The 72,089-nt window shown below is 43.3% G+C and overlaps 2 protein-coding genes across 29 annotated transcripts in view; both read right to left on the bottom strand.

Annotated features, from left to right (window-relative positions):
* The window catches only part of LOC105605940 (KRAB domain-containing protein 4-like), a 60,341-nt gene extending 37,347 nt beyond the window's left edge, over positions 1 to 22,994 (bottom strand). For 3 of the 26 annotated variants that reach the window (XR_009596417.1, XR_009596418.1, XR_006055981.2), the window contains exons 1-4: positions 22,625 to 22,994; positions 18,846 to 18,919; positions 14,730 to 14,856; positions 14,339 to 14,452 (exon numbers count right to left, since the gene is read on the bottom strand). Coding sequence is in view for 4 of the 26 variants with exons in the window: in XM_060398969.1 (XP_060254952.1) it covers positions 14,730 to 14,856; positions 18,846 to 18,881 (163 nt within the window). In the remaining 22 variants the exon portion in view is untranslated. Of the gene's footprint in view, positions 5,286 to 10,784; positions 11,228 to 11,779; positions 14,453 to 14,729; positions 14,857 to 14,949; positions 15,050 to 18,845; positions 18,920 to 20,337; positions 20,426 to 22,072 lie in introns of those variants that run through there. The other 23 variants (XR_009596415.1, XR_009596421.1, XR_003591494.3 and 20 more) reach the window with 16 other exon arrangements.
* Positions 22,995 to 28,773: 5,779 nt separating this feature from the next.
* Positions 28,774 to 64,561, bottom strand: LOC132657138 (zinc finger protein 665-like). 3 transcript variants are annotated; one of them, XM_027978025.3, is made up of 4 exons: positions 64,508 to 64,561; positions 50,151 to 50,226; positions 46,488 to 46,614; positions 28,774 to 36,531 (listed from the first exon to the last, which is right to left on the bottom strand). In XM_027978025.3, the coding sequence occupies exons 2-4, from the start codon at positions 50,163 to 50,165 to the stop codon at positions 34,190 to 34,192; spliced, it is 2,484 nt and encodes an 827-aa protein (XP_027833826.2). In that variant the 5' UTR covers positions 50,166 to 50,226; positions 64,508 to 64,561; the 3' UTR covers positions 28,774 to 34,189. The 3 variants fall into 3 exon arrangements, with proteins under 3 accessions (XP_027833826.2, XP_027833827.2, XP_027833825.2); XM_027978026.2 differs by lacking the exon at positions 64,508 to 64,561 and adding an exon at positions 55,907 to 55,953; XM_027978024.2 differs by lacking the exon at positions 64,508 to 64,561 and having other exon boundaries at positions 50,151 to 55,953.
* Between the last annotated feature and the right edge of the window lie 7,528 nt (positions 64,562 to 72,089).

The following is a 72,089-nucleotide window of genomic DNA, read 5'->3' as shown; positions in this document are numbered from 1 at the left end:
GGCAACCCACTCTAGTATTCTTGCCTGGGAAATTCCACAGAGGAAACTGGTGCTCTACAGTCTATGGGTCACAGGGTTAGACACGACTTCATGACTAAACAACTATATGCTTATTTTCTCTTCATGTCAAGCAATACAGAAAGAACATGAAGACACCTATTCATACAGGGCACACTCACTGATGCATGGCAAGGTTCAGGCTGTGCTAAAAAGAAGAGACAGGCCCAAGGTGGAGCCACTGCCTCCAGGAGGGCAAACCAACACTGCACTGCAGTGTCTGCCTGATTAAAAACATGACCAGGAGTCACTGACTGGAATTTCCAGGACACTAGTGGAGTAATCTGCAGGGCAAGACTCTGGCTACACCCTCCTCCTGCCTACTCCCCTGGATAGGAGACCAGACCTGAAGCCATGTGTTTGCGAATAATTTTCTTGTCCTCTCTAGTTTCTACCTACGGAAGCCTTCCATGTTGTACAGTTCCTTTGAGCACCTCTGAACGAACTAGATAGGGTGCTGCCTGATTCGTGAATCACTCAACTTCAATTAGATCTTTAAAATTTCTAAGTTCAAATTTTTGTACTTTTTTGGGGGGCGGAGGGCTGCCTGGCATTTTACAGAATCTTACTTCCCTGACCATGAATCAAACCTGTGCCTTCTGCAGTGAAGTGTGGAATATGAACCACTGGACTGCTGGGGAGCTCCACAATTTTTTCTATTTAAATATATTTTGAGTCTGAAAATGCACTGCTATGGTATTTTAATTACAGCTGTCTGAATGTTCTGAAGCAAGTAACTCAAGTGCAAATTATGAGTATTTAATTCCCAAATTGCGTGATCTTTGGTTCTATTGTGGAAAGCAATTCTCATAGATTGTTTTAGCCCCAAGAGCCTAACAATGCATTGTTACCATCTGCTACAAAATACTGAGGTCCGATAAAACCCTGTTGGTGGGAAGAACATGATTCATCCAGGGTTGTGGAGAAAGTGATTACATTTTATGAATCAAAAGAGGACATCCATGATACATTCTGAATAAAACAGTAGCAAATGGTAATGGCAGCAGTTAAATGTCAATCATACACATATATATACTATTTGATTTCTTTTGATTAAATTTCCACTTCAGATAACTGCTCTCTCGATGGTCAGACAGTATAGCACCCAGTCCTACAACATGCTGTGGTCTGTGTATGGAAGGGTGCCCTGAACGTAACAAGCATGGTAAGTTATGGCACAGTTTTACATTATTCTCTGCCCTTACCTGATGCCAATTCACACACCAGTGAATTGAATAATTCAGTGTCCATGTTTTCTCAGGAAAGATGGATATGAATGAACCACACTTAATCAGGTTAGCCTCTACATCTTACTAATTCCTCTGTAGAGACCATCATGAAAGGCCCTGTAAGAAAGCTACAGGTTTTCAAACTACTGCAGAAAAGCCATAGTGAAAGGTTGTTGCTGAACCACGAAAAGATACCGGATTCTTGGCCTCCGGAGGAGAAGAATTCAATCCGGGACCAGAAACAAGGCTTGATCGCTCAAAGCTTTTGTGTAATAAAGTTTTATTAAAGTATCAAGGAGCTAGAGAAAGCTTCTGACATAGGCATCAGAAGGTGGCAGATAGAGTGCCCCCCTGCTACTCTTCAGCTGGATGTTATATAGTCACTGTTAATGAAAGAAAGGAATGTCTCAAAACTCAGAATGGCACCAGGCCCCTCATCCATAAGATGTATTTTGGGATAATCTTGGCACCAGATGATTCATCCAGGGCCATAAAAGGATCAACTTGAATCTTGTAGAAGGGCAGATTACCATACAGATAGTTTTGTTTACATAGATTAGGGGAATAATATCTGAGTAAAACTTACTGGTTTGTCAAGTAAGTTCTGAGCCATTAGGCAGAACTGACTTGAAGACAAAGTCTAGGGTAAATGCACAGTACATTAACATAGCTTAAGACAAACATTTCCATAAGAAAAATGAATTGGTTAACTCAAGGTTTGAGAATAGTTAACTTCAGGTGAAACCAGGTGTCATTATAGCAACACAGTATTTTAAGAGAAAGCTTTTAATTTGTACAGAAAAGGAAAAAAATATTGCTTGTTTCCTCCTGCTGCTTAAAAGAGATAAACGTGTCTGACACTTGCAGCCTATTTCCTCCGTTTGGAGACCCCTGGCCTTCCTGCCTGTTACCCTCTCAATAGTAACATGGCCTTCTCAAGAAAACGCCACTAATTAAATACTTTACACACTGAAGATACTGGGCTATCTTCCTACATGTCCTTCAGTTTCAACATATTTAATATACACCACATGCCATAAGTTTCAATATATTTAATATAATTATTCTGCAATAGTATTGGAGGTTAATGTTGGAGAACTAAGAACTGGTCTAAAAACTTAGCAAATTCATTACATCTATAAGGATTCTTCCCAATATGAATTTCTTGGTGAATCTTGAAAACATACTGGTTTTCTTAGAACTGTTTTCACATTCAGTATATCTGTTCAGTTTCTGATCTGCATAAATTACCTCATTATGCCCAAAGTGTGAATATCTGATGAAAAAAACTACAAGCTTGCTCTCCAATATAAATTCTTTCATGTTTCACAGATTTGAACTTCAGGTTGAAGTTTTAGCACGCACATTATATCTGTGTACTTTCTCTGAAAGACGTGTAATTTGAGGTCTAGTGCACTCGGAGCCTGGAGAAAGCCCTTGCCCACACATTTCCATGACTCCTCTTCAATATGGACTCTTCTTGTCAAATGCATCCAACTCAAGGTGAAACTTTTTCCACCCCCAATGCATCTGTAAAGTACTGTTCCAGTATGTTCCCCATCTTCCGTTTGTAAGGTGTCTCTGCATTATGAATTCTCTGATGATGTGAATGATGAGACCTGAACTGAAGACCCGGCCACACATTACATTTATATGATTCCCTCCATAAGAATTACCTTATGGTCACTTAAGATTGACTGCACTCTAAATGTATGGCTTCTCTCCAGCATGAATTTTCTCTTGCTTTGTAAGAGATGAATGCCTTCCAAAACAAACACCTGCCACATTCATGATGTGGGTAAGATCTCAATTCAGAATCAATTACCTGATGGTTACTTAAGTCTGAACATAGAATCAAAGCTTTGCCACATATATTTGTGTGGTTTTCCTCCAGTGCGATTTTTCTTAGGGTCAAACAGATGATATGCTTTACTGCATGCATTACATTTGTAAGTTTTCACTGTAGTATGGATTCTCAGAAGACCTGAAAAGTGATTCCTGTGACTGAAGGCTTTGCACATAAATTACATGTCTAGTTTCTCTCCTGTATGAACTGCCTAATGGTCAGTTAAGGCTGAACATGCACTAAAGGCTTTGCCACTCATTACATTTGTGAGATTTTTCTCCAGTATGAATTCTCCAATTAATTCCAAGGTGTGCAATTTGAGTAAGGCACACATATCATATTTACATGGTTTCTCTTTTGTATGAACTCTGATTGACTGTAAGGACTAGACTCTTACTAAAGACTTTGCCACACTCAGGACATTTGTAAGGTTACTCTCCATTATGAATTATTTGATGAACTGAAAAGTCGGTCCTGTATCTGAAGGCTGTGCCACACAAGTTACCTTTATATGGTTTCTCTCCCGTATGTATTGCTTGATGGTAAATAAAGGTTGAACGTGCGCTATAAGCTTTGCCACGCTCATCACATTTGTATGGTTTCTCTCCAGTATGAGTTCTGTGATGAACTGCAAAGGAAGCCCTGTACCTGAAGGCTTTGCCCCATGAATTACATGTATATGGATTCTCTCCTGTGTGAACTGCTTGATGTTTAGTTAAGTCTGGATGTGCACTAGAAGTTTTGCCACACTCATCACATTTATATGGTTTCTCTAAAGTATGAATTCTCTGATGAGCTTTAAGGCCTGAACTCTGACTGAATGCTTTGCCACACTCATTACATTTGTAAGGTTTCTCTCCAGTATGAATTCTCCGATGATGCCTAAGCTATGAATTTCGACTAAAGCACTGGCTACATACATCACACTGATATGGTTTCTCTCCAGTGTGAATTCTCTAATGGAGTGTAAAATAAGACCTGAGACTGAAGGCTTTGCCACATAAATAACATTTATATGGTTTCTCTCCTGTATGAAGTGCTTGATGTTTACTTAAGTCTGAATGCACTAAAAGCTTTTCCACACTCATCACATTGATATGGTTTCTCTCCAGTATGAATTTTCCAATGAATCCCAATGTGTGCATTTCGAGTAAAGCACCAGCTACATATATCACATTTATATGGTTTCTCTCCAGTATGAATTCTCCTATGAACTGTAAGTGTTGCATTTTGACTAAAGACTTTTCCACATAGGTCACATTTATATGGTTTCTCTCCTGTATGAACTGCTTGATGTCTAGTTAAGTCTGAATCTGCACTAAAAGCTTTGCCACACTCATTACATAAAATTCTCCAGTGAACTGTAAAATAAGACATGTGACCGAAGGCTTTGCCACATAAATTACATTTATATGGCTTCTCTCCTATATGAACTGCTTGATGGTCAGTAAAGATTGAATGTGCACTGAGAGCTTTGCTATATTCACCCTATTTATAGGATTTCTCTTCAGTATGAATTCTCCGATGAACCATAGGTCTTGCATTTTGACTAAAGGCCTTTCCACATATATCACATTTATATGGTTTCTCTCTATGGATCCTTTGATGTCCAGTGAGTTCCGAGTCCTGAACAAAGGTCATGGCACACTCAGTACATCTGTAAGGTTTTCCTCTGTGTGCTTCCTGGTCTTGCGCCAGTACTGAAGGGTGCATAACAGCACTCTCACATATATCCGAAATGCTGGCGCAGAAACTAGGAGTTCTCTCAAGTGGCAAATCTGAGGTGCTACTGTTGATACTCCTCACAACTTGAATACATTCAAATGTTTTCCCTTCAGGTTGAAGTATCTGCAGTTCATCTTGAAAGCTTGATCCATGCCTGTTTTCAACATGCTTATTTCCCGCTGCAATTCTACTGTGTCGATCACTTTCATTAGTGAGATTTTTGTTCTGGGTAATAGACATTCCTTTGTAATTTCTTTCATCATCTCTCCCCTGACACTCAAATTCATGCAAATTTTCCTGGATCTCTCTAAGGGAAAAATCTGTGATTTCATGGCTTTCAGGTCTTCCCAACATCACTGTGTGAAATACTTCTTTATCACTGTTTACTTTTGTCGCTAATTTCTGGCTTATATGTGTATCAGACATATCTACAAGATATAAAGAACCATAAGTATCCTATTAATTATAATTCATAAATAAATTCTTTCATGTTGAACACATGATCTTACACCTAAAGTAATACCCATCCTGAACAGAATTATGAATCTTCCCAGTGATAATTTTCAAAATAAAAGAAACACTAAAGGAATAGTGTTTAATAAAGAAAGAGTAATTGGGCTTCCCTGGTAGCTCAGAGGGAAAGAATCCACCTGCCAATGCAGGAAACATGGATTCAGTCCCTGACCTGGGAAGATCCCATATGCTGTGGAGCAACTAAGCCCATGAGCTACAATTATTAAGCCTATGCTTGGGAGCCTGGGAGCCACAACTATTGAGCCCATATGCTACAACTACACAAGCCATCACAACCTAGAGCCTGTGTTACAAAATAAGAGAAGACAAGGCAATGAGAGCCTCACACACCACAACTATAGAGTAGCACCTGCTCTACACAAATAGAGAAAACCTCGTGCAGCAACAAAGACCCAGCACAGCCAAATAAATAAATAAAATTTTAAAAAATTTTTAAAAAGTGATCACCTGTAATTCAAATTAGTTTTACAGTAGGCTAGTTTCAAACACACAATGACAAAAACATTCATGTAGTTGAAACCTATGTCAGCTCTCAAAGAAAAGGGTATTATCACACCATGACCCCAAAGCACACTCTACTTGGCTCTTTTTTTTTTTTTTGAAGTCACTCAGTCCTGTCCGACTCTTTGTGACCCCGTGGACTGTAGCCCACCAGGATTCTCCAGGCAAGAATACTGGAGTGGGTTGCCATTTCCTTCTCCAGGGGATCTTCCCAACCCAGGGATTGAACCTGGGTCTCCCACATTGCAGGCAGACGCTTTAACCTCTGAGCTACCAGGGAAGCCCCTACTTGGCTTTAATTGGTAGTAAACATACTATTGTCTCATAATTGAGGAGGAAAAAAAAATACATTATACACAATATACCCATACTTATACATAATTACATGCTAAAGAACAGACAGGGCTTGGCAGGTTTCTCCGTGGTAAATAATCCACCTGCCACTACAGGAGATGCAAAAGACTAGAGTTCAATCCCTGGATCTGGATGAACCTCTGGAGACAGAAATGGCAACCCACTCCGGTATTCTTGCCTGCAAGAAATTCCATGGACAGAGAAGCCTGGCAGGCTACAGTCCATGGGGGCCACAAAGAGTCCGATACCTCTGAAAGACTGAGTATGCATGCAAAGACTAGACAATATATTGTAATGGTAAATATTCCAAAAGAAACTAAATAATGAATAATGTAAAAACTAAAGAGCAGTTTCTGAAAGAGATGGGAATACCCAACTTACCTGTCTCCTGAGAAACCTGTATGCAGGACAAGAAGCAAAAGTTAGAACCAGATATGGAGGAACAACTAACTGGTTCAAAACTGAGAAAGAAGTATATCAAAGCTGTATATTGTCAGCCTGTTTATTTAACTTATATGCAGAGTACATCATGCAAAATGCTGGGTTGGATTAAACACAAGCTGGAATCAAGATTGCCAGGAGAAGTATCAACAATCTCACATATGCACATGATTCCACTTTAATGGCAGAGAGCAAAGAGGAATTAAACAGCCTCTTGATGGGGTGAAAGAAAACAAACAAACAAAAAGCTGGCTTCAAACACACCATTCAAAACACTAAGACCATGGCATCTTGTCCTATCACTTGACGAAAATAGACGGGGGGCAAAAAAGGAAACAGTGCCAGATTTTATGTTCTTGGGCTTGAAAACATGGATGGTGACTGCAGCTATGAAATTTAAAAGATGCTTACTCCTTGGGAAAAAACCTATGGCATACCTAGAGAGCATATTAAAAGTCAGAGACATCACTTTTGCCAAAAAATGTTCATAGAGTCAAAGCTATGGTTTTTCCAGTCATCATGTACGGATGTGAGACTCGAACCATAAAGAAGGCTGTTCTGTTCAGTTCAGTTGCTCAGTCGTGTCCAACTCTTTCAGTTCAGTTCAGTTCGAGTCGTGTCCGACTCTTTGCAACCGCATAAATCACAGCACACCAGGCCTCCCTATCCATCACCAACTCCCGGAGTTCACTCAGACTCACGTCCATCCAGTCAGTGATGCCAACGAGTCATCTCATCCTCTGTCGTCCTCTTCTCCTCCTGCCCCCAATCCCTCCCAGCATCAGACTCTTTTCCACTGAGTCAACTCTTCGCATGAGGTGGCCAAAGTACTGGAGCTTCAGCTTTAGCATCATTCCTTCCAAAGAAATCCCAGGGTTGATCTCCTTCAGAATGGACTGGTTGGATCTCCTTGCAGTCCAAGGGACTCTCAAGAGTCTTCTCCAACACCACAGTTCAAAAGCATCAATTCTTCGGCGCTCAGCCTTCTTCACAGTCCAAATCTCACATCCATACATGACCACAGGGAAAACCATAGCCTTGACTAGACGGACCTTAGTCGGCAATGTCTCTGCTTTTGAATATGCTATCTAGGTTGCTCATAACTTTTCTTTCAAGGAGTAAGCGTCTTTTAATTTCATGGCTGCAGTCACCATCTGCAGTGATTTTGGAGCCCCCCAAAATAAAGTCTGACGCTGTTTCCACTGTTTCCCATCTATTTCCCATGAAGTGATGGAACCGGATGCCATGATCTTTGTTTTCTGAATGTTGAGCTTTAAGCCAACTTTTCACTCTCCACTTTCACTTTCATCAAGAGGCTTTTAGTTCCTCTTCACTTTTTGCCATAAGGGTGGTATCAACTGCATATCTGAGGTTATTGATATTTCTCCCAGCAGTCTTGATTCCAGCTTGTGTTTCTTCCAGTCCAGCGTTTCTCATGATGTACTCTACATATAAGATAAATAAGCAGGTGACAATATACAGCCTTGATGTACTCCTTTTCCTATTTGGAACCAGTTTGTTGTTCCATGCCCAGTTCTAACTGTTGCTTCCTGACCTGTATACAGATTTCTCAAGAGGCAGGTCAGGTGATCTGGTATTCCAATGACTTTCAGAATTTTCCACAGTTTATTGTGATCCACACAGTCAAAGGCTTTGGCATAGTCAATAAAGCAGAAATAGATGTTTTTCTGGAACTCTCTTGCTTTTTCATGACCCAGTGGATGTTGGCAATTTGATTTCTGGTTCCTCTGCCTTTTCTAAAACCAGCTTGAACATCAGGGAGTTCACAGTTCACGTACCGCTGAAGCCTGGCTTGGAGAATTTTGAGCATTAATTTACTAGCATGTGAGATGAGTGCAATTGTGCAGTAGTTTGAGCATTCTTTGGCACTGCCTTTCCTTGGGATTGGAATGAAAACTGACCTTTTCGAGTCCTGCGGCCACTGCTGAGTTTTCCAAATTTGCTGGCATATTGAGTGCAGCACTTTCACAGCATCATCTTTCAGGATTTGAAATAGCTCAACTGGAATTCCATCACCTCCACTAGCTTTGTTCGTAGTGATGCATTCTAACGCCCACTTGATTTCACTTTCCAGGATGTCTGGCTTTAGATGAGTGATCACACCATCGTGATTATCTGGGTTGTGAAGATCTTTTTGTATAGTTCTTCTGTGTATTCTTGCCACCTCTTCTTAATATCTTCTGCTTCTGTTAGGTCCAGACCATTTCTGTCCTTTATCAAGCCCATCTTTGCACGAAATGTTCCCTTGGTATCTCTAATTTTCTTGAAGAGATCTCTTAGTCTTTCCCATTCTGTTCTTGTCCTCTATTTCTTTGCATTGATCACTGAAGAAGGCTTTCTTATCTCTTCTTACTATTCTCTGGAACTCTGCATTCAGATGCTTATATCTTTCCTTTTCTCCTTTGTTTTTCACCTCTCTCCTTTTCACACCTATTTGTAAGGCCTCCCCAGACAGCCATTTTGGTTTTTTGCATTTCTTTTCCATGGGGATGGTCTTGATCCCTGTCTCCTGTACAATGTCACGAACCTCATTCCATAGTTCATCAGGCACTCTATCTATCAGATCTAGGCCCTTAAATCTATTTCTCACTTCCACTGTATAATCATAAGGGATTTGATTTAGGTCATACCTGAATTTTCTAGTGGTTTTCCTACTTTCTTCAATTTAAGTCTGAATTTGGTAATAAGGAGTTCATGATCTGAGCCACAGTCAGCTCCCGGTCTTGTTTTTGTTGACTGTATAGAGCTTCTCCATCTTAGGCTGCAAAGAATATAATCAATCTGATTTCTGTGTTGACCATTTGGTGATGTCCATGTCTAGAGTCTTCTTTTGTGTTGTTGGAAGAGGGTGCTTGCTATGACCAGTGCATTGTCTTGGCAAAACTCTATTAGTCTTTGCCCTGCTTCATTCCACACTCCTAGGCCAAATTTGCCTGTTACTCCAGGTGTTTCTTGACTTCCTACTTTTGCACTCCAGTCCCCTATAATGAAAAGGACATCTTTTGGGGATGTTAGTTCTAAAAGGTCTGATAGGTCTTCATAGTACCATTCAACTTCAGCTTCTTCAGCATTACTGGTTGGGGCACAGACTTGGATTACCATGATATTGAATGGTTTGCCTTGGAAACGAACAGAAATCATCCTGTCGTTTTTGAGATTGCATCCAAGTACTGCATTTCGGACTCTTCTGTTGACCATGATGGCTACTCCATTTCTTCTGAGGGATTCCTGCCCACAGTAGTAGATATAATTGTCATCTGAGTTAAATTCACCCATTCCAGTCCATTTTAGTTCGCTGATTCCTAGCATGTCGACGTTTACTCTTGCCATCTCTTGTTTGACCACTTCCAATTTGCCTTGATTCATGGACCTGACATTACAGGCTCCTATGCAATACTGCTCTTTACAGCATCGGACCTTGCATCTATCACCAGTCACATCCAGAGCTGGGTATTGTTTTTGCTTTGGCTCCATCCCTTCATTCTTTCTGGAGTTATTTCTCCACTGATCTCCAGTTGTGTGTTGGGCACCCACTGACCTGGGGAGTTCCTCTTTCAGTATCCTATCATTTTGCCTTTTCATACTGTTCATGAGGTTCTCAAGGCAAGAATACTGAAGTGGTTTGCCATTCCCTTCTCCAGTGGACCACATTCTGTCAGACCTCTCCACCATGACCTGCCCATCTTAGGTTGCCCCACCAGCATGGCTTAGTTTCATTGAGTTAGACAAGGCTGTGGTCCTAGTGTGATTAGATTGACTAGTTTTCTGTGAGTATGGTTTCAGTGTGTCTGCCCTCTGATGCCCTCTTGCAACACCTACCATCTTACTTGGGTTTCTCTTACCTTGGGCATGGGTTATCTCTTCACAGCTGCTCCAGCAAAGCGCAGCCACTGCTCCTTACTTTGGATGAGGGGTATCTCCTCACTGCTGCCCTTCCTGACCTTCAACGTGGGATAGCTCCTCTAGGCCCTCCTGGCACCCGCGTAGCCACTACTCCTTGCACTTGGGGTTGCTCCTCCCGGCCGCCTCCCCTGGCCTCGGGTTTGGGGTGGCTCCTCCCAGCCGCCGCCCCTGACCTTGGACGTGGGGTGGCTCTTCCTGGCCGCCCTTGATCTCGGAGGCCGGGTAGCTCCTTTCGGCCACTGCCCCTGGCCTGGGACGCAGGGTAGCTCCTCCCAGCTGCCGCCCCTGACGTCGGACGCAAGGTAGCTCCTCTCGGCTGCTGCCCCTGGCCTTGAACGCACGGTGGCTCCTCTCGGCTGTTCCTGCGCTGTTGCAGCCTAGCACTCTCGGCCGCTGCCCCTGACCTCGGATGTGGGGTAACTCCTCTTGGCTGCCACCCTTCAGGCATGGGGTCCTCCCGGCTTCTGCCCCTGACCTCGGACGTCGGGTAGCTCCTCTCGCCCACGCTTAGTGCGCCAGTCGCAGCCACCCGCGCTTAGTGCGCCAGTGGCCGCCTGCCAAAGAATTGATGATTTCAAACTGTTGTGCTGGAGAAGGCTCTTCAGAGTCCCTTGGACTGCAAGGAGATAAAACCAGTCAGCCCTGAAGGAAGTCAACCCTGAATATTCATTGGAAGGGCTGATGCTGAAGCTTAAGTTCTAATACTTAGACTCCTTGATGCAAAGAGCTGACTCACTGGAAAAGACACTGATGCTGGGGAAGGTCAAGGGCAGAAGGAAAAGGTGGCAACAGAGGATGAGATGGTTGGATAGCATCACTGACTCAATGGACATGAGTTTGAGCAAACTCAGGGAAATAGCGAAGCACAGGGAAGCCTGGGGTGCTGTAGTTCATGGGGTTGCAAAGTTTCAAACATGACTTACCGACAGAACAAAAAAAGAACAAAAGGGCAGTTTACAATTGCACAACAAACACAGCATTAGGAAATAAAGGATTCATTTAAAACAATTTTTTTTTTGTCATACCACATCCCTTGTGGGATTTTAATTCCACGATCAGGGAGTGAACCTATGCCCAAGCAGTTAAAAGTGCTGAATTCTAGCCACTGGACCACCAAGGAGTTCCTTCATATGATTTAAAACCAAAACAAAATACACTTTTATAAATATCTGTTATAAATCTATCAGTATATTGATGTATAGGCTATTTGATGACATTAACAAGTAGTTCATACCAGTTACATTGGATAATACATTCAGAAAGATCACCATCTGTAAATTTAAAAAATCAGTAAATGAAATAGTCTCTACTTACACAATAGTCATTCAATACAGCAATTCCCTATCTATACAGTAACCTCAACTTATCCAGTTCACTGGCCCCAACAAACATGTAAAGGAACATGCTTTGGGGTTCCCTGGTGGCTCAGGGGTAAAGAATGCACCTGCCAATGCAGGGCATATAGGTTCAAGTGCTGGTCTGGGGAGACCACACATGCCTTGGAGTAGCTAAGCCTATGCTCTAGAGCCTGGCACCTGTAACTACTGCAGCCTGGGCACCTAGAGCCCACACACTACAACAAGAGAAGGCACTGCAGTGAGAAACTTGCACACTGTAACCAGAGAGTAGACCCTGCTTGCCAGAAGTAGAGAGAAGCCCAAATCACAACAAAGACCCAGCACAACCAAAAATGAACAAAAAACAATTTTTAAAAAAATGTATTCTTATCACAAGAAAGGAATATACTTTGAAAACTTATTACCCAGAGTCAGAGACAACACTGTCAGGAATAAAATGCAAATTAACAACATACATGATGTAATGTAGACAAAGGGACATGTCACAATAAGCATGACAAAAAGTTAATATATTTTTTACCCGAAAGTAATCTTTGAGGGAAATTCACTGGTGCTATAACGGCTAGGACTCTGCGCTTCCACTGTAGGGGGCACAGATTCCATCCATGAATGGGGAACTAAGATCCCAACTGCCTGTCGCATGCTGCAGCCAAAAAAAAAAAAAACACACCAAAATATTCCTGATCTTTCCCGTAAAAGAGGCAATATTCTATGCAACCCTAACAGCACTAATATTCCAATTTTACAAATAAAGGCAGTAGACTCATAGGAGTTATGTTTTCTCCAGAGTCTAAAGAAGAGCATGGTCATCCTGTATCAAAAAAGCTATTTTCCTTTCTGCAGTCATAGTTTCATGGCTAAAATACAGACCGAATAGTGCTCAAATTGACTGTGATAACAGGGACAGATGGGCTGATAAGAATCTTGGATTGTCGCTCTGGGGAGATGGGGGTATTGGTTTGATCAGAAGAATCTGAAGGGGTAAAGAAACTTCCTAGAGTGGGGGTAGGAGTGGGGGAAGCTGGGCTCATGCTCCCCACTGAGAGACAGGGGAAGTTAGAAGGGGACCAGCTGATGAGAGGGAGACAGAAGGGTTGGGAGGTGTGAAAGGCCACAACAGGATATAGAATGGAAACAGAAAGGGCAATAGGGGACACTATTGGAGCTGTGGGCTAGCTCAATAGAGAGCCAACTTAAAAACTGAGGATTTGATTAGCTAAAATATAATTTGACATTGTAATGTAGACAATCATCCTCACTAATTGCATAATTCTGTTTCCACTTGTAACTTCTCTTCAGACAATTTTAAGTTAGCTTTATCTACTTCACAGTAGGAGAGAGGAGGATCCAGCCTCTCATCCAGCAGGGCAGATTCTTATCCTTTCTCAAGGGGTGAGAGTCACGAACATTCAGTAACTTCTAAGGGTTCAGCCCACTGAATTTAAGGTCCCAATTCTCACATAATCCAGTGAATACATCCCATTTATTAGCTAATGAGTAAAGATGAACCTTCCCATCTCAGAATAAAAACTTCATCAATCTTAATCTCTTCTTTTCTTACAGAGTGGCATTTTGTCTCACAAATCCTACTCACAGCACCAATTAATGTTTTGCCAAAAGTTTTCACTTTCATCTCAGGGTCAAAGGATTTGTTAACAAAATAAGCCATGTGTTCTATACAAATGAAAAAAGTGAAAGTGAAGGTGTTCACTCATGTCTGACTCTTAGTGACCCCATGGACTGTAGCCCACCAGCCACGAGGTTTTCAAGGCAAGAATACTGGAGTGGGTTGCCATTTCCTTCTACAGGGGATCTTCCCAACCCACGGATCGAATATGGGTCTCCCGCATTGCACACAGACTCTCTGCCATCTGAGAAACCAGGGAATCCCTATACAAATAAGTAATATACAATACAGATAGAATTATCTAGCTGACTCTCAATATACTACCATTTAAAGCAAAGAGAAATAGAAACACCAGAGGATATATCATCAAATTGGCTTCTGACCAACATCCAGACTCAAACAGTACTGGGAAGTCCCAGGACACAGCACATCTGGAGTCTCAATTGGGAAAACGTCCCAGGCAGTGTGTCCACTCTGTGGGTGAGACTTCAAAGACTGCAGTTTGAGGTTACTGCTTACAATCCCAGGACATGAACTGATATCATCATCAATCTGTGAGCAAACAGCAGCTCTGGTTTCATCTTAATGCTGTTTGTTTCATCTTATAAAACTTGGATGCTGCTAAGCCTGGGGCTTGGTTGGTCAGAGCCCCTCCAAGGGCTGAACAAACTCAAGATTTGTCCCCTAACTTATTTATGGTACCAAAAGCCTTGCACTCACAGCAAGCAGTCAGGGTACTCACAGTCAGGGTGTGTCCAGACAGGTTAGAAGGAAGGGCAGAGGAATGCACTGCTTTGTCTTGAAGCCTCAACATGACAATTTATTTAATTTCCTTAACATCCTGGTGGTTCTATGCCTGCAAATACAGGAGGCATGGGTTCAATCCTTCACAAGTTTGAAATCAGCTTTATAAACACTCAAGCATGGGGAAAACTCCTTGTGTATCACACAGTGGGCAGGTCACCTGAAGAAAGGACAAGTCTGAACTCCTGATGCCAATCATGAAGGCTTACATGAGAGAGTCAACAAGGCTTTGATCTCAGTAAGAAAAACAGGGGCTCCCAAGAGACACAGAGGGAACATGCAGAGGTACCCCAAAGCATACCACCACTTCAGAAGGAAGTGATCCTCACCCACAGACAGCAGGATCCTGAGGGTCTCCACCATCACGTCCTTGTACAAGGTCCTCTGGGCAGGGTTCAGACATTCCCATTCCTCAGGAGTGAAATCTATGAACACATCCTTGAAGGTCAACTGTGTCTGAAATGAAAACACATTTCACCAACGGGCCCTGAGAAGGGTTCTTATTTTCACAGAAAAGGAGGAGAAGTGAGATAGGTAAGGTCAATTCACCTGAAGTAATATTCTGATAGATCCGTGCAAATCTATTTGGAGCAAATTGGTGGTCTCTAATTTCCCGTTTTTTCATAAGATGATGATATCCTCTGATCAACTTGAATTTGTCATATGTGTGGACATGAAAAACAAATTACAATCAACAGTGGGTTGTCTATGCAGAAGTGTTACATTCGACACACTGAGTGACATTCACTATCTAGATGAGTTACAGCAAGACTGGTGTCTTCAGAGACAACAAAGTCCACAGCGGCTTTAAAAGAGCACACACTGTGATGAGGATGACATCATCACACTGACCAAAGGTGTCTCAACACTTTATACACACTAAGCATTACTCTAAACACTTTACACACATGAACTTCTCATCAACATAACAGCACGTTAGAGAAAGATCTGTGTCCACCTTACTGAGGAGAAAACTCTGTTACTCTAAGAAATTACTCAAGTTAAATAGTTCAGAAATGAGGCAACAGCACTTGAGTTCAGGTGGTTGGGAGAGATAATTGAACGGAAGGAATTAAACAGTTAAGTAACAGTGTAAAAGACCATACACAGAGAGTTCCCAGAGAATACAGGAAACAAGTTCAAGGAAGCTGAAGTGCAATGGAACAGCAAAATAGTCACTATACAGAATTACCCCTCTCCCTGCTAATCCACACAATGTCAGTAATCTTACTACTATTTACATCATTCATGTGATGAGGTAGAAAAAACTTAAGGTCATGGAATATACTTAAGATACAAGTGCAACTGCTACAAAGCATAAAGAATATTTATGAGATGATGTTAAAACCATGGAGTTATATATCTATGCATTCATGCATGCACATGTAAACAAATAGCTGATTGAAGCAAGAACAGTTGTCTTTTTTCTTTCATTCAGTCAAAATTCAGTGAGAATCAACCGTGTGTCCCAAACTGGGAATAGAGCAGTGAACATGACGGAGCTTACAATCCAGCAGCCAACCGGCCAATTACATCCAGAATTTTAACATCACTATAGTTATATGTGCTCTGAAACAGGCCTGGTGCTAAGAGAAGATTCAACAGAAAGTCTTGACCTACATCAAGAAAACAGACGAGGTCTCCATGAGGAAGAAACACTTAGGATTGGCAAGGTGGAAAATGGAAGAATTTTGTAAGCAGAGAGAAGAGCCTGAGTGCTGGCTCTGAGGCAGGAAGATATTTAGTGAACAGAAAGCCAGCCAGTGTGACTGGGACACAGGAAACAAAGAGGGGTGATGCCAGACAGAGGCTGATTTCTACAAGGTCTAGGATTTAGGACTTTATTCCAAAAGCTACTGGAAGTCACTGAAGAATCTGTAGGAAGAAAGTCACAGGTTTAGATTTGTTTTTTTGAGCTCACTCTGTTGTGTGTGAAGGTCCTTGTTCAGTTGCTCAGTAGTGTCAGACTATTTGCGACCCCATGGTAGCCTGCCAGGGTGGCCATTTTGGACTCCAAAGAGTTGCCTTTTAACACTTTCTGGGATGATACTCCCATTTTCTTTTACTTGTATATTTCAGCATCTTTGGGACATTAAAAATCAATCAGTTGTACGTCAATAAGTTTGTCAGAATTCTATGTCTTTTTTAAAGCTTATTTGTTTTGGTTATGCTGGTCCTTCGTTGCTATGAGTGGGCTCTCTCTAGTTGCAGCTGCAGTGCCCGGCTTCTCCTTGCAGTGGCTTCTCTTGTTTTGGAGCACAGGCTCTAGACAGTGTGGGCTTCAGGAGTTATGGCTCCCAGGCTCTAGAGCACAGGCTCAGTAGTTGTGGCACATGGGCTTAGCTGCCCTGAGGAATCTTCCCGGATCTTGGATAGAATCTGTGCACCCTACATTGGCAGCCACATTCGTATTCACTGTACTACCAGGGAAGTCCTCAACATTATCTTATTGTAGTTCAAAAAAATAAAAGGACACCAGTTCAAAAAAATAAAAAGTAATAGAGGCAGAAAATAATATACAGAAGATTTATTCTAATGTGTATAAAATACCTGTGTTTAAAAATATATCAAAGCTTGCCTGGTGGCTCAATAGTAAAGAACCCACTGGCCAATGCAAGAGACACAGGTTGTTGCCTGGTCTGGTAATATCCCACATGCTGAGGGGCAACTAGGTCCCTGAGTCTCAATTCCTGAGTCAGAGCTCTAGAGCCCAGCAGGTGAAATTACTGAAGCCAGTGCACTCTAGAGCCTGTGCTGCAAAATGAGAGAAGCCAATGCAAGGAGAAGCCCCCACTGCAATGAGAGTGGCCAACACTTGCCAGAACGAGGGAAAAACCATTGAAGCAATGAAGACCCCGTACAACAAATAAATATATTTTTTTAAGTGACTTTATCCTTAATTTGAGGTATGTAGTTATGTATGTGTATGAGTACACAATCAAAAATTTATTTTTATAGTCCATTAATGAAATATTTAATTGAGATTAGGAAAGTTGGGGAATTCCCTGATGGTCCAGTGGTTAAGAACCCACACTTCCACTGCATGGTTTTGGGTTCAATCCCTACTCAGAGAACTAAGACCACCCAAGCTCACCATGCAGCCAAAAAAAGAAAAAAAATTAGTAAACTTGATTTCACAGTTTAAATGAGGAAAGGTAATGAAACACTCTCTAGACCTGAAGTTTCTTTCTCAACTTTCCATTTCACTGCCAAACACTAAAAGATTTTTAAGAGATGTGCATTTAGTTTTATTTATTATTATTTTTTAAAATTTATTTAATTGGAGGCTAATTACAATATTGTAGTGTTTTATCATACATTGACATGAATCAGCCATGGGTGTACATTTGTTCCCCATCCTGAACCCCCCTCCCACTTCCCTCCCCATCCCATCCCTCTGGGTCATCCCAGTTCACCAGCCCTGAGTACCCTGTTTCATGCTTGAAACCTGGACTGGCGATCTGTTTCACATATGATAATATACATGTTTCAATGCTATTTTCTCAAATCATCCCACCCTCGCCTTCTTCCACAGAGTCCAAAAGACTGTTCTATACATCTGTGTCTCTTTTGCTGTCTCGCATATAGAGTTATCGTTACCATCTTTCTAAATTTCGTATATATGTGTTAGTATACTGTATTGGTGTTTTTCTTCCTGGGTTACTTCACTCTGTATAATAGGCTCCAGTTTCATCCACCTCATTAGAACTGATTTAAATGTATTATTTTTAATGGCTGAGTAATATTCCATTGTGTATATGTACCACAGCTTTCTTATCCATTCATCTGCTGATGGACACCTAGGTTGCTTCCATATCCTGGCTATTATAAACAGTGCTGCGATGAACACTGGGGTATACATGTCTCTTTCAATGCTGGTTTCCTCGGTGTGTATGCCCAGAAGTGGGATTTCTGGGTCATACAGCAGTTCTACTTCCAGTTTTTAAGGAATCTCCACTCTGTTCTCCATAGTGGCTGTACTAGTTTGCATTCCCACCAACAGTGTAAGAAGGTTCCTTTTCTCCACACCCTCTCCAGCATTTATGGACTATAAAAAGTCAGATCTGATTGCCCCTCTTTTCCAGATTTTAACAAGTATTGTGCACACTAATACCTGACTTCCACATGCAGCTTCTTTACCCTCGCTGACAGAGAGCAGACAGCATATCCAGATGGGCCCTAAGCAATCCCTGCTGCCCAACAGCACTGAGACCCCGTCTCCAATCCATGGGTGTGAAGCCCTGCCCAGGACACTGCCCAGGGGAACCTCCTCACAAGGGCCAGGTCACCGGGTCATGGGGAGACTGGATCTAAGTGGAGATGATAGGCCCTGAGGGAAGGCCGCAGGTCAGTGTGCACGTACAGGAGTCAGACACAATTAGCGAGTCCAGAGAAGGGCATTTCAGGAAGGACAGACTGAGAACCCACTGAGAATATGACCTTACCGGAGAAAGAGCCATTCCTGACACGTTTTCTTTCATCTTCACTTCTTCCTCAGGCAACACAAGTTTTCAGAGGTCTATCATGAAAGTGGAAAGCATGCTGTTTAATGCTTAGAGTCAACACAGCCCCTTCCTGAGCCCCAACTCCACACACAGGGAAGCCCTCACCATGTGGAACAGACAGTCTTCTGTGGCCACTGTCTCAGGAGGGACTCAGGATGGTCAACTCCTGCACAGAGTGCAACACGGGACTTTCCCACACTTTCCCTCGGATCACACTCCCCTCCTGGTGAGGCCTCATGCACACAGCAGCAGAGGGCACCTCCGCTGACCCCACGATACCCTTCAGGTCACACAGCAGGCCCTGGTCGAGCCCCACTCAGAGCAGAGCGTCCTCCCCTCTCCCAGGGCCTGATCTCAGTCTCAGAAGTGGAGGCTAAGAGCCCTGGTGCTCAATGCAGGATCCAAATCGGAATCATCTGCGGCTCTGTGCACATTCCTGGGGCAAGGCCCCACATGAGAACCCAAGGAGCGTGTCTGATGGGGGAGAACCGACTAACCAAACGGGTATGTGTACATATACCATACACCATGTGACACATGTGTACACCATGCAGTATTTATCACAATCCACGAATCAACACATCCATCACCTCCAAAATTCCATGTTCTATGTGTGAAAACACTGACAATGTACTCTCCTGACAAATTCCCCGTATGCAGTAACAGAATAGGATTAACTACGGTCAGCATGCTACACATATCTCCCCAGGACTTCCTCATTTCACAACTCATAGTCTGTACTTTTTGATCAACATCTCCCACAACAACGCTTGTCTCACACACACCCATTCACTGGGTTCATCAAAAGGTCCACTCTTGCTCTCACAATCCTCCTGGAGACCTCGATGAAGCTTCCCTTCACCTTCTCCCATTTTTCTACCTCTTCTCCATGCATGGCTGAAGAAGAGCAGAGACCACTAGGCATGCGTATTGCAACAGAAATCCGCCCAAGCTGCAAATCCAAGGACACTGGGACTGACTATGGAGAAGAAGAACCTGGTCCTCTTGGGAAAACCTATCAGCAACTGTAGACATTATGTAGTTGAGAGATACACAGACTGAGTTCAATAAATAAGTCACAAGACGAGAGAGGCCCCCATCTCACTGGCTCCTGTTCTCCCTGCTCACAGCTAAATGCAAGATAACCACAGTAAACTCAGCATCCACTGCAATGGGCAGATGAGCTGCTGGAAGGCAAAGCTGCTGTTGAAGATGGCAACTGGCCCCTGAATGGACAGAGCTTAGAAGACCTGGGGGCTGCAGTAAGCAGTGACACTGCAGACTAAAATATGGGGACACCTCAAGACACTAGATCTGTCAGGTTTCTTAGGATTATCACATCTCTTTGCTTTGAGTAATAAGTCTCCACATGGGGTAAGGATCAATTAGAGTTGAAATGTCCGGAACAGATATGGGAACCATCATCACCTACCCTGTAACCTCCATCTCCCCTGAGAATTCTTCAGCCAAACACACATTCATAGTCTGTGAGATGTTGTAAGAGAGATGTTGCACACACCCTGGAAGGAAGAGGAAAATGGGGCATCCTTCAATGAAGGGAAAAGAGGAAACATTCCAAATAATCAAAGGAGAAGGGCATCTTTGATGAAGGTGATTAATATAGAGGCAGTAAATCTGGTTAACATGACAGCAAATATAAGGAGATGGGGAGACCTCTCTGGCCTAGACCTGAAGGAAGAGAAAAAGCAAGGGCAACAGTGATATAATGACCAAAGGTGGACATAGCAACTAAGATCTGAGACAGAGAAGGTTTTGGTGTCTATGAACAAGGACTAAGTGAATGTGACCAGGACAGACTGACCATGAGAACGGGGTCACCTCCAGGATGGGGCTGGAGACACTGGCGGAGACCTGAGGATGACAAAGGGCTGTGGAGCCACCTAAGGAGTCAGGATGCTGCCCTGAGGACACGGGGAAGCCAGCAGAGGTGGGAGTCCTCCCTTTACACCGACCTTTATTCACAGAAGACGGTTCATGATTCTCTCTGACTCTGAGCCTATGCTCCTACCTCCATCCTACTATTGTCCTTTTTCATGTTGCAAGACTGGGATCCATTTCAAATTCTAATACTAACTGGGCAGTCCCTCCAAGAACTGCCACACACCCAATTTAGCCAATCATTTCAGGGGTCACTGTTGCTCAGCTTCTGGACCTGAGGGAAACATCATCAGATCAACTCAGCTCACTAGCTGTGAGATCACATAAAAGAGAGGAAATCGGAGTATCAGCCTAACTGCTTAAATTATGTCATGACTCTTAACCTCTACTCCACACCAGGAAAAGGGAAGGAGCTGACTCATCTCTGAGAGAATCAAGACACTGCCGCAGCCTAAACTTCTATAGCCTCTGCACATGGATGTTATCTTTTAATACAGATAATTACAAAATGCACAAACCTTACAGACAGAAGTTTTGCAATTCTCATTTTCATCTGTATAATTTAAAAAATAATGTCTTAAGCTTAGTAGATTTTAAAGCCAAAATTCAATGTATCAGGAATTAATAAGTCTTATGCAATCGATTCAGCACTCATCTGGATCTAGTCCCCTGCCACACCTGCACAATAGTTGTTTCCATTTCATCTGGTTTATCTGTTTCCCTACTTCTTTCTCCATCTCCCTTTCTCTTCCCCTCTGCTCTCCTGCTGTGCCTGTCCTTCTCTCTACTTCTTCCCTGACTCCCATCCGGCCTCTCTCTGCCATCTGTTCCCGTCGAGATGCTTTCTCTCCAACCTCCCTGGTGATCCTCAATCTCCCTGTATTTCAGCCTTTCTTCCTCCATCTCTGGCCTCCCTTCCTCCCAACTCTCTGGCACCCCAAGTGGCGGTGCTTCCTTTCAGCTTCCTTTCTCAGCTCCTCCAACCACTAGGAGCCCCTTTCTCTCCCAGCAGGATATTGTTTGTAGGTCAAGGTTTGTAGGTCTTGTATCCCCTTTGTGGGCTCTCTGTGTAAACTGCCTCTCCACTGTCGCCCTCTTTGGGACCCCTGATTCACAACCCCTCTCCCTTGAAGGCTTTAGAAGGGGGAGGCAGAGGACGAGATGGTTAGAGAGCATCCCTGACTCAACGGACACGAATCTGAGCAAGCTCTGGGAGAAACAGGTTTCGCAAAGACTGGGACCGAACACCACCTCCCTATCTTGCTCACCTTTAACTCTCAGGAAATCCTGATTTTCTCTTTTTCCCTAACCTCTACGTTCAAGGCCAATTCTTTTTCATGCTGTTGTCTCTTCACAAGTTCCTCACAATCCTCTTCATTGCCATAGCTTCTCCCTCATGTTTTTCATTTTCTATTTCTCTAGGAGTCGCTGTCTCTGCTTCTCCTGACAACCCCTCGCCCACTATTTACAGGGATGGCGACTGATTAAGAAGCCCGGTTCCCGCAAAAGCCAAGCAGCAACGGGTGGAAATTGCCACGGAAGAACTTCGGGTGCCACGTGGCTGGCGCAGGTCATCTCCCTCGACACCAGTTAAGGCAACGTCACTATGAAGAGAAAGCCTACGGGGCAGAAACACCGGCCTGAGGAGACGCGAGGACAGAGGGGCTGGGAGGCAAGGGGTCTCAGCAGCGGGGCGGGCTCTCCAGAATCCCAGGACGCGGGAGACAACGCGGACTCTTCGGGAACGGAGAGGTCGGGGCGGTCGGCGCGGCCAGGGGCCGAGAGGATGAGGCTAGGGGCAGCGGAGCTAATAAACCCACCTCGCCGAAGAGAACTGTACGCGGTGTAGGAAGGGCAGAGGTGTCAGTGACGTCAGGAAATGGTTTGAAGCAGGAAAGAGGTGCGAAACGCAGCATCTCTGTGGACCAAAAGCTGGAAGCGGCTTCAGAGCGACTTTAAAGCAAAATGGAGGCGCCCCTTCGGCGCTCACCAAGACGTCTGAACTTGCTGGGACCGGTGGAACGGGCGCAGGGATTTAGAGTCACTAGCCAACCTGAGACTCGGGGTAACGAGGAAAGGAGACTGAAGGCGCAGGTTTGATTAGAAAGAGAGAAACTCACGCTGAGCGGACAGACTGCCACTCGCCGCGCTCCGCTTCCGCGTTTGCAGGACTCTGCGCGCATGCTCAGTGAAAGGGCGCAGCGGCCTGGGGGCGGGGACTCAGCGGAGCCTGGTCGTCGCGGGGGCGGGGCGTTGAGGGAAGCCGAACACGCGTGGGGACAGCGGGAGTGTGAGGAGGGGCTTCGAGGCGTGCGGGTCCCGGCCTCCGCAGGCAGTGGAGGGGCGGGGCGGGGCGGCGCGAAACACTTCCTTACTGTAATCACCTCTGAAGCTGACTACAGCCAGAATATTAAAACAGGCCTGCTCCTTGCAAGGAAAGTTATGATAAAACCAGAAAGTTCAAAAGAAAAGGCATTACTTTGCCAATAAAGGTCCCTATACTCAGAGCTATGGTTCTAGCAGTAGTCAGGTAGGGATGCGAGAGTTGGTCCATAAAGAAGGCTCAGCATAGAAGAACGGATGCTTTTGGATTGTGGTGCTGGAGGAGTCTTGAGGGTCCCTTGAACTGCACAGAGATCAAACCAGTCAATTCTAAAGGAAATTAGTCCTGAATGTTCATTGGAAGGAGTGAAGCTGATGCTGAAGCTCCAGTACTTTGGCCACCTGATGGGAAAACCTGACTCAGAAAAGTCCCTGAGGCTGGAAAAGACTGAAGGCAGGGGGAGAAGGGGGGACAACAGAGGACGAGATGGTTGGATGGCATCACCGTCTTGATGGACAAGTTTCAGCATGCTCCAGGAGATGCAGGAAGGGAAGCCTGGCTGCTTTAGTCCATGGGGTCGCCAAGAGCCAAACATCACTGAGGTATTGAACAATAACTGCTCCTCGCCCCACCCATCCCATATAATCTTCTCAGGCTTGAGTCTAGCACTGGCAATCAACCTTAATGCACAACATGTAAAATTATCCCTCAACTGTCTTCACATTCTGCAATCTCTTAGGATCTTTTCCCACTATTACACAGCACTTCCCACCGCACATGTCAGCAATCCAAAATTCAGCCCTATCCCCACTGGGTTTCATTGGACTGGAAAACGTCCAATAAAAACCCACTTCTTTAATTCAAAGAAAATTTTCTACACTAGTATCAGACCATAGGGCTCCCTAGGTGGCTCAGTTGGGAATTTGCCTGCCAGTGAAGGAGCTACAAGAGATGGGGCTTCAATCCCTGAGTCAAGGACCCCCAGGATTAGGAAATGCAACCCACCCCAGTATTCTTGCTTGGAAAATCCCATGGACAGCGGAGCCTGGAGGGCTACGCTCCATGGGGTTTCAAAGAGTCTGAGGCTACAGAGCACAGCAACCATTCTATATCTCTCTTTGACTCTAGTGCTGATACAATGACTCTAGCTGATACAAGTACCTAGCATCACTGAAAATAATCTCCTAAAATGAAGAGACTTTGTAGTCAATGTAGTACTCTGGTCATATAAACCAGAAAAGGACAGTAATAAGCCTCCCTAACACTGGAGGAAAAAACTCCAGCTCCATCACCGGTTCTGAAAGTCGAAAGTCTAAACTAGTTCCTGAACACTTATTTCAGGATATTTATAAAATTATTAAGTGCCATATCTTAATTAAAATGATTTTCCCCAAAATTTACTATTTATTTCATGCACTATGTGTGTCAGGATTTTACACGGAAAGGAATCAAACCTCTCATGTCCACAATTGAATTTACTTGGGGTGGAGGAACGGGTGGATGAGTACAAAAGTCTGGTGACCCGAGACCACAGATAGGGAGCAGAGGCACAGTTTAACAAGAAAAAGAGGAAAACAGTACCACACGTTTCCAACGGTGACTACACTTAGCATTTGCTGTGAACTCTGCTTCTGGGCGTGAGGGGCGGGCCCAAGTGGGCCAGAGCAGATAATGGCATGTTACATCCTTTGGTTGCTGAGGCATTTTGTCAGGCTTTAGAAGTACTTGGTGCTTCACTGGTGGCTCAGATAAAGGAATCCACCCAGAATGCAGGAGTCAGGGTTCGCTCCCTGGGATGGAAACATCCCCTTGAGGAGGGCATGGCAACCCACTCTAGTCTTCTTGCCTGGAGAACCCGATCGACAGAGGAACCTGGTGGGCTACAGTTCATGTAGACCCAAAGAGTTAACATGACTGATCGACTAATCACACACACAGTGTTTCATGTCTCGAGTTGCACCACTGATTCATCACTAGTTTAAGTAACTATAACAGTTTCAAAATAAAAGCTGGAAATTCTGTGGGATAATAACCGTCAAAAGTAAGGTTTCCTGCTGATGAGGCCGAAGTGATTCAGAGGCCTGGGAACTGGCCCAGGTGTGGCCACTGGGCTGGTGGTAGGTGGGAGTCAGGTAGGGATTAATGTAGGGTGGTGGCTGGACCCAGGAATATTCCACAAATTAGAATTACTTAGCAGTTTAAGTAAATAAGAACTAGCTTTGTATGGGAATGACAGGCTAGAATGTAAAACACACAACTCGTAGAATGGGCTACTTCATACTAACAGTCCTAAGGTGAAAAAGTCTTAACATTCCACTTCTTCAAGGATCAAGCTTATTAGTCACTGCTGTGGCCCAGCGACAGTACACCCTGAGGGGAATGCAGGATGGAGAAAAGCAGGCACCATTCTGTGCTTTGGACATTCTGCTGCTGCTACTGCTGCTGCTAAGTCACTTCAGTCGTGTCCGACTCTGTGCAACCCCATAATACGGCAACCTACCAGGCTCCCCCGTCCCTGGGATTCTCCAGGCAGGAACACTGGAGTGGGTTGCCATTTCCTTCTCCAATGCATGAAAGTGAAAGTGAAGTCACTCAGTCGTGTCCGACTCTTCGAGACCCCATAGACCGCACTCTTCCAGGCTCCTCCGCCCATGGGATTTTCCAGGCAAGAGTACTGGAGTAGGGTGCCATTGCCTTCTCCAGTCTGGCCTTGGTATTTCAGGAAGGGCCGCTTGGGCCCATCCTCCTCCTTAGGAAGTCCAGATAAGTGTGGGCGATTCTCTCCTGGTTTCAGATCACCCACTTACTGGTTGAGGACACCAAACTTTATATGGCAATGTATTAACATACATAGGCCCCCAGTTAAAAGATACACGAGGATCCTGGTTGAAAGATACTGGGATTTCCTCAGTTGAAAGACACTTAGTGGGAAAGACTACACCTGCCAATGCACTGGACACGGGTTTGATCCCTCGTCTGGGAGGATACCACGTGTCTAGGAGCAACAAGCCTGTGCAACACAAGTACTGAGCCTGTGCTCTAAAGCTTGTGCTCTGCAACAAGAGTAGCTACAGCAATGAGAAGCCTGCACACAGCAATTAGAGAGTAGCTCCTGCTGGCTGCAACTAGAGAAACTCCATGTGCAGCAAAACCAAATCAGCACAGCCAGAAACAGAGAAGACACTGAGTGCTGTGCACTGACCGAAACAAGGAGAGTCAGGACTCCGGTCTCCAAGCAAGTCCCAGCCAGGTTTATGTATTTTATGTACAGAATTCATAGCCCCTGCTCGCTGCAAGGAGATAAAAGCCAGTGCAGCAACGATGACCCACCACAACCAGAAATAAATTTAAAAATTATTAAGGAGGATAGAAAAAGAAAAAAGCCCTTTAATGAGAACTGCATTCTTCTTTATAAAAAGCGTTTCTGTTCCATGCTTTTCATGACATAGCTTCAAATATTTTTGAGAAAAACTTGTAAACTTCATAATATATACTTATATCAATACTTCCTCAATGGAAGGGAAATTCAGCCAAATGACAGTAATTAGGTAGTTTACATCTTGTTTAAACATTATATTTTCTCTTTTCTTTGTTGTTCCAGAAAGCTGATATGGACAACAAAGAAGACTGTAAAATATAGTCTTGAGAAGAGTTTATTTTCACCATAATTATCAACTTTGCACTATTTATAAATACTTCTACATGTATTAAATGACTAAACTTAAGTCCTAAAGAAACTTTATTCATGTTTATAAGGCATGTACTATGTCCCCTTTCATTGCCTTATGGGCATTTTAATCTTACAAGTCGCAAAATAACCTATAGACTAATGTATTTGTTAGTGTAAGGCATGGAAGAAATAGAAATTAAACGTTAAACCAGAGCTGGGTTCAATCCCTGAGTTGGGAAGATCTCCTGGAGAAGGAAATGGCAACCCACTCCAGTACTCTTGCCTGAAAATCCCATGGAGGGAGGAGCTGGTGGGCTATACTCCACGGGGTAGCAAAGAATTGGACCACAGGGTAGCAAAGAGTTGGACACGACTGAGTGACTTCACTTTCACAACATGTGGACAGACAAGAATGCTAAGGAAAAACCATTGAGGAAACAAAAGAAATAAGGTGGCATGATTTGAGAGACTAGCATTCAAACGTGTATTACCATATGTAGAACAGACACACAATGTAGACTAGACACAGAGTTTGATGCAGGACACAGGGCACCAGAGCCGCTGCTCTGTGAAAGCCTGGAGAGATCGGCTGGGGAGGGAGGTGGGTTTAGGAAGGAAGGAAGCTATATATGCCTACGGCCGATTCATGCTGATGTGTGGCAAACACCATCACAATATTGTAAAAAAAAAAAAAAAGAAATTTTACTACAGCTGACAATGAACCATGGAGCATATTACTTATTTCTGTAATGTGACATCAACACTAATATCCTCTGGAAAACTGGACTTCTGTTTAGTAGTTGTTACCTAATAAATATTTCCAAACATTAATGTTCATTAGGCTACTGTAAAAATTCCTTAGGCAAGAGATAGTAAATAGTAATTTATCTGTTTAGTAAGATAGATAAATAGTAAGCTACTACCATCTTCAAAAACCATATAGAACAATGGAACAAATGGGTATTGCAGGAAAAGGAATGTTATAAATTCATAGCATGAGTAAACATTCAGTGTTTTCTTACACAGTCTCACTGTGGTTTTTCCATGTTTGACTACTGACTCCTTTAGACTTTAAAAACAACCGCTTCCTGTGCTGCCTCTCTGGGCAAGCTGAGACAAAAGACGAAGGCCTCCTTTCTTTGATACCAACTGGTAACTCACCAGAGCGGATACCTTCTCCTTCTTGCCATCAGTAATCATCTTAACACTCCAAGAATGTCACCATTCCTTGTTAGTCAAGCTTTATCCCCCAACAGCTGCGAAGTCTACCCTGCTCCCACTAGAAAGCTTCAGCAGTTAACATTCTCATAACATTTTAGCATATGGCTACATCTGTCTGAATAGTGAAAGCAAACTTTGAGTTTGGTTCCATCCTGTTCCAGTGGGTGACTGCAAAGTAACAAGAACCAATATGTTGTCAACTGAATATAAGAAATTTCTACTCTATCAAACAAAAAAAATTCCCATCATATACTGTGGGTTCTAAATTACTTCCACAGCTCCCCTGGTGGCTCAGTGGTAAGGAATCCACCTGCCAATGCAGAAGACATGGGACACATCCCTGGCTGGGGAAATTCCCACATGATGTGGAGTTACTGACCCCGTGAGCCGTAACTACTGGGCCAATAATAATAATAAAAATACTTGATTTCCAAAGTTTATTTCCTAATTTTTGCCCATTTATTATTCCTATTTTCACTTCATGTAAATTAGGCACATGCTATTAGTCTCATTCGGGTACAAAAAAAGGCATCAGGAAATATAATTGCTCCACTATGGACAGTGTGGAGAGAATAACTCAAGTGCAAATTATTAGTATATAATCCCAAAATTGCCTATTCTTGGATTTCATCATTAAAAGAAATTCTTCTACCTTCTTTCAACCTGGAGAGCCTTTGGCACATTGCTAGTTTCTGTTATGAAGAACTGAGGTGGCATAAAGCTGTGTAGCTGGAAGAAACATGATCCATTCAGAGTTATGGAACAAATGATACAAACTTTATTACAGCACAAGACTTATGATACATTCTGAATAAAACAGAGGCACAACATAAATGACAGCAATTAATTTGAAGCAGATACACACACATACTTTTCTGGTTCTTTTGACTAAATTTTCTTCAACAAAACTGCTCTCTTCAATATCAAAGAATAAGTTTCCATTAATCATTTATATACAACAGCAATTCCCAGTTAAGGGAGAAAATGCCCAGCATTTCCCTGGTATAACTTCTCCCAAATAGTCAGTCCCCAGTAACCTGTCAACTCTCCTCCCAAGAAAAGCCCAAGTCCCGTAATATCTAGCCTGCCCTTTTCATGGTCAGATGGTACAACATTCAGTCCTAAAACCCACGGTGGCCTATCTATGGAAAATGAAGTTGCTCAGTCGTACCTCTTTGCGACCCCATGGATAGTAGCCTGCACCAAGCTCCTCCATCCATGGGATTTTCAAGGCAAGAGTACTGGAATGGGTTGCCATTTCCTGCCAATAAGAATGATGTCTTAACTTTTTATATGATTCTGTCCCTCACTGATTGTAATTCACACACCATTGAATTTGATATTTTAGTGGCCCTGTTTACCCACAAAAGATGGATATGAATGAACCACAGCTAAGGAAGTCTGCCCCTTCATCTTACTCATTTCTTTGCAGAGACCATCATGAAAGTCTCAAAGAAAGCTGTAAGTTTTCAAACCTTGCGGAAATGTCATGAAAAATAATGTCACCTTCTCAAGAAAACTCAAGCAATTAAATACACACTGAAGATAATGGGTCATTTCCACACGTTATTAAGTTTCTACACACTTGACATAACTATACTGCCTTAATAGGTTAATTGTTGGAAAACTTAAGACTTATTCTTAAAATGAATTCTATGACCTGTTGTAAGAAAGTCCAAAATTTTACCAAATTCATTACTGCTATACGGATTCTCCCCGATATGAATTTTGGGGGGAATCTTGAGGAAATATGGTTTTCTTCAATGTGTTTCCAAATTCAGTATATCTGTAGTTTCTGACCTGCATAAATCACTTCATTATGTCCAAGGTGAATATTTGATGTAAAAAACTACACAATATTCGTTACCTGCGCAAGCTTGCTCTCCATATAAATCCTCACGTTTCAGTTTTGATCAATGGGTTAAAGCTTCAGTGTGCAAAATTTGTGTGGTTTCTCTGAAAGACATATATCCTGAAGTCTAGTGCACTCAGAACCCTAGAGAAAGCCCTTGCCCATCCACTTCCAAGACTCTTCACTATGGAGTCTTACCTAATACCTCAATCCAAGGTGAAACTTTTTCCACTCCCGTTGCATTTGTAAAGCACTGCTCCAGTTATGTTCCCCAACTTAGACATTTGAGTAAAATCCTTTTCACAAATACTGTATTTGTGTGATTTAATTCCAGAATATATATTCTCAGATACCTAAAGAGAGGCAATTTTCAAAACTAGACATGGAAGCCTGGCATGCTTCAGTCCATGAGGTCGCAAAGAGTCGGACACGACTGAGCAGCTGAACTGAACCGAACAGCTTGGAAGGCTACCATGCTTCAACTAGAAAGCTTCAGCAGTTAACATTCTCATAAGAGTTCAACATATGGCGTGATTCGTCTCAAAATCCAAACCAAATTTAGGGTTTGGTTCCACCTTGTTCTTTTGGTGACTGCAACGTAACAAGATCCAACATGTTGGGAACTGAATATATGAAATTTCTAGTTTATCAAACAAACAAACAAAAATTCCCATCATACAGTGTGGATTCTCAAGTATTTCTGGGTTTTCCCTGGTGCTCAGTGGTAAGGAATCCACCTGCCAAATAAGAAACATGGGACAGATCCCTGGTCTGGGAAATTCCTACATGCTTTGGAGATATCCTGTAAGCTACAGCTATACGACCAAAAACAAATGAATACAAAATATAATTTACTTCCGAATGCTCCCAGCTCAAAAGGAGCTATCACTTTTAACCTTATTTCTGAAGCTTTTTATTTCCTAATTTTTGCACATTTACTATTCTTATTTTCACTTCATGTAAATTAGGCATATGCTATTAGCTTCATTTTGGCACAAGCGGACATTGGAAATATAACTGTCCCGTTATGGACAGAATGTGGTGTAATAACTGAAGTGCAAATCATTAATATATAATTCCAAAACTGTCTATTGTTTGATGTCATCATGAAAAGAAATTCTTCTACATTCTTTCTACCTGGAGAGCCTTTGGTACATTCCTAGTTTCTGTTATGAAGTTGAGGTGGCGACAGACTGTGTTGTTGGAAGAAACATGATCCATTCAGGATTATGGGAAAGATGATATAAATTTTATTAGATCACAAGACTTAGGATATATTCTGAGGAAAACAGAAGTACAACATAAATGGCAGCAACCAGTGATGAAACAGATACACACGCCTACTTTTCTGGTTCTTTTGATCCCATTTTCTTCAATTTCCAAGAAGTTTCCATTAATCATTTATATGCAACGGCAACCGCTAGTTAAGGGAGATGACCAGCATTTCCCTGCTATAATTTCTCCCACGTGATCAGTCTTCAGTAACCTGTCAATTCCCCTCCCATGAAAAGCCCAAGTCCCTTAATGTCCAGGTTGCTCTTTGCCTAGGCAGATGGTACATCATTCAGTCCTATAACCACGGTGGCCTGTGTACAGAAGGGCATCCTGAACATAATGAGCATGCTGAGTTATATCATGGTTTGACATGGTTCCCTGTCCCTCGTTGATCCTAATTCACACACCATTGAATTCGATATTTTAGTGTCCCTGTTTACCCCGAAAGATGGATATTAATGAAGCACACCTAATGAAGTCTGCCCCTTCATCTTACTGATTTCTTTGCAAAGGCCATCATGAAACTCCCTAAGAAAGCTATAAAAGTTTTCAAACCTTGTGGAAATGTCACAAAAAATAACATCACCTTCTCAAGAAAACTCAAGTAATTAAATATACACTGAAGATTAGCAATCATTTCCACAGGTCATGAAGTTTCAACATACTTAACATAATTATACTGCCATAACACAGGAGGTTAATTGTTGGAAAACTTGAGATTTTGAACTGAAAATGAATCATCTTGTGTGATCTGTTGTAAGAACTGTCCCAAAATTTTACGAAAGTCATTACAATTCTAAGGATTCTCCCTGATATGAATCTTGGGGGAAATCTTGAGGAAAAACGTATTTCCAAATTCTGTGTATCTGTAGTTCCTGGCCTGCATAAGTCACACCCATGGTGTGAATATCTCATGAAAAAACTCATTATTTCTGTAAGCTTGCCCTCTCAGCTTCCATCATTTTGATCTTTGCATTAACACTTTAATGTGCACATTACTTCTGTGTGGTTTCTCTGAAACATATATTCTGAAGTCTAGTGCACTCTGAAACCTGCAGAAAGGCCTTCTCCATCTAATTCCAAGACTCCTCTCTACTATGGAGTCTTGTCTAATACTTCAACTCAAGCTGAAACTTTCTCCACCTCCATTGCATTTGTAAAGCATTGCTCCAGAATGTTTCCCAGTATTGATGTTTGGGTAAAATTCTTTCCACAGATATTGTATTTGTGTGGTTTATCTACAGGATATATGTTCTTAGATACCTAAAGAGGGAGCAGTAACTGTGACAACTGCCATAAAAGTTGCATTTCTAAGTATAAAGTATTTGCTGAACACAGAGATACAGGGAGCACCTAAAAGCCTTGCCACATATTCTGCTCTAGTAAGCTTCTCTGTAGTATGGATGATCTGATGGTTGGTGAGATGTGACCCCGAGTAAAGGTTTTACATACTCATGTCACATGTAAGCTTTCTCTGCAAAATGACTGCTTTACTGAAGCCTGAATTTGGATTGTTGCCTAAAAACCCAACACACTTATTACATTGATACAGTTTTTATCTAGTGTGAATATTCTCAAGAAGCCTAAGGTATAAACAAAAAGCCTGGCCACGTTGATTATCTTTGGAAGTCCTCTCTAGTATGGGTTACCTGATGTCTTTTTAGGCCTGTATGCCACCTGAAGGATTTGTCACACTCATATTTATAAGATTTCTTTGCATTATGAATTCTCTGATGATGGGAATCATCAGCCTGTTATTGAAATCCTGGCTGCACATATTTACATGATTTCCTCCACTGGAGGGACTGACTGTACTCTGAATGTATGGAATCTTGCCGGTAGACATTTTCTCGTGTTTTGTAAAAAACTGAATGCCGTCCAAAAGACTTACCACATGCACTACATGGGTAAGATTTCAATTCAGAATTAATTACCTGAGGATTAGTTAGATCTGAATACAGAATCAAGCCTTTGCCACATTGACCACATTTGTGCAGTTTCCTCCAGTTTGACTTTTCGGAAGGTCAAAAACCTCCCATACTTTACTTCAGTCACTACATTTGTATGTTTTTACTGTAGTACTGATTCTCAGATGATCCTTGTGACTGCAGGCTTTGTCATATAATTTCCATTTATGTGGCTTTTCTACTGTATGAACTGCCAAATGGTCAGTTAAGGCTGAACATGAACTAGAAGCTTTGCTACATTCATTTCATTTGTACGCTTTCTATACAGTATGAATTCTCTGGTGAATTATAAGGCCTGAACTCAGATTAAAGGCTTTATCACACTCATTACAGTTGCACTAAAATGCTTCTCACAATTGTTCCATTTTTAATAGTTTTTTCCACTATGAATTATCTGATGCTTCCTACGACGGTCATTTCAAGTAAAACACTGGCCCCATACATCCCATTTCTATGCTTTCTCTCCGTTAAGGCTGACTGAGCACTAAAGTTTGTAACCATTGTTTCAACTGTAAGGTTTCTCTCTAATATGAATTCTCTGATGAACTGCAAGGTTTGTGTTTAGATTACAAGCCTCAACATTGAGATCACATTTATGTTTTCTCTCCGTATTAATTCTCTGATGAACTCCATGTTGTGCACTTCAAGTAAAGGATCAGCTACATGCAACACATTTATATGGTTTCTCACCAGTATGAATTCTGGATAAACTGCAAGCTTACCAATATGACTAAAGGTCCTGCCACAGACAACACATTCATATGCTTTCTCTCCAGAATGAATTCTCCGATGAACTGCAAGGTTTGCAGTTTGACTAAAGGCCTTGCCACAAACACCTCTCGAATATGAGTTCTCCAATGAACTGCAAAGTAACAGCTGGAATTGAAGACTTTGCTCCATAGATACATTTCTGTGCTTTCTCTTCTGTATGAACTGCCTGATGGAGAGTTAAGGTTGATCTGAAACTAAAGACCTTGCCCCATACATCACATTGATATGCTTTCAATCCAGTATGAATTTTCTGATGAGATGTAAGGCTTCCTTTTACCCTAAAGCCTTGCCACATACATCACATTTTTATGGTTTCTCTTCAGTATGAATTTTCTGATGAGTTCTAAGGCTTCCATTTACACTAAAGGCCTTGCCACATACATCACATTCATATGGTTTCTCTCCAGCATGAAGTCTGCAATGCACTGCAAGTTGTCTGCTTCGAGTATAGCCACGGCCACATACATCACATTTATATGGTTTCTCTCCAGTATGAAGGATCTGATGAACTGTGTGGCTTTCTTTGCGAGTAAAGGCCTGTCCACAGAGATCACACTTATATGGCTTCTCTCCAGTATGAACTCTCTGATGAATTCCAAGGTGTGATTTTTGAGTATAGCCACGACCACAAACATCACATTTATATGGTTTCTCTCCAGTATGAAGGATCTGATGAATTCCAAGGTGTGATTTTTGAGTATAGCCACGACCACACACATCACATTTATATGGTTTCTCTCCAGTATGAAGGATCTGATGAACTGTGTAGCTGTCTTTGCGAGTAAAGGCTTGTCCACAGAGATCACATTTATATGGCTTCTCTCCAGTATGAACTCTCTGATGAATTCCAAGTTGTGACTTTCGAGTATAGCCACGGCCACATATATCACATTTATATGGTTTCTCTCCAGTATGACTTCTCTGATGAATTGAGAGGTAACACCTGGAAGTGAACATTTTGCCACACAAATTACATTTGGATGCTTTCTCATCTGTTTGCACTGCCTGATGTTTATTTAAGGATGACAGTGCAAAAAAAAGTTTGCCACAGCTGTTACATTTGTAAGATTTCACTTCAGTATGAATCCTCCTATGAATTCTAAGTTGTGTCTTTCCAGTAAAGCCACAGCCACATATATCACATTTATAAGGACTGTCTCCAGTATGAATTCTCTGATGAATTACAAGTTGTGACTTTCGAGAATAGCCATGGCCGCACACATCACATTTATATGGCTTCTCTCCAGTATGAAGTCTCCAATGCATTGCAAGTTGTCTGCTTCGAGTATAGCCACGGCCACATACATCACATTTATATGGTTTCTCTCCAGTATGAAGGATCTGATGAACTGTGTGGCTTTCTTTTCGAGTAAAGGCCTGTCCACAGAGATCACACTTATATGGCTTCTCTCCAGTATGAACTCTCTGATGAATTCCAAGGTGTGATTTTTGAGTATAGCCACGACCACAAACATCACATTTATATGGTTTCTCTCCAGTATGAAGGATCTGATGAACTGTGTAGCTGTCTTTGCGAGTAAAGGCCTGTCCACAGAGATCACACTTATATGGCTTTTCTCCAGTATGAACTCTCTGATGAATTCCAAGGTATGACTTTCGAGTATAGCCACGGCCACATATATCACATTTATATGGCTTCTCTCCAGTATGAACTCTCTGATGAATTCCAAGTTGTGACTTTCGAGTATAGCCATGGCCACATATATCACATTTATATGGTTTCTCTCCAGTATGAAGGATCGGATGAAGTACCTGGCCTTCTTGGCAAGTAAAGGCCTTTGCACACACATCACACTTATATGGTTTCTCTCCAGTATGAGTTCTCCCATGATTTTGAAGTTGTGCATTGTGCTTAAAGCAGTGGCCAAATACATCACATTTATATGGTCTCTCTCCATTATGACCTCTCAGATGTATTTGAAGGGCTGTGTTCTGTTTAAAGTTGTGGCTACATACATCACATTTATACGCTTTCTCTCCAGTACGATTTCTCTGATGAACTGCAAGGCTCACATTATCGTTAAATGTCTTACCACATACGTCAGCTTTATATGGTAATCTTCCTGTATGGATTCTTTGATGTCTAGTGAGTTCTGAGTCCTGAAGAATGGTTATGCCACACTCATTACTTTTGTAAGATTTTTTCTTGTGTCCTCCTGGGTCTGGGGCCTGTTCTGAGGGATGCATAACAGCACACTCATTTTTATGAGAATTGCCTTTGCGGACACGATGAGTTCTCTGAATTAGCAAAACTGAGGCACTACTGTTGATATTCGTCACAACTTGACTACATTCAAAAATTGTCCCTTCAGACGGAAGCATCTGCAATTCATCATGAAAGCTTGATCCGAGCCTTTCAACAGGCTTATCTCCTGCATCATTTCTACTCGGATGATCTCTTCCATCAGTGAGATTTTTGTTATGAGATATAGATATTCCATTGTCTCTTCTTTCATTATCTGTCCACAGACTCTCCCAACCATCTACATTTTCCTGTATCTGCCTGAGGAAAAAATCTTTAATTTCAGAAGTTTCGGCTCTCCCAAATATCACTCTTTGAAAAATTTCTCCTTTTCCACTGTTTCCTTTTGCTTGTAATTTCATGGTCATATCTATACGAGACACATCTACAAGATATAAAGAACCATAGGTATCCTATTAATTACAATTCATAAAAAATTTTTTCCTGTTGAACACATGATATTATACCAAAAGTCATACCCATCCTGAACAGTATTATGAATCTCCCCAATGATGAACTTAAAAACATAAGGAACACTATTGGAAAACAACTCTTTAAAAAAGAAAAGAGCAATCACACAGAATTCAAATTAATTTTAGGGTACCCAAGTTTGAAAGACACAATCAGGAAAACATTCATTGTATGCAAACCCATGTCAATTCTCAACGAAGAAGATATTTTCCCACCATGATCTCAAAGCTCATTCTACTTGGTAATAAACACACTTCTGTCTCATAATTGAGGATAAAAAAATAGCAAAAATTCCATGGATGGGGAGATTGGCAGTCCATGACACCACAAAGTGTCAAACATGACTGAGTGACTAAGCAAAAAAGGATCAAAATAATCCAAAGGGAGCATTCTAACGAATACTCTAAAACATAAACAGCAGTTGACAACTGTTCAACAAATACTGCATAGTGAAAATAAAGAATTTGTTAAAACAGCCCCCCTCCCCATCAGTGCTTATGAGATCTTACTTCTCTAACCATGGATTAAACCCAGGATCACTGCAGTGAAGAGCTGAATCCTATCCACTGGACTGTCAGAGAATTCCCTAAAATAATTTTTACAAAAAAGATAGAACACTTTTCTAAATACCTCTTATAAATCTACAAGTAAACAGACATACAGGCATTTTATAACAAGTGGTTCATGTGAGTTATATTTTGTAAAACATAAAGACTGTCATCTTTAAATGACAAAGAATTAATAAATGAAATCTTTACTTAAATAGCAGCCACTCAGTATAGCAATTGCTTATCTATACAGTATCCTTCACTTACTGAGTTCATCGGCTCTAAGACACATGTAAAGGAACAAGCTTTGGGGCGTTCCTTACAGCTGAGAGGTAAAGAATCCGCTATAGAAGAGGAATTTTATTTGAAAACCTACTAACTAGAGTCAGAGACAAACTCTTCAGAACAAACTATAAACTAACAATATACAGGATGTAATGCAGACAGAGACATGTCACAATAACCATGACATGAAGTAAATATGCATTTTAAGCAAAAGTAGCAAAGACTAATAGCGTTTTGCCAAGAAAATGCACTGGTCATAGCAAACACCCTCTTCCAACAACACAAGAGAAGACTCTACACATGGACATCACCAGATGGTCAACACCAAAATCAGACTGATTATATTCTTTGCAGCCAAAGATGGAGAAGCTCTATACAGTCAACAAAAACAAGACCAGGAGCTGACTGTGGCTCAGATCATGAACTCCTTATTACCAAATTCAAACTCAAATTGAAGAAAGCAGGGAAAACTGCTAGACCATTCAGGTATGACCTAAATCAAATCCCTTATGATTATACAGTGGAAGTGAGAAATAGATTAAAGGGTCTAGATCTGATAGATAGAGTGCCTGATGAACTATGGAATGAGGTTCATGACACTGTACAGGAGACAGGGATCAAGACCATCCTCATGGAAAAGAAATGCAAAAAACCAAAATGGCTGTCTGGGGAAGCCTTACAAATAGCTGTGAAAAGAAGCATCTGAATGCAGGGTTCCAAAGAATAGCAAGAAGAGATAAGAAAGCCTTCTTCAGTGATCAATGCAAAGAAATAGAGGAAAACAACAGAATGGGAAAGACTAGAGATCTCTTCAAGAACATTAGAGACACCAAGGGAACATTTCCTGCAAAGATGGGCTCGATAAAGGACAGAAATGGTCTGGACCTAACAGAAGCAGAAGATATTAAGAAGAGCTGGCAAGAATACACAGAAGAACTGTATAAAAAAGATCTTCACGACCCGGATAATCACGATAGTGTGACCACTCATCTAGAGCCAGACACTGGAATGTGAAGTCAAGTGGGCCTTAGAAAGCATCACTACGAACAAAGCTAGTGGAGGTGATGGAATTCCAGTAGAACTATTTCAAATCCTGAAAGATGATGCTGTGAAAGTGGTACACTCAATATGCCAACAAATTTGGAAAACTCAGCAGTGGCCACAGGACTCGAAAAGGTCAGTTTTCATTCCAATCCCAAAGAAAGGCAATGCCAAAGAATGCTCAAACTACCTTACAATTGCACTCATCTCACATGCTAGTAAAGTAATGCTCAAAATTCTCCAAGCCAGGCTTCAGCAATACATGAACCATGAACTTCCGGACGTTCAAGCTGGTTTTAGAAAAGACAGAGGAACCAGAGATCAAATTGCCAACATCTACTGGATCATGGAAAAAGCAAGAGAGTTCCAGAAAAACATCTATTTCTGCTTTATTGATTATGCCAACGCCTTTGACTGTGTGGATCACAATAAACTGTGGAAAATTCTGAAAGAGATGGGAATACCAGACCACCTGACCTGCCTCTTGAGAAACCTGTATGCAGGTCAGGAAGCAACAGTTAGAACTGGACATGGAACAACCAACAGACTGGTTCCAAATAGGAAAAGGAGTACGTTAAGGCTGTATATTGTCAGCCTGCTTATTTAACTTCTATGCAGAGTACATCATGAGAAACGCTAGACTGGAAGAAACACAAGCTGGAATCAAGATTGCTGGGAAAAATATCAATAACCTCAGATATGCAGATGACACCACCCTTATGGCAGAAAGTGAAGAGGAACTAAAAAGCCTCTTGATGAAAGTAAAAGAGAAGAATGAAAAAGTTGGCTTAAAGCTCAACATTCAGAAAATGAAGATCATGGCATCCGGTCCCATCACTTCATGGGAAATAGATGGGGAAACAGTGTCAGACTTTATATTTTGGGGCTCCAAAATCACTGCAGATGGTGACTGCAGCCATGACATTAAAAGACACTTACTCCTTGGAAGAAAAGTTATGACCAACTTAGATAGCATATTCAAAAGCAGAGACATTACTTGGCCGACTAAGGTCCGTCTAGTCAAGGCTATGGTTTTTCCTGTGGTCATGTATGGATGTGAGAGTTGGACTGTGAAGAAGGCTGAGTGCTGAAGAATTGATGCTTTTGAACTGTGGTGTTGGAGAAGACTCTTGAGAGTCCCCTGGACTGCAAGGAGATCCAACCAGTCCATTCTGAAGGAGGTCAGCCCTGGGATTTCTTTGGAAGGAAGGATGCTAAAGCTGAAACTCAAGTACTTTGGCCACCTCATGCAAAGAGTTGACTCACTGGAAAAGACTTTCATACTGAGAGGAACTGGGGGCAGGAAAAAAGGGGACGACCGAGGATGAGATGGCTGGATGGCATCACTGACTCGATGGACGCAAGTCTGGGTGAACTCCGGGAGTTGGTGATGGACAGGGAGGCCTGGCGTGCTGTGATTCATGGGGTCACAAAGAGTGGGACCCGACTGAGCGACTGAACTGAACTGAACCTTTGAGGCAAATTTCCTGATGGTCTAGTGGATACCATTACACGATTACATTGTAGGGGGTACAGATTCCATCCCTGAGTGGAGAACTAAGATCCCGCCTCCCACATTACCGGGGACCAGCCCTGGTTGGATCCAGGGTATCCTAAGCATGGACGGCATTGGTGATGAGAGATTTATTTATTTAGAGATATAGAAGGAAATAAGGATTTTTTAGAGATATAGAGAGAGATAAGAAAGAATGTTGCAGTTAAGAAAATAGAGGAGAGAAAGGCTGATGTTCCTTGGTTTACACAGAAAGCCAATAAAGTCCCAAGACAAGGGACTTACACCATTCACGTAGGCCACATGCGCCCGCCTGAATAGTGGAGGGTGCCCCGCCTTGGGCTCCCTCTCGCGTGGGTCTTAGAAGCCCAGGCAGAGAAGTGAACACAGCACACCCCTGCACTCCAAGGGATCAGCCTGAAAAAGAGAGTAAGAGAGAGAAAGAAAGAAAACGAGAATTGACACGGGAGAGCCAAGCAATGATGAGGTGAGACCCAAAATTTTATTTTTCCAGGGGGCTTATATACCTTAAGCTGTACATAGAGAATAATGGAAAATACAAAGTCATGCAGGGTCAGCAGCCCTGACCCTTATTGAGATCAGGCTTTCTCTCTGCATACCTATCTGTATACACAGGTCTTAGGTGATTTACCTCATCTTCTGGCCAGGAGGCCTATTAGCATTTTATGGCCCTTTTCTGATAAGGGTCGGTCAACCAGAAAACTTATTTGCCCTAAAAGTGTTGTTCTTTCCCAAGTCTGGTGCCACTCTCAGAAAGCACTAAAGTTACATTCTTATATAGCAAGGATACAATGATTTATAACAAAGAAAGAGGAGTACAATGATTTATAACACAGAGAAAATTCATTAACTCAAAAGTCTACTGCTAACATCAAAACTACTATATTCCTTTTTCTACATCCCAATTACATTGATTAATATCTTTCCAGGTGCCTAAAAGATAAAGGATATGGAGGCCTGGCAGCAATCATTAACTCAACAATGAAGCCCTTCACCAATATAATTTTTTGCTCTTTAAAAAGCTCTATATCTTTAAGATGTTTTAAGCTTCCCATGCCTCTTGCGGTTGGGAGGCTGTAAACAATCATAAGTTGTAAAAGTCCAGGTAAACCTGTCAGGCAAGTTAGAGAGCCATCAGATGGGTTTGAGCTGAGACATTCCTTTTATATGCAGGAGACTATTAACTGGAGCTCTAAGTTAACTTTTTCTAGAAAAGGTGGGCATTGATAGCCCCCTGTTAATGTCAGAGGAGTTGGTGAAAGTCATGAAGTAATAAGACAGACAGATTCTAGTTTTGGGGTTGTCCCTCAAGACCTGACTTGCCTTGCCCACCAGGTCTCTCCACATGACTGGGATCTCCTGTGCTGGCTCCCGGCACCACATGGTTTAGGAAAACAAAAAAAAGTTAACTTCTGACCTTTTCAATAAAACAGTCAAAATTCTATGACACCTAAAAGCATGAATTACCTCAATTTTTCAAATAAAGGTAGTAGATTCCCAGGGTTCATGAGCATAACTCCATGGCACATGAAAGTAAAGAGCAAAGCAGGAGTGAAACCCAGACCTACAGATTCATACATGTTCCTAACCACCAGGGCCCACTTGGGCAGAACAGATTACAAAAGGTTACAACAAATTTCAGGACTTTAAAAAGATAAGGTCAAGTGAGACGCAAGAAATGCTCTGGGTAACTAACGGCCTTACTCAGCCATCTCACCTATAAATGGTTTCCCAAGTACCACCCCTCTACATATCAATAGAAGTCGTGTCTGAAAATGTGGTTCAGTGGATGAGCATGGGTCATTTTGTACAGTATGAGCATGGACGGAAGGAACCTGGAGCCTGATTCATATATGCAAGACGGGATCGAAGAGAAGATCTCAGAGTCCACTGTCCTTACAGGCTTCCTGAGTTACAATCACAGAAGATCCAAACCACATTCTTGTTACACACATTCCTGAAGGTTGTGGTAAAACCAGTAACAACAGGAATAGCTGAGGGTTCTGAACAGGAAGACAGGTTGAAGACAGCTCTGTGTAGGATCTGAGACACCAAATGCAATCAAAGATTGGCCATTCTCTTTCCTTCTTCCAGTGAGGTCTCCCAAGTGCAGCAAATAGGAAGAGAACCAGGCTGGCTCCAGGGATTGCAGCTCTGGAAGTGTTACCATTGCTCTACATGGACCAAAGAGTGGACATCCCATGGAATCCAGCACAGAAGGGGGACAAAGAGGAATCAGATCCCTTTGAAACACCTCATCACATGCTCCCCAAAATCAAGCAACAACACTGACAGAAGTCAAATGACACACTGCTACAGATCATAGAAAGACCTACCCTTTGGGACCTCTTTTCTTGGGGCCCACTTTCCATAAACCTCTCTCCTTATATTAAAAATCACTTTTTTCATTTGTAAACAGCCACCTGTAAGTCAGACTGAATTTCTTTTTCCCTAATAAAATGTAATTTTTACATAGGAGACAGATGGGCTCCAGATTGGAAATCTACAATCAGTCACTCTTCTCTCTGCATTCCCTGAGATAAGAGATAGATGGGCTCCAGTTGAAGAATCTATAGCCAAAAAGTACAAGGTAAATAGCCAGTCTTTGTCTCCTACCTCAAGGGAATAATCACGGCAAGGACAAAGGAAAAAACCCTGTCTATTAACGGAGACACTACACATGTGCAGAAAGGTTGCTTGAGGTCAGTCAGAGCATAATTCAGGCCATAAAGAGTCTTGCTTCTCCCAGAAGACTTCACTTCGAGATACAGCTTGGTTAGGGTGTGCGTTCACACACCAGGGGAGGGGCCTAAGACAAATTAACCAGAGGGGACAAAGGAAGGTGACTGGCCAGAGGGGACACGAACACCTGGAAAACTGTACCTTTAAAAAGAATTGACACTTCCCAAAGGTGGGGCGCTCTCTCTGAGCTAGCCCCATACGCCTTTCTGCATGTACTTTTCCATTCAATAAACATTTTCCTTTACTCTTTACCTTGTGCCTCTTCATCTGAATTCTTTCTTGACTAGGCAGGCAAGACTAGGGACCTTAGTCCTAATTACTGGCTGCTGTGGTCCAATGGTCAGGACTCCTGGTCTGGGAAACAAAGACCTTGCTTCCAGCTTCCACTTACTTTCACTCATTGCTATGAGCATCCAACTCAATTTCATTTCTCACACCTCTTTCACTGAAAACACACACTTTACTTTCCTTAAGCAACCATGAACTGTGCTTATATTGCATTTTCTGTATTAGTGAACATAAATACTACTGATAACTTCTAAAAATATTTGCTTTCTTATAGAGAGCATCTCAGGGTAGCACCAAACATATTCATCAATAGTCCTAAATCTCTCAATGTAATACAATAGAAGTATTACACAATGTGGATGACTCAAGAGAAGTCTTAACTAGATGAGCAAACATTAATACTAGGTATTTAATATTGAATATTTCCCAGTTCACATGAACCTGAAATTCATTTAGATTAATTTCCCTTCTAATTGATTTGTATGCACTTACTGTTTTTTTAAAAAAATTCATTTATTATTTTTGGCTTCACTGGGTCATCATGACTGCTCTGGCTTTCTCTCGTTGTGTCAAGCGGGAACTACTCTCTAGTTGTGGTGAATGAGCTTCTCATTGTAGCTACTTCTCTTGTGGACCACGAGCTCTAGAGCATGTGAGCTTCAGTAGTGGTGGTGTATGGACTTAGCTGCTCTGTGGTATGTGGAGTCTCCCTGGACCAGGGATCAAACCTGCCTTTTGTACTGGCAGGTGGATTCTTTATCATTGAGACACCAGCAAAGCCCAAGTGCTTCCTTTCTTTTAAAGCCAATTGAGTAAGAGCTCATTTACAAATAAATCTCAGCAATATTATCCAAAATCAAAGTCACATTCTGAGACATGCATAAATCCAGACAGATTTAAAATGTCTCTCTGACTCTACTGGAGTTGGTATCCTCCTCCAGGGGATCTTCAGAAGCCAGCAATTGAACCCACATCTCCTATGTCTCCCACACTGGCAGGCAGCTTCTTTACCACTAGAGTCATCTGGGATCCCTGGTAAAGGTTAACTTCAAGCCTTTCTGTAGGCAGGGCTTTTAAGAAGCTAGCTGTTTTTATTCCATATGCAAAAAGAAATGGTTTTGTACTTTCAAAAAAATAAAGGAAAAATCATTTTAACCAGTTTTCTCCAGAGTCTAAAGAATATCACAGCAATCCTTGTGTCAAAAAACTTACCTTCCCTTTCAATAGTCACAGTTTTATATCTAAAATACAGAGCAAACAGTGCTTGACTGTGATTAACCAGGGCAGATGGATGATGAAAATTATACATTGTCCATCTGGGGAAATGGGGGTCTTCACTTGATCAGAAGAATCTGAAGGGGAAATGAAATTTGCTAGAGTGGGGGCAGGAGTGGGGGAAGTTGGGCTCCCCTTCCCCACTGAGAGACAGGGGAAGTTAGAAGGGGACTAGCTGATGGAGAGGGAGACAGAGGGATGGGAGGGGTGAAAGGCCACAACAGGACAAAGATAATGAAGACAGAAAGACAGTGGGGGACACTGTTAAGAGACATGGGCCAGTGCAGGAGAGAGCCCACTTAAAAAGTGAGAATTTGATCAGCTAATATATAATTTGACATTGTAATATGGACAACCATTGTCACTAATTGCATAAATCTGTTTCCAGTTGTAACTTCCCTTCAGATAATTTTAAGATCGCTTTATGTACCTCCTGTACTTCCCTGGTGGCTCAGCTGGTAAAGAATCCTCTAGCAATGAAGGGGAGACCTGGGTTCGATCCCTGGGTTGGGAAGATCCCCTGAAGAAGGGAAAGGCTACTCACTGCAGAATTCTGGCTTGGAGAATTCCATGGACTCTATAGTCCATGGGGTTGCAAAGACTCCGACATGACTAAGTCAGAGCGAGTTTCCCTTTGATTTTATGTACCCTACGGTCGGAGATAGAAGGATCCAGCCTCTCACCCAGCAGGGTGAGAGTCTTTCTCAACAGGTGAGAGTCACAAATATTCAGTAACTTCTAAGGGTACAGCCCTCTTTAATTTAAGCTTCCAATTCTCACACCATCCAGGGAAGACATCCCATGTATCAGCTAACTAGTAGTAATGCAAATCTTCCTATTAGGGAATAAAAACTTCATCAGCCTTAACCTCATTCTTCTTACAGAGTGGTATTTTTCTCACAAATACTGCTCACAGGGCCAATTAAAGTTTTGCCAAACGTTGTCACTTTTATCTCAAGTTCAAAGATTTGTTAACAAAATAAGCCACTTGTTCTGTAGAAGTAAATAATACAAATACTTATTATAGAATTATTGAGCTGACTTTCAATATGCTAACAATAAAAGAAAAGTAGAAACAGCAGAAGATACATCACCAAATTGGGTTCTGACCAACATCCAGACTCAAACAGCACTGGGAAGTCCTGGGCCACAGCCCATCGGGAGACCCAGTGGGGAAAAAGTCCCAGGCAGCATGTTATGGTCATGGGTGAGACTTCAAAGATTGCAGTTTGGGGTTCCCCCTTATAATCCCAGAACGCTAATTGATATCATCAGCAATCTGTGAGCAAACAGCAGCTCTGGTTGCATGTTAATACTATTCTTTGTCTTACAAAACTTATAATGTTGCTAAGCCTGCAGCTGAGTAGGCCAGGGTCCCTCCAAGGGCTCAAAAACCTCAAGATTTGTCCCCTATCTTATTTCTGGTACTGCAAGCCTCACACTCACAATAGGCAGTCAGGGCACTCACAGTCAGGGCAGTGTCCAGTCAGACTAGAAGCAAGCTCAGAGGCCTCCTTTAGAAAGGACCTAGACCGCCTCCTGCATTGCCAGGTGTAGAATCCCACCTGTTTTGTCAGCCAAGAAGTGATGGACATTACAGACGGACAGAAAAATATTCACAAATTAATTTACTATCTGCGTCCTTCTGAAAGCACAGGAAACAGTATAATATGCAGATACCTGGGTTTCCCCGGGGCTCAAAGGTAAAGTATCCACCTGCCACAAAGGAGACACGGCTTTGACCCCTGTGGGTGAAGAGCCCCCTGGATGAGGGCATGGGAACCTACTCCAGTACTCTTGCCAGGAGAATCCCATGGACAGAGGAGCCTGGTGGGCAACAGTCCACTGGGTTGCAGAGTCATGCACAACTGTACCAACTGAGCACACAGGCATCCATGTATCTAGTTCCTTTCCAAGAATTACTGAACCAAGAACACAGGAGTAGAAAACGGAATTGGATATTTTAAAGTTTGAAATCAGCTTTATAAATACTGAAGCTGTGTAGAAACTTGTGTATCACATGGTGGGCAGATTACCTGAAGAAAGGACGAAGCTATGAACTCAGTCAAGCAAAACAAGGGCTCCCAAGAGACACAGAGGGAAAATGCAGAGATACCCCCAGACCAGAATCCAACTTCACAGGGAAGTGATCCTCACCCACAGACAGCAGGTTCTTGTAGGTCTCCACCATCACGTCCCGGTACAAGGCCCTCTGAGCAGGGTCAAGGCATTCCCACTCCTCTGGAGTGAACTTGATGTCCACATCCTCAATGGTCAACTGTGTCTGAAATGAAAGCACAGTTCACTAACAGGCGCTCGGGAGGATTCTTATTTTCATACAAACTGAGAAGAGGTTAGAGGGGTAATGATCAATTCAGGTAATTTTCCTGTTGTTTCATAAGACTATGACATCTTCCAATCAACATGAATTTGTCACTTGTATGGACAATACATGTAGAATATACAAATAAATTCAATCAGTGAGTTCTCTATGCAGAAGTGTTACACTATACACACTGAGGGACATTCATTATCTAGATGAGTTACAAGACTGGTGTCTTCAGAGACGACAAAGTCCCAGTGGCTTTAAAGAACACACATTGTTTTGATTATAACATCATCTCACTGATGACAGGTGTCTCAACACTTCCTACACACTAAGCATTACTCTAAAGACTTTACACAGATGAACTTATCATCAACATAACAGCACATCAGAGAAAGATCTGTGTCCATCTGACTGGAGAGAAAACTCTGTCATTCTATGAATTCATGCACATCAAACAATTAAGAAATGAGGCAACAGCACCTGAGGTCAGGTGGTTGGGACTGACAACTTAAGTACCAGAGCAGCAAAGTGCATGAAAGAGATCCCAGAGAATACCTGAAACAAATACAAGAAAGCTAAAGTGCAATGGAGATGTAGAATCCCAGATCTTTTGTCAGCCACGGAAAGACAGACATGATAGATGGACAGAAAAATATTCACAAATTAATTTACTATCTTCCTCCTTCTGAACGCACAGGGAACACTATAATATGCAGTATCATATGTAGGTATCTGGGTTGCCCTGAGGCTCAGCGGTAAAGAATCCGCCTGCAATGCAGGGGACATGGTGTTGCTATCTCCGGGAGGAAGATCCCCCTGGAGGAAGGCATGGTAACCCACTCCCACATTCTTGCCTGGAGAGTTCCAGGGACAGAAGAGCCTGAAGGGTTATGGCCCATTGGGTCACAAAGAGTCGGACACGACTATACGATAAATGGTCACTGTACAGGGTCACTCGCTCTTCCCATCAACCACACAATGTCAATACTCTTACTACTGTTTCCATCATTCACGTGATGAGGTAGAAAAAAACTTAACGGCATGGAAAACACTTAAGACACAATTTCAACTGTTACAAAGCACAAAACATGCTTATGAGATGATGTTCTGTAATAAAACCATGGAATTACAGATCCATGCACTCACACATGCAAATGTAAACACACAACTGGTTAAAACAAGGAAGACCTCTCTATTTTTTCTTTCCATCCAAATGTGCTGAGTGTCAACATGGGCCCCAAACTAGAAGACAGCAGTGAACATAATGGAGCTTACAGTCTAGCAGCCAGCCACCCAATTACATCCGTCATTTTAAAGTTACTATTGCAACCTGTGCTCTGAAACAGGCCTAGTGCTAAGAGATTTATCGGAAAGTCTTGACGTACATCAAGAAATCACACAAGGTCTCCATGAGGAAGAAACACTTAGGATTGGCAAGGTGGGAAATGGAAGAGTGTTGCAAGCAGAGAGAACAGCCTGAGTGCTGGCTCTGAGGCAGGAAGGTATTTAGTGAACAGAAAGTCAGCCAATCTAACTGGGACACAGGGAATGAAGAGGGGTAATGCCAGGTAGAGGCTGTTTTCTACAAGGTCTTTGGATTTAGGGCTTTATTCCAAAAGTAACTGGAAGTCACCGAAGAGTCTGCAGGAGGTAAATCAGAGGTTTAGATTTGTTTTTCAGAGCTCACTCTGCTGTGTGTGGAGGTTGCTGCTCCTTAGTTGCTTAGTTGTGTCAGATCTTTGCGACCTCATGGTAGCCTGCCATGCTCCTCTGTTCATGGGATTTTCAGGCAAGAATACTACAGTGGGTGGCCATTTTCCTGCTCTAAGGTGATGCCTTTTGACACCTTTTGGGATGATACTCGCATTTTCTTTTATGCACCGGTATTTCTGCATCTTTGGGACATTAAAAATGCATCAATTTGTATTACCGTAGTTTGTCTTCATTCTATGTCTTTTTTAAGTTATTTACTTTGGTTTTGCTGAGTCTTTGCTGAGCTGCTGTGGGCAGGCTTTCTGAATTTGCAGCTGCAGTGTACAGGCTTCTCATTACAGTGGTTTCTCTTGTTTTGGAGCACAGACTCTAGAGTGTGTGGATTTCAGCAGTTACGGCTCCCGGGCTCCAGAACTCACGCTCAGTAGCTGTGGTGCCTGGGCATCGTTGCTCTGAGGCATCTTCCTGGACCTGGGATGGGACCCGTGCACCATACATTGGCAGGCACATTCTTATCCACACTGTACTACCAGCGAGTCCTCAACATTATCTTCAGTTCAGTTCAGTTCAGCCGCTCAGTATACTAGTTTAAAAAAATGAAAATACAAGCAGAAAGTAATATGCAGAAGATTTATTCTAATCTGTATATAATAGCTGTATTTAAAAGTATGAGGGCTTTTCTGGAGGCTCAGTGGTAAAGAATCCACTGGGCAGTGCAAGAGACACAGGTTTGATCCCTGGTTGGTAAGATTTCCCATGCCAAGGGGCATCTAAGCCTGTGAGCCTCAATTTCTGAGCCAGAGCTCTAGAGGCCAGCAGGTGAAACTACTGAAGCCAGCATGTTCTAGAGCCTGGGCTGCAAGAAAAGAGAAGCCACCGTAATGAGGAGCCCACGTACTACAACTAGAGAGTGGTCATCACTCACCAGAACTAGATAAAGCCAGTGAAGCAATGAAGAGCCAGTACAGCAGAGAAGTATATTTAAATATAGTAATATTGTCTTATTCTTAATGTTAGATATGTAGTTATTAACAAAATCCAAGGTTTATCTTTTCATTCCATGACCAAATATTGCATCAAGGTTAGGAAAGTTGGGGGAATTCCCTATCGGTCCAGGGTTTAAGACTGTAGTTACACCACAGGGTTTCAGGTTCTAGTCCTCCTCAAGGAACTAAGACCCTGCAAGCTGCATCGTATGGCCAAAAAGGAAGAATAAATAATTAGCAAACTATATTTCACAGTTTAAATTAGATGCTGTAATGAGACACTCTCTAGCCCTGAGTCTCTTTCTGAACGTTTCATTTCACTCCGAAACATTTAAGATTTTCAAGGAGGTCCTCACTTAGTTTTAAATGTGCTATAAAAAGGACTGATTTTCCCTCATTGGACTCTTTTTCAGATTTTGGCACATATTATGCATTTTAATACCTCGCATCTACATGCAACTTCTTTACCCTGGTTGATAGAGAGCAGTCAGTGCATCCAGATGGGCCCTAAGCAATCCCTGCTGCCCAACAGCACTGAGATCCCGTCTCCAACCCGTGGGTGAGAAGTCCTGCCCAACTGGTGCCCAGGGGAGCTTCCTCTCAAGGGCCAGGTCACCGGGTCATGGGGAGACGGGATCTAAGTGAGGGCCACAGACCCTGAGGGAAGGTCCCAGGTGAGTGTGCATGTACAGGAGTCAGACAAGGCACTGCAGAGTCAGACAAGATTAGCGAGTCGAAAAATGGGTATTTCAAGCAGGACAGATTGAGAATTTGTTGAGAATATGACCTTACCTGAGAAAGAGCCATTCCTGACACGTTTTCTTTCACCTTCCTCCTTTTCTGGGCTTATTCCTCAGGTAACACGAGTCTTCAAAGGAGCGTCATGAAGGTGGAAAATATGGTATTTAATGCTTAGGGTCAACACATCACCCTCCTGAGCCCCAACCACACATACAGGGAAGCCCTCACCATGTGGAACGGACAGTCCTCTGTGCCCACTGTCTCAAGAGGGACTCAGGACAGTCAACTCCAGCATAGAGTCCAACACGGGACTTTTCCACACTTTCCCTCGGATCACACTCCCCTCCTGGTGAGGCCTCATGTACACAGCAGCAGGGGACACCTCCGCTCACCCCACGATGCCCTTCAGGTCACACAGCAGGCCCTGGTCCAGCCCCACTCAGAGCAGAGCGCCCTTCCCTCCCCCAGGGCTTGATCTCAGTCTCAAAAGTGGAGACTAAGATCCCTGATGCTCAATGCAGGATCCAGATCGGAAGCATCTGCAGCCTGTGCACATTCCTGGGGCGAGGCCCCACACGAGAACCTGAGGAGCATGTCTGTTGTGGGAGGGGTACAATACATGCCCAGGCAAAATGGCTCATGATCTCATGTGAACCCTGGGTTGAATACCAATCAAGGGGTCAAGTCCAACCTACCTCCCACTTTCTTCTTTCCCAGCCTGACTGACATAGAACGGACTAACAAGATGGGATGTGTATACATACCATGCACGATGTGACCATGTGACACATGTCTACACTATGAAATATTTATCACAATCCATGAACCAACACATTAATCATCTCCAAATTTCCATGTTCTGTGTGTGGTGACAACGCTGATGACGTACTCTCCTGACAAATTCCCAGCATGCAGTAACAGAATAGGATTAACTACAGTCAGCGTGCTGCACACACTTCCCCAGGACGCACTCATTTTACAACTCAAAAGTCTCTACCTTTTGACCAACATCTCCCCATCTTCCCCACCTCCCAGCCCACTGTCTGCTACTAGTGGTTTCACACTTTTACATTCCACATATAAGCGAGCACATACAATCAGTCTTTTCCTATCTGCCTTAATTCACTTAGCGTAATATTCTCTACATTCATCAAGTGGCCCCAAGTGACAAAAACTGCCACTTTTATGGGTGCATGTCATTATACACGTGTTTGTGTTTCTCTGAGTGTACGCTACCAACCAGGACCTCTCTGGTAGCTCAAACGGTAAAGAATTTGCTGCCAATGTTGGAGACCCAAGTTCGATCCCTCCGTCAGGAAGATGCCCTAGAGAAGAGAATGGCAGCTCACTCCAGTATTCCTGCCTGGAGAATTCCATGGAGAGGAGCCTTGCAGGCTACAGGCCATGGGGTTGCAAGAGTCAGACATGCATGACCCCAGGCAGTCCCTAAACTGTTATCTCCAAACTCTAATAATAAAAGATGGATGTGTAGGCTGATGCACATATCTCAATGCGACTTCAATATCTTCCACAGAAACACTCCAAGTTTTTTTGTTTTCTTTTTAACTTCCAAATTGCATCTGAAACTTTCTTCATGAGCAACTCAAAATAACAGAAATACCAAAGGTAACCCATGAAGTGATCTCTGGGGTTTTACTGACAGTTATGCTATGGGTTGCATACATAATTCTCGCCTTCCCTAAAGACCACAAAAAATCCACTGTGTGGAGGGGGTGCTGTGGGGCACCTCCTGGATCACACACCCCTTCTCTGGGACCACTGTGCCCATCCTCCTGCACCCAGACCTCCCTGTGGGCTCAGCTCAGGCCTTGCTTCTGACACCCTGCAGGATAACATTCTTCTTCCCAATCCCACAGCCTTCCTTCCTCCACAGGTGTGATCACGAGATTTCCAATTAAACCCAGTCATGCAAACCTCAGTCACAGCATCTGTGTCCCAGGAAAACTGAGCTAAGACACTGGCACACCCACCATTCCACGCAGCCCACAATTAGCCATGAGCCCACGTCCAGGACCTCCAGCCAGACCTGAGACTGCCTTTGTCAACAGATCCACAGGCCCCGTGATCCCACAACTATGCTTGTCTCTCTCTCTCTCCCACACACACACACCATTCATTGGGTTCATTAAAAGACACACACCTGCTCCCACATCCCTCCCAGAAACCCTGACACGCTCCCCCTCACTTACTCCCATTTTTCTACCTCTTCTCAGTACACAGCTGAACAAGAGCAGAGACCTCTAGGCGTGGGCATTGCAAAAGAAATGCGCCCTAGCTGCAAATCCAAGGACGCTGGGCACTCAGTATGGAGACCAAGAAGCTGGTCCTCTTGGGGAAACCACTCAGCAACAAAGACATTATGTAGTTGAGGGATGGTTGGACTGAGTTCAGTAAAGAAGTCACAAAGAGAGAGAGGCCCCAATCTCACTGGCTTCTGTTCTCCCTGCTCATAGCTAACTGGAAGATACCCCAGCTCATTAATGGGGGGAGGGTGGTTTGGGGATAGGGAGGTGTCATCTCCTACATACTCTCTTAAGATACTGACCAGTCTAAAACCACAGGAAACTCAGCATTTGCCGCTGAGCAGATGAACTGCTAGAAGGCAAAGCTGCTGTCCAAGATGGCAACTGGTCCCTGCATGGACAGAGCTTAGAAGACTTGGGGACTGCAGTGAGCAGTGACACTGCAGACTAAAACATGGGGACACCTCAAGACACTAGATCTCCCAGGCCTTTTAGGACTCCAACATCTTTTTGCTTTTCAGTAATTAAGTCTCCACATAGGGTAAGGATCAATCAAAGTTGATATGTCCAGAAGAAATATGGGAGCCATCATCACCAAACCTATAACCTGCAACATCCCTGAGGATTCTTCAGCCCAGCCCACAGTCCCAGTCCTCACCCCCAGAGTGAGATGCTGCAAGCATCCTGGGAGGAAGAGGAATACGGTGAACCCTTCAATGAAGGGAAAAAGAGGAAAGACTCCAAATAATTAAAGGAGAAGGGCATATCTGATGAGGGTAATTAATACAGAAACAGTAAACCTGGTTAACATGACAGAGAATATTAGGAGATGGAGAGACTCTCTGGCCTAGACCTGAAGGAACAGAAAGAGCAAAGGCAACAGTGATTTAATGACCAAAGGCAGGCATAGAAACTAAGATCCGAGACAGAAAAGGTTTTGTTGTTTATGAACGAGGACTAAGTGAACGTGACCAGGACAGACTGACCATGAGAATGGGGTCGGCTCCCAGGATGAGGCTGGAGACCCTGGCAAGAGGTGGGAGGCCTCCCTACAGATTGACCTTTATTCACAGAAGATGGCTCATGATTTCCTCTCAGGCTCTGAGCCTACGTTTCCGCCTCCATCCTACTGTTATCCTTTTTCATTTTCGAAGACTGGGACCCATTTCAAATTCTAATAACAAGTGGGCTCTCCCTCCAAGAAAAACTGCCACACACACAGTCACACACCAATTTGGCCAATCATTTCAGGGGTCAGTGTTGCTCCGCTTTTGGACCTGAGGAAGCATCATCAGATCAAATCATAGCTCACTAGTTACTGGATCACATAAAAGAGAGGAAAATGGAGTACCAGACTAACTGCTTAAATTAGGTTGTGACTCTTAATATAAAAGATCACTGACGCCCTTACCAAACATTTATCAAAATGGTCTACAACTATTAGTTATCAAAAAATGTTTTCAAGATATAACATAAACCAGAAACAGCAAATGGGCCTCTAATAAATGTGAAACAAACCTAAAGTGAATCAGCTTATTAAAATTTTTTTCATTGAAGAATTCTGGTGTAAAAGTAATAAAAAAAAAATTCAGAATATAGAGCATTTAGAAAAGAAAGACATGAATTAATTACAGGAGTCCACCAAATCTTATTTCACAAGTGAATAACTGTTTACAAGAAGGTAGATATTCAATGAACTAATCTTTATCCCAAGATACAAAATAATGAAATATAAAGAAAGGAGAAAGCAAAAAGTAAAACCATCACAAACAATATTTTTACTGTGCCTGGAAAAGGCATCATGTAGTAAGAGAGTCAGTTCTTGCTCCACTTCTCCTCTCCATAACCTCCACTCTGCACCAGGAAAAGGGAAGGGGGTGATTCACCTTTAAGAGAATCAAGTCACTGCCGCAACCCCCACCTCTACAGCGTCTGCAAGTGGATGTTATCTTTTAATACAGAAAATTACAACACACACAAGCCTTACAAACAGAAGTTTTGCAATTCTCATTTTCATCTGCATAATTTTAAAAAGAAAGTTTTAAACTTAGTAGATTCTAAAGCCAAAAATCAATGTATCACGACTTAATAATCCTTATCCAATCTATTCAGCACTCATTTGGATCTAGTCCCCTCCCCCACCCGCACACTACTTGTTTCCACTTCATTTAGTTTGTTTCCCTACTTTTTTTCTCCGTCTCCCTTTCTCTTCCCCTCTGCGCTCCTGCAGTGCCTGTCCTCCTCTCTACTTCTTCCCTGACTCCCATCCGGCCTCTCTCTGCCATCTATTCCCTGTAAAATGCTTCTAATCCAACCTCCTTGATGATCCTAAATCTCCAACAATTTCTGCCTTTCTTCCTCCATCTCTGCCCTCCCTTCCTCCCCTCTCTGCCACCCCCAAGTGGCTCTGCTTCCTCTCAGCTTCCGGTCTCAGCTCCTCCAATCACTAGGAGTCCCCTTTCTCTCCCAACAGGATATTGCTCTGTAAGCCAAGATCCCAACGCTTGTATCCCCTTTGCGGGCTCTCTGTGTGAACTGCCTCTCCACTGTTGCCCTCTAAGGGACCTGTGATTTACAGCCCCTCTCCCTTGAAGGCTATGGAAGGGGGCGGCAGAAGATGAGATGGTTAGATACCGTACCTGGACTCAACAGACATGAATCTGAGCAAACTCTGGGAAATAGAGGGGTCTTAAAGACTCGGAATGAACACCATCACCTCCCTATCTAGCTCACCTTTAATTCTCAGGAAATTCTGCTTTTCTCTAAACTTTTTCCCTAACCGCTACCTTCAAGGCCGATTCTTTTTCATGCTGTTGTCTGTTCACAAGTTCCTCACAATCCTCTTCATTGCCATCGCTTATCCCTCATCCTTTTCTCAATTAAATATTTCTCTAGGAGTCGCTGTCTCTGCTGCTTCTGATCACCCCTGGCCTCCAATTTACAAGGATGGCGACTGAATAAGAAGCCCGGTTCCCGCAAGAGCCAAACTACAACGGTTGAAATTTGAGACAGAAGAACCTCGGGTGTCACGTGACTGGCGCAGCTCACGTCCCAGACACGGGTCAGGGCAACGTCACTATGAAGGCAAGGCCTGAGGAGACTTGAGGTGAGAGGGACTGGGAGGGAAGGGGGTCTCAGCTGCGGGGCGGGCTCTCCAGAATCCCAGGACCGGGGAGCGAGGTAGTCAGCGCGGCTAGGGGCCGAGAGGACGAGGCTGGGGGCCGCGGAGCTAATAAACCCACCTCGCCGAAGAGAACTGTATGCGGTGTAGGAAGGGCACAGGGGTCAGTGAGGTCAGTAAATGGTTTGAAGCAGGAAAGAGGTGCGAAACGCAGCGTCGCTGTGGACCAAAAGCTGGAAGCTGCTTTAGAGCGACTTTAAAGCAAAATGGAGGCGCCCCTTCGGCGCTCACCAAGACGTCTGAACTGGCTGGGGATGGTGGGACGGGCGCAGGGATTGAGAGTCACTAGCGAACCTGAGACTCATGGTACCGAGGAAAGGAGGCAGCAGACCGCAGGTTTAATTAGAAAAAGAGAAACTCACGCTGAGCTGAGAGACCTCCACTCGCCGCGCTCCGCTTCCAGGTTTATGGGACGCTGCGCGCACGCGCAGTGAAAGGGCGGGGGGCGACCTCGGGGCGGGGACTCAGCGGAGCCTGGTCATGGCGTTGAGCGAAGCCGAACACGCGTGGGGACAGCGGAAGTGTTAGGAGGGGCTTCGAGGTGTGGGGGGCCGGGCCTCCGGGCGCAGTGGGCGGGGCGGGGCGGAGGGGAGAAACAATTCATTACTGTAATCACCTCTGAAGGTGACTGCAGCCGGAATATTAAAAAACAGGCCTGCTCCTTGTAAGGAAAGTTATGATAAAACCAGACATTGTATTAAAAAGAAAAGGCATATATAATTCCAGAATACCTAAAGAGTGAGACGCAATTTTGAAAGCTATCATAGTCATTGCATTTCTAAGTATAAAGTGTTTGGTGAACCATGAGTTTGAAACAGTACCTGAAGGTTGCCACATTCTGTACACTAGCAAGGTTCTCGCTAGGATGGATCATCTGATGGTTGGTAAGGTGTGACGCTGAGGTAAAGGTTCTACATACGAATGTCACTTGTAAGCTTTCTCTCCAGAATGAGTTCTTTACTGAATCCTGACTTCAGACTGTTGTCTAAAACCCCTGATGCACTCATTTCATTGACATAGCTTCTACCTAGGGAATATTCTCAAGAAGCCGAAGGTGTAAACACCCAAAAAGCCTGGCCACATTGATTGCATTCGTATGGTCTCTCCAGTATGGATCACCTGATGTCTTTTCAGGCCTGAATGCCAACTGAAGGACTTGCCACCCTCGTACACTTGTAAGGTCTCTCTATATTATGAATAATCTGATGATGGGAATGATCAGCCCGTTACTGAAACTCTGACTACACACATTATATTTATATATAATCTCCTCCAATCTAGACTGCAGAGATTGACTGCACTCTAAATGTATGGCTTCTCACCAGTACAAATTTTGTAAAAACCAAATGGCTTCTGAAACAAATAACACATGCACTACGTGGGTAAGACTTCAATTCTAATTAATTATCTGATGGTTAGTTATGTCTGAACACAGAATCAAAGCTTTGCCACACCTAGCACATTTCATGTGGTTTTCCTCCAGTTTGACTTTTCTGAGAGTCAAAAAGTGGATATACTTTACTGCATTTACTACACTTGTAAGTTTTCATTGCCATATGGATTCTTGGATGATCTGCAAAGTCATTCCTTGTGACTGAAGGGTTTGTCACATAAATTACATTTATGTGGTTTCTCTCCTCTAGCAAGCACTAGAAGCTCTGCCAAATTCGAATGCTTTCTATACAGTATGAATTCTCTGATGAATTATAAGGCCTGAACTCAGATAAAAGGCTTTGCCATATTCATTATATTTGCACTAAATGTGTCTCACAATTGTTCCATTCTTAACATTTTTCTCCACTATGAATTACCTATGATTTCTAACATGGTCATTTCAAATATAGCACTGGCCACATCCATCACATTTCTACGCTTTCTCTCCTACATGAACTGCATGGCAGTTGAGTTAAAGCTGACTGTTCACTAATATGTTTGGCACAATTGTTACCTTTCTAAGGTTTCTCCCCAGTATGAATTCTACGATGAACTGTAAGGTTTGCATTTAGATTAAAGGACTTGCCCCTGAGATCTCATTTATATGGTTTCTCTCCAGTATGACTTCCTCAATAAACTACAAATTTTCCAGTATGACTAAAACCCTTGCAACAGATATCACATTTACATGGTTTCTCTCCAGTATGAATTCTCTGACGAACTGCAAGTAAGAGCTGGAACTGAAGACTCCTCCACCAAATTACATTTCTATGCTTTCTCTCCTATAGGAACTGCCTGATGGTGAGTTAAGGCTGACTGTGCAATAAAACGTTTGTCACAGATGTTAAATTTGTCAGGTTTCTCTCCAGTATGAATTCTTCCATGAACTACACAGCTTGAAGTTTGACTGAAGTCCTTTCCACACACACATTTACAGTTTCTCCCCAGTATGATATCTCTGATGAACTGCAAGCTTTGCAGATTGATTAAAGCCCTTGCCACACAGAATGTTGCTATGAGTGAGTTTTCTCCAGTTGAAGCTGCAGTGCATGGGCTTCTCACTGCAGTGACTTCTCTTGTTTTGGAGCACAGGCTCTAGACTGTGCGGGCTTCAGGAGTTATGGTTCCAGGCTCCAGAGCACAGGCTCAGTAGTTGCGCCGCATGGGCTTAGTTCCTTTGAGGGATCTTCCTGGACCTGGGGTGGAACCATGCACCCTACACTGGCAGGCACCTTCTTCTCCACTGTACTAGGAGTCCTCCTCAACATTATTTTCTACAAGTTCAATAAAATACAAAGTATTGTAAGCATAAAGTAACATACAAAAGACTTTAACTACAATCTCTATAAAATAACTATATTTAAAAATAATATGAGGGCTTCCCTGGTACCAAAGTGGGAAAGGACCCACTGGTCAGTGCAAGAGACATGGCTTTGATCCCTGCTCTGGTACAATCCCATATACCAAGGGGTAACTAAGCCCATGAGTCTCAATTTCTGAGCCAGGCTCTAGAACCCAGAAAGTGAAACTACTGAAGCCAGCCTCCTCTAAAGCCTATGCTGCAAGACAAGAGAAGCCCCAACAATGCCCACACACTGCAACTAGAGAGTGGCTACCACACAGAATTGGATAAAAGCCACTGCAGCAATGAAGAGCCAGTACAGCAAATAAATATATTTAAAAAACAGTAATATGACTTAATCCTTAATGTTAGATATCCAGTTATTAACAAAAGCCAAAGTTTATCTTTTTATTCCATTAACAAAATATTACATTGAGATTAGGAAAGTTGGGGAATTTCCTAGAGGTCAAGTGTTTAAGTACTCACATTCTATTGCAGGGTTTCAGGTTCAATTCCTACTCAGGGAACTAAGACTCCACTAGCTGCATCATGTGGCCAGAAAATAATTTTTTTTTTAAATGTTGATTTTATAGTTTCAATTAGATGGTATAATGGAACATACCCTAGCCCCGAAGTCTCTTTCTAAACTTTCCATTCCATTCCCAAATCCTTAAGATTTTCAAGGAGGCTCAATTACTTTTAAATGTACTACACAAAGTCAGGACTGATTTCCCCTTAGTGGCCTCTATCCATATTTTACAACGTACTATGCATGTTAATACCTGACGTCCACCTGCAGCTTCCTTACCCTGGTTGACAGAGAGCAGACAGCACACCCAGATGGGCCCTAAGCAATCCTTGCTGCCCAACAGCATTGAGACCCCGTCTCCAACCCGTGGGTATGAAGCCCTGCCCAGGACGGTGCCCAGGGGAGCCTCCTCACAAGGTCCAGGTCACCGGGTCATGGGGAGACAGGATCTAAGTGAGGATGACAGACCCCGAGGGAAGGTCTCTGGTGAGTGTGCATGTAAAAGTGTGAGACAGGATACTCCAGGGTTAGACAAGATTAGCGAGTCCAAAGATGGGTATTTCAGGAAGGACAGACTGAGAATCCACTAAGAATATGATCTTACTTGAGAAAGAGCCATTCCTGACTGTTTTTACCTCTTCCTCCTCTTCTGGGCGTCCTCAGGCAACAGGAGGCTTCAGAGGGGTGTCAAGAAAGTGGAAAACATGCTGTTTAATGCTTAGAGTCAACGCAGCCCCTTTCTGTGTCCTGACCACACACACAGGGAGGACCTTACCATATGGAACAGACAGTTCTCTGTCATGTGTTGTCTCAGGAGGGATGCAGGACAGTCAACTCCAGCACAGAGTCCAACACGGGCACTTTCCCACACTTTCCTTGGCATCACACACTCCTCCTGGTGAGGCCTCATGTACACAGCAGCAGGGGGCACATCAGCTGACCCAACATCCTTTTCACTGCCTCTTCTCCAGGCACAGCTGAACAAGAGGGTTAAAGAGCAGAGACTACTGGGCAACGCAACAGAAATGTGCCCAAGCTGTAAATCAAGAACACGGAGCATTCAGAATGGAGACCAAGAACCTGGTCCTCTTGGGAAAACCTGTCAGCAACGGCAGACTTTATGCAGTTGAGGGATGGTTGGTAAAAAAAGTCACAAAAGAGAGGTCCCATCTCACTGGCTCCCCTTCTCTGTGCTCACAGCTCACTGCCAGATACCTCAGGTCATTAAGGGGGTGTGCGGTTGTGGGAAGCGGAGATGTCTCCTTCATATGCATTTAACTTCCATACCTTCTGGCCACTCTAACCACAGTAAACTCAGCATCCCCCCTCTGAGTAGATGAACTGCTAGAAGGCAAAGGTGCTGTCCAAGATGGCAAACGGTCCCTGGATGGACAGAGGTTACAAGACCTGGGGGCTGCAGTGAGCAGACACAGCAGACTAAAACAAGGTGACACTTCAAGACACTAGATCTATCGGGCTTTTCAGGACTCCTCACATCTTTTTTATATTGAGTAATTAAGTGAACACATGGGGTAAGGATCAATTAGACTTGAAATGTCTAGAACACATATAGCAACCATCATCACCTAACCTGTGCCCTCTGTCTCCTCTGAGAATTCTTCAGCCAAATCCACATTCCCAGTCCTCACCCCCAGAGTGAGATGCTGCAAGCATCCTGGGAGGAAGAGGAATACGGGGCATCCATCAGTGAAGGGAAAAGAGGAAAGATTACAAATAATTAAGGAAGAAGGGCATCTCTGATGAATGTGATTAATATAGAAGCAGTAAATCTGATTAATGTGACAGCAAATATCAGAGGGAGATGGGGAGACCTCTCTGGCCTAGACCTGAAGGAACAGAAAGAGCAAGAGCCACGGTGATGTAATGACCAAAGGTAGAAGAAAAAACTAAGTTCTGAGACAGAGAAGGTTTTGGTGTCTATGAACAAGGACTAAGTGAATGTGACCAGGACAGACAGACCATGAGAACTGGGTCAGCTTCCACGATGAGGCTGGAAAACCTGGCAGAGACGTGAGGATGACAAAGGGCTGCAGAGCCACCTGAGGAGTCAGGATGCTGCCCTGAGGACATGGGGAAGCCAGTGGAAGTGGGAGGCGTCGCTTCATATTGACCCTTATTCACAGAAGACGGCTCATGATTGTCTCTCTGACTCTGAGCCTATGTTCCCACCTCCATCCTACTATTGTCCATGTTGCATTGTGGAAACTGATGCATTTCAAATTCTAAGGACAAGTGGCAACTCCCTCCAAGAACTGCCATACACAGTCACACACCCAATTTCGCCATCATTTCAAGGGTCACTGCTGCTCACCTTCTGGACTTGAGGAAACATCATCAGATCAACTCATAGCTCACCTGTCAGCAGACCACATAAGAGAGAGGAAAATGGACCATCATACTGCCTGCTTAAATTAGGTCTTGATTCAATAAAAAATATCAGACATCCTTACTAAGTTCTCATCAAAATAGTCTGTAACTATTTGTTACCAAAAAACATTTCCAAGATATAACGTAAAGAGAAGACAGCAAAAGGGCCTCAAATAAACATGCAACAAATCTAAAGTTAATCAGCTTATTAAAAATTTTTTCATTGAATAATTCTGGTGCAAAGTGAAAGAAAAAATTGTTACTATAGCATATTTAGAAAAGAATGCCTCGAGCTTATTATAGGAGACCACAAAATCTTACCAGAAGCAAATAGTTGTTGAAAAGAAAGTAGGTACCAAGTGAACTAATATTTAACCCAAGCTACAAAAAGAAAGAATTAAATGTAAACAAAGGAGAAAGCAAAAAGGAAAACCATCACTAAGAACATGTTTAAAGTTCCTTGAAAAGGTACCATGTAGTAACAGAGTTTGTCAACTCTTGGACCACTTCTCCTCTCCCACAACCTCTACTCCACACCAGGAAAAGGGAAGCAGGTGACTCACCTCTGTGAGTCAAGTCACTGCCTTAGCTCCCACTTCAACAGGCGATGCACATGGATGCTATCCTTCGATACAAATAATTATAACACCCAGAAGCCTTACAGACAGTTTAGAAATTATCATCCTCCTCTGTATAAAGGAAGAAGATTTAAATTTATTAGACTGTAAAGCTAAAAATCAATGTATCAGGTCTTAATTCTTTATCCAATCGATTCAGCACTCTTCTGGATCTAGTCCCCTCCCCCAGCTGCACACTAGTTGTTTCCACTTCATTTGGTTTATCTGTTTCCCTACTTCTTTCTCTGTCTCCCTTCTTCTTCCCCTCTGCTCTCCTGCTGTGCCTGTCCTCCTCTTTACTTCTTCCCTGATTCCCGTCCTGCCTCTCTCTGCCATTTATTCCCCATAAAGATGCTTACTTTCCAACCTCCCTGATAATCCAAAATCTCCATGTATTTCTGCCTTTCTTCCTCCAGCTCTGCCCTGTCTTCCTCCAGACTCTCTGGTACCTCCAAGTGCAATGCTTCGTTTCAGCTCAATTTCTTTCTCAGCTCCTCGAATCATTCAGTTTGATTGCTCAGTCACATTGGACTCTTTGTGACCCCATGGACTGCAGCACGCCAGGCTTCCCTGCCCATCATCAACTCCCTGGGCTTCCCTGGTGGCTCAGAGGGTAAAGCGTCTGCCTGCAATGCAGGAGACCTGGGTTCAATTCCAGGGTCAGGAAGATCCCCTGGAGAAGGAAATGGCAACCCACTCCAGTACCCTTGCTTGGAAGATCCCATGGACAGAGAAGCCTGGTAGGCTACAGTCCATGGGGTTGTAAAGAGTCAGCCACGACTGAGCGACTTCACTTCACCAACTCCCGGAATTTGCTCAACATGCACCCACTCGGTGATGCCATCCAATCATCGCATCCTCTGTAATCCCCTTCTCCTCCTGCCTTCAGTCTTTCCCAGCATCAGGGTCTTTCCTAAAGAGTAAGCTCTTTGCAACAACTGGCTAATTTATTGGAGCTTCAGCTTCAGCATCAATTCTTCAAATGAATATTCCGGACTGATTTCCATTAGGATTGAGTGGTTTTATCTCCGTGCAGTCCAAGGGACTCTCAAGAGTCTTCTCCAACACAACAGTTCAAAAGCATCAATTCCACGCTCAGCTTTCCTTATGATCCAACTCTCATATCCATACACAACTACTGGAAAAACTATCGCTTTGACTATATAAACCTTCGTCTGAAAATTAATGTCTCCATGTTTTAACATGCTGTCTAGGTTTGTCATAGCTTTTCTTTCAAGGAGCAAGTGTCTTAATTTCATGGCTGCAGTCACCGTCTGCAGTTATTTTGGAGCCCAGGAGTATAAAATGCATCGCTGATTTCATTCACTAGTAGTCCCCTTTCTCTGCCAGCAGGGTATTGTCTGTAGGTCAAGGTTCCAAAATCTTGTATCCCTTTTGCGGGGTCTCTGTGTGAACTGCCTCTCCACTGTCGCCCTCTTTGGGACCGCTGATTTACAGCCCTTCTCCCTTGAAGGCTATAGAAGAGGGCGGCAGAGGTTAGACAGCATCCCTGGACTCAGCACCACCCCCCTATGTTGCACACCTTGAACTTACCGGAGACCCTGCTGTTCTCTAAACTTCCCTCCTTTACCCACTGTTACCTTCAAGGCTTATGCTCTTTCATGTTGCTATCTCCTCACCAATCCTCTTCGTTGCCATCGTTTCTCCATCATGCTTTTTTCAATGTCTAATTCTCTCGGAGTCGCTCTCTCTGCTTCTCCTGAATAAGAAGCCTCCACCCGCAAGAGACACATTCCAGCGGGTTGTATTTGGGACACAGAACCATTGGTGTCACGTGGCTGGCCCAGGCCACCTCCCCCTACACGAGTCCAGGTGACTCTAAGAAAGGAATGCCTGAGGGGCAGAATTACCGGCCTGAGGAGACGCGACGACTGAACGGCTGGGAGCCTGAGGGTCTCAGGAGCGGGACGGGCGCTCCAGAATCCCAGGAGTGGGGAGAGAACCAGGCCTTTCCGGGAGCGGGGGCCGGCGCTGCCTCCAGGGGTCGAGAGGGCAAGCCTGGGGACCGCGGAGCGAATAAACCCAAGTCGCCCAAAGGAATTTCACGTGGTGCAGGAAGGGCAAAGGGATCACTGAGCTCAGAAATTGGTTTTTGTTAGGGACCAAATGACGGTCTCTAGGACCTGAGTCATGTTTACTAGAAAGAGACAGGATATGCGCTCATCCTGCCTGGCCAATCATGTAATGCCAGCTACTCCTGTAACTGAGACAAAGAACTGCCTGTATACAAGCCGCCATACTCCGTTGTTCGGGGCTCTTGTCGGATTCCCTTGTGTGGGATGAGAATTGGGCCCTAACGCGCTAGGAATAAACAAACTCCCTTCTTGCGTTTGCAATACTGTGGTGGACTTGCTCTCTCTCTCTCGGTCAGTTCGGAGATACGGGCTCGGAGCATAACAGTTTTAAGCAGGAAAGAGGTGCGAAATGAAGCGTCCCAGACCAAACGCAGGCATCCGCTTCGGAGCGAGTTTAAAGCAAAATGGAGGCGCCTCTTCACCACACAGGGACATCTGAATTTGCTGGGGGTGGTGGGACGGCCGCGGGAATTTAAGTTCAGTAGCGACCCTCAACTCACATTACACAGGAAAGCTAACTACCAGAAGAAAATTTGACAGGAAAGACAGAAACTCACTTTGGGCTGAGACCTCCGCTCTCCCCTCTCCGATGCCGGGTGCTGACGCTGTGCGCACGCGCAGCGAAAAGGCGTGGAGGCCTGGAGGCGGGGCCGAGCGGAGCCAGTGGTCAGGGGCCTGGGCTGGAGAGAAGTCAGGCCTGCGTGGGGACAGTAGGAGAGTGAGGCGACCGGAGCCTCACTGTTGAAGGTGGCTACAGTCAGGAAATGAAAAGCCGGCCTGCTCTTTGGGAGGAAAGGTATCATAAAAGTAGACAGTGTATTTTAAAGCAAAGGATCACTTTGCAAACGAGGGGCCCTAATGTCAAAGCTATTGTTTTTCCAGTAGCAGGTAGAGATGTGACAGTCAGTCCAAAAACAGAGTTGACCAAAGAAATGGTGCTTTTGGGTTGTGGTGATAGAGAAGAATCTTGACAGTCCCTTGGACTGTGAGGAGTTCAGTCCTGGGTGTTCACTGGAAGGACAGATGTTAAAGTTGAAACTCCCAATACTTTGGCCACCTGATGTGAAGAGCTGAGTCATTTGAAAAGGCTCTGATGCTGGCAAAGATTGAGGGCAGGAGGACAAGGGGATGACAGAGGATGAGATGGTTGGATGGCATCACCGACTCATAGACATCAGTTTGGGTAGACTCCAGGAGTTGATGATGGAAAGGGAGGACTTGCATGCTGCGATTCATGGGGTCACAAAGAGTCACACATGCCTGAGCGACTGAACCTAACTGTTGGATCGTTGTAAAAGCAAGAGAGTTCCAGAAAAATATTTACTTCTGCTTTATTGACTATGCCAAAGCCTTTGACTGTGTGGATCACAACAATCTCAGGAAAATTCTTCAAGAGATGGGAATACCAAATCACCTGACCTGCCTCTTGAGAAATCTGTATGCAGGTCAGGAAGCAACAGTTAGAACTTGACATGGAACACTAGATGATTACAACTAGACTGGTTGTAAATAGGGAAAAGAGTATGTGAAGACTGTATATTGTCACCCTGCTCACTTAACTTATATGAAGACTACATCATGAGAAATCCCGGGCTGGATGAAGCACAAGCTGGAATCAAGATTGCTGGGAGCTGCTGCTGCTGCTAAGTCGCTCCAGTTGTGTCCGACTCTGTGATCCCACAGACGGCAGACCACCAGGCTCCGCCGTCCCTGGGATTCTCCAGGCAAGAACACTGGAGTGGGTAGCCATTTTCTTCTCCAATGCATGAAAGTGAAAAGTGAAAGTGAAGTTGTTCAGTCGTGTCCGACACTTCACGACCCCATGGATTGCAGCCTACCAGGCTCCTCCGTCCATGGGATTTTCCAGGCAAGAGTACTGGAGTGCATTGCCATTGCCTTCTCCGATTGCCTGGAGAAATATCAATAATCTCAGATATGCAGATGACACCAGCCTTATGTTAGAAAGCGAAGAACTACAGAGCCTTTTGATGAAAGTGAAAGAGGAGTGAAAAAGTTGGCTTAAACTCAACATTCAGAAAACTAAGATCATGGCATCTAGTCATGATCTTATATCTTTCCTTTTCTCCTTTGCTTTTCGCTTCTCTTCTTTTCACAGCTGTTTGTAAGGCCTCCCCAGACAGCCATTTTGCTTTTTTGCATTTCTTCTCCATGGGGATGGTCTTGATCCCTGTCTCCTGTACAATGTCAAGAGCCTCATTCCATAGTTCATCAGGCACTCTATCTATCAGATCTAGGCCCTTAAATCCACTTCTCACTTCCACTGTATAGTCACAAGGGATTTGATTTAGGTCATACCTGAATGGTCTAGCAGTTTTCCCTACTTTCTTCAATTTAAGTCTGAATTTGGCAATAAGGAGTTCAATATATACTATGTAATGCAGACAAAGAGACATGCTACAGTAACCATGACATGAAGTAAATAGACATTTTATGTAAAAGTAACCTTTAAGGCAAATTTCCTGATGGTCCAGTGGATAGTATCACATGCTTACACTGCAGGGTTACAGATTCCATCCCTGAATGGAGAACTATGATCACATCTGCCACATGGTTCAGGAAAAAAAAAAAAAAAAGCAACTTCTGACCTTTTCAATAAAACAGTCAAAATTCTATGACACCTAAGAGCATGAATTACCTCAATTTTTCAAATAAAGGCAGTGGATTCACAGGGTTCATGTACACAACCCCACGGTACACGAAAGTAAAGAGCAAAGCAGGACTGAAACCCAGACCTACAGATTCATACATGTTCTTACCACCAGGGCCCACTTGGGCAGAGCAGATCACAAAAGGTTACAACAAACTCCAGGAGTTTAAAAAGATAAGGTCAAGTGAGACACAAGAACTGATCTGCATAACTAACAGCCTTAATCAGCCATCTCACATAGAAATGGTTTCCAAGGTACCACCCCCAACATTTCAGTTCAGGTCGTGTCCTGAAAATGTGGTTCAGTGGATGAGCATGGGTCATTTTGTACAGTATGAGCAAGGAGGGAACACACAGCCTCATTCATATATGCATCATGTGCAGGACGGGGGATCCAAGAGAGGACCTCAATGTTCACTGTAGTTACAGGTTTCCTGAGCTACAATCACAGAAGATCCAAACCACATTCCTGTTACACACACCTCTGAAGGTTGTAGTAAATGCAGTAACAACAGGAATAGCTGAGGGCTCTCAATAGAAAGACAGGTTGAAGGCAGCTCTGTGCAGGATCTGAGACACCAAATGCAACTGAAGAGCTGCCAGTCTTTCCCCTTCTTCCAGTGAGGTCTCCCAAGTGCAGCAAATAGGAAGAAAACCAGGCTGGCTCCAAGGATTATGTCTCTGGAGGTGTTACCATTGCTCTACATGGACCAAAAAGTGGACATCCCACGGAATCCAGCACAGAAGGGGGACAAAGGGGAAACAAATCCCTTTGAAACACCTCATTACATGCTCCCCAAAGTGAAGCAACAACATTAACAGGAGTCAAATGACACACTGTAAAGATCATATAAAGACCTACCCTTTGGGACTTCTTTCTTTGGAATCCAATTTCCATAAACTCTCACTTTTTTTTCCTTAAATGACTTTTTTCATTTATAAACAGCCATTTATAAATCAGACGTAATTTGTTTTTCCCTAATAAAATACAATTTTCAGATAGGAGACAGATGGGCTACAGGTTGAATATCTACAATCAGTCTGTCTCCTCATCTCTGCATTTACTGAGATAAGACATAGCTGGCCTCCAGTTGAGAAATCTATAGGAATCTATAACAAAAACAGGGTAAATGGCCAGTCTTTGTCTCTTCCCTCAAGGGAATAATCATGGCAAGGACAAAGAAAGGAAAAAACCCTTTCTATTAAGGGAGACACTACACATGTGCAGAAAAGTTCATTGAGGTCAAGTCAGAGGATAATTCCAGGCCATAACGAGTCTTGGTCCTCCCAGAAGCCTTCACTTTGAGATTCATCTTGGCTAGGGTATGCGTCTACACCCCAGGGGAGAGTGCTGAGACAAATTAACCAGAGGGGACAAAGGAAGGTGACTGGCCCGAGGGGACACAAAGACCTGGAAAACTGTACCTTTCTAAAGAACTGACACTTCCCAAAGGTGGGGCTGTCTCTCTGAGCTAGCCCATGCGCCTTTCTGCATGTACTTTTCCTCTCAATAAACTTTTTCCTTTACTCTTTACCTTGTGCTTCTTCATCTGAATTTTTTCTTGCCTAGGCAGGCAAGACTAGGACCTTAGCGCTAACTGTTGGCTGCTGTGGTCCAATGATCAGGACTCTCGGTCTGGGAAACAAAGACACTGCTTCCAGCTTCTGCTCACTGCTATGAGCATCCAAACTCAATTTCATTTCTCATACCTTTTTTACTGAAAACACCCATCTTACTTTCCTTAAGCAACCATGAACTGTGCTTTCTATTAGCATTTTCTAGATTGGTGAACAAAAATACCAGTGATAGCTTCTAAAAAACATTTGCTTTATTATAGACAGCATCTCAGGATACTTATCAATAGTCCAAAATCTCTCAGTGTAGTACAACAGAAGTACTACACAATGTGATGACTCAAGATATGTCTTTATTAGATCAGCAAACATTAATACTACATATTTAATATTGAATATTTCTCAGTCCACGTGAACCTGATTTGTAAACACTGTTTCTTAAAAAAAATTATTTATTATTTTTGGCTTCAATGGATCATCGTCACTGCTCCATCTTTCTCTCCTTGTGTCGAGCGGGGACTACTCTCTAGCTGTGGTGCATGAGCTTCGCATTGTAGTTACTTCTGTTGTGGACCACAAGCCCTAGAGCACAGGGGGTTCAGTAGTGGTGCTGCACAGGCTTAGTTGCTCTGCAGCATGTGCAATCTTCCCAGACCAGGGATGAAATCCATCTTCTGCACTGGCAGGTGGATGCTTTATCATTGAGCCACCAACGGTAAGCCAAGTGCTGACTTTCTTTTAAAGCCAATTGAGTAAGAGCTCATTTACAAATAAACCTCAGCAATATTATCCAAAATCAAAGACACACACTGAGACATGCATAAATCCAGACAGATTTAAAATGTCTCTCTGATGCTACTGGAGTTGACTGCAATTGCCTCCTCCAGGGGATATTCCCTAGCCAGGGACTGAACCCACATCTCCAGTGTCTCACATACTGGCAGGCAGCTTCTTTACCACTAGACTCATCTCAGATTCCTGGTAAAGGTTAACTTCAAGCTTTTCTGTAGGCAGGGCTTTTTAAGAAGCTAGCTGTTTTTATTCCATATGCAAAAAGAAATTGTTTTGTACTCTCAAAAAAGAAAAAAGAAAAATCATTTTAACCAGTATTCTCCAGATTCTAAAGAATATCACAGCAATCTCTGTGTCAAAAACGTTATCATCCCTTTCTATAGTCACAGTTTTATATTTAAAATACAGATCAAATAGTTTTCCAATTTACTGTGGTAACAGGGGCATATGGATGATGCAAATCTTGGACTGTCCCTCTGGGTAGATGTGGGTCTTCACTTGATCAGAAGAATCTGAAGGGGTAAAGAAATTTGCCAGAGTAGGGACAGCAGTGGGGGAAGCTGGGCCCCCTCTCCCGCCACTGAAAGACAAGGGAAGTTAGCTTCATCAGGGGACTATCTGATGGAGAGGGAGACAGAGGGGTTGAGAGGGGTGAAAGGCCACAACAGGACAAAGATAACAGAGACAGAAAGGGCAGTGGTGGACACTGTTAAAGCTGTGGGCCAGCTCAAGAGGGAGCCCACTTAAAAAGTGAGGAGCTGATCAGCTGCGATATAATTTGACATTGTAATATGGACAATCATCCTCACTAATTGCACAATTCTGTTTCCAGCTGTAACTTCTTTTCCGACAATTTTAATTTACCTTTATGTACCTCATGTTACTTCACTGGTGGCTCAGCTGGTAAAGAATCCTCCTGCAATGAAGGGGAGACCTGGGTTCAATCCCTGGGTTGGGAAGATCCCCTAAAGAAGGGAAAGGTTACGCACTCCAGTATTCTGGCCTGCAGAATTCCATGGACTCTATATTCCATGGGGTTGCAAAGAGTCCAACAGGACTGAGCAACTTTCACTTTCATTTTATGTACCTTATGATAGGAGAGGAGGATTCAGACTCTCATCCAGCAGGGCAGATTATTATCCTTTCTCAATGGGCGAGAGTTACAAACATTCAGTAACTTCTAAGGGTACAGCTCTCTTTATTTAAGGTTCCAATTCTCACACCACCCAGTGTAGACGTCCCATGTATGAGCTAACTAGCAGTAAGGCGAACTTTCACATTAGGGAATAAAAACTTCATCAACCTTAATCTCCTTTTTCCTGTGGAGTGGCATTCTGTCTCACAAATACTGCTCACAGGGCCAATTAAAGTTTTGCCAAACGTTGTCACCTTTGTCTCAGGTTCAAAGATTTGTTAACAAAATTAGCGACTTGTTCTGTAGAAATAAATAATACACATACTTATAGAATTATTGAGCTGACTTTCAATATGCTAACAATAAAAGCAAAGAGAAGTAGAACAGCAGAAGATACATCACCAAATTGGGTTCTGACCGACATCCAGACTCAAACAGCACTGGGAAGTCCCGGGACACAGCCCATCTGGAGACCCAGTGGGGAAAAGGTCCCAGGCAGCATGTTACGGTCATGGGTGAGACTTCAAAGAATGCAGTTTCGGGTTCCCCCTCATAATCTCCGGATGCTATCTGTTATCATCAGCAATCTGTGAGCAAATAGCACCTCTGTTTTTCTGTTAATGCTATTTGTTTGTCTTAAAAAGCCTATAATGTTGCTAAGCCTGGGGATGAGTAGGCCAGAGTCCCTCCAAGGGCTCGACAATCTCAAGATTTGTCCCCTATCTTATCTCTGGTGCTGCAAGCCTTGCACTCACAGTAAGCAGTCAGGGCACTCATAGTCAAGGCAGTGTCCAGCCAGGTTAGAAACAAGCTCAGAGGCCTGCTTTAGAGAGGACCTAGACCCTGTGCCTCCTGCATTGCCAGGTGTAGAATCCCACCTCTTTTGTCAGCCAAGAAGTGATGGACATTACAGACGGACAGAAAAGTATCTGCAAATTAATTTACTATCTGCATCCTTCTGAATGCACAGGAAACAGTATAATATACAGTATAATACACAGATACCTGGGCTTCCCCGGGGCACAAAGGTAAAGTATCCACCTGCCACGCAGGAGATGTGGGTTTGACCCCTGAGAGGAAAGATCCCCCTGGACGAGGGCATGGGAACCTACTCCAGTATTCTTGCCAGGAGAATGCCATGGATAGAGGAGCCTGGAGGACTATGGTCCACTGGGTCGCAAAGAGTTAGGCACGACTGTACCAACTGAGCACACAGGCATCCATGTATCTAGTTCCTTTCCAAGAACTACTGAACCAAGAACACAGGGGTAGAAAACAGGGAATTGGATTTTTCAAAGTTGGAAATCAGCTTTATAAATACTCAAGCTATGGAGAAACTTGTGTATCACACAGTGCGCAGATCACCTGAAGAAAGCATGAGCTTAAACATCTGATGCCAGTCACAAAGTATTTTCAAGTCGGAATCAACAAGGCTATGAACTCAGTCAAGCAAAATGTGGGCTGCCAAGAGACACAGAGGGAAAATACAGAGATACCCCCACACCAAATTCCAACTTCACAGGGAAGCGATCCTCACCCACAGACAGCAGGTTCCTGTAGGTCTCCTCCATTACAACCCAGTACAAGGCCCTCTGAGCAGGGTCCAGGCATTCCCACTCCTCTGGAGTGAACTTGATGTCCACATCCTCAACGGTCAACTGTGTCTGAAATGAAAGCATATTTCACTAACAGGTGATCGAGAGGATTCTTATTTTCACACGAAATGAGGAAAGGTGAGAGGGGTAAGGATCAATTCAGGTAATGTAACATTCTGACAGATCCATTAAAAGCTATTTGGAAAAAACTGTGGCTCTCTAATTTCCTGTTGTTTCATAAGACTATGACATCTTCCAATCAATATGAATTTGTCACTTGTGCGGACAATACCTGAAGAATATACAAATAAAATCCAATCAGTGAGTTGTCTATGCAGAAGTGTTACACTCTACACACGGAGGGACATTCACTA

The sequence above is a fragment of the Ovis aries genome, chromosome 14 (genome assembly GCF_016772045.2).
Source record: "Ovis aries strain OAR_USU_Benz2616 breed Rambouillet chromosome 14, ARS-UI_Ramb_v3.0, whole genome shotgun sequence".
Lineage (NCBI taxonomy): Eukaryota > Metazoa > Chordata > Mammalia > Artiodactyla > Bovidae > Ovis > Ovis aries.
This window is presented reverse-complemented; position numbering and strand designations above follow the sequence as displayed.

Excerpts from the sequence above, each read along its gene's own strand:
- LOC132657138 (XM_027978025.3), bottom strand. Across the intron at positions 36,532-46,487 it reads CAAGAACCTGCTGTCTGTGG|ATGTGTCTCGTATAGATATG; the intron begins GTGAGGATCACT and ends TATATCTTGTAG.